Consider the following 72,089-nt stretch of genomic DNA (forward strand, 5'->3'; position numbering starts at 1 on the left):
TCTTTTGACCACCTGAAATTACCTTTTTCATTGCAACTCCTACAAGCGTGCCCGCACAATTGTCTAGCCCGAGAATTTGAAAAGCCAGTAATGATAACAGAATCACCGTCAATTAGAGTGAGGATAGGACCATGATCATTGATCATTTTCTTCAGTAAAGCAAATTACCTTCAATATATAGTCCGTTTGGAGAGATTTTCATAGTCCTTCAATAGAAATGGACTATTAATCAAGTTGTCATTAGCAAAGGGATGGTAATAGAATGTACCCAGCTTCCATTATTTTAGGAATATTACAGAAAAGTATACTACTAATTTTGCAGATTGGTTACCTTCATGTAAGTGTCAATATATATCTAGTTGAGGGATAATTTCATCACCTTCAATGGAAAAAATCTTATAAGCTCAACCAAATTTCATAAAAGCGTGATTGTGATCAGACTAATGCACTAGGATAAAACATAATTCATATACTCACGTTCAATCAGAGTAATGCACTAGGATCGATTAGATTTATATCGATCTTATGATCCTATCATGATTGATTGGACTAGTACATTAGGATTAATCGGACGCTAGATTGAACATTCACTGTGTAGTGTTTGATTGATCAAACTCTATTATGATCAATCAGACTAATGCCCTGGGATAGATTGGATGTTCGATTGATCAGAGTAATGCACTAGGATCGATAAGATTTTCTATTGATCCTATGATCCTATCATGATTGATGAACTAGTAAATTAGGATTAATCGCTCGCTAGATCTTCACTTTGTCAAGTTTAATTGATCGAACTCTACAACGATCAATCAGACTAATGCACTGGGATCGATCGGATGTTCAATTGATCGGATATTCTATCAATCTTATTATCATATCATAATTGATTGGACTAGTACATTATGATCAATCGGGCATTAGATCAAACATTCACTGTGTCAAGTTTGATTTTTTAAACTCTATCATGATTGATTGGAGTAATGCACTAGGATCAATTAGATCTTTTATCGATCCTATTATCCTATCATGATTGATCGGACTAGTACAATAACATAAATTATATAGTAAATCGAACCTTCATTGTGTAAGTTTGATTGATCAAACTCTATCATGATCGATCAGATTAATGCATTATGATCGATTGGATGTTCGATCGATAGGAGTAATGCACTAGGATCAATCGGGTCTTCTATTGATCTTATGATCCTATCGTGATCAATCGGACAAGTACATTTGGATCAATCAAACGTTAGATCAAACCTTCATTGTATCAAGTTTGATTCATCGAATTCTATCACAGTCAATCATAATAATGCACTAGAATTGATCGGATCTTTTATCGATCCTATTATCCTATCATAATCGATCGGACTAGTACACTATGATCGATCGGACTTTAGTGGCAACCAGTCAAAGTCGTTGCTAATAGTATCGATGTTAATGAGGCAATTTCATGTTCAATTAAACCTTCAATCATGTCAAGTTTGATCAATCCTTCGATTTTATCACAATTGATCGGACTAATGCATTAGAATTGATCAGATGTTCGATCGAACCTTGAATTGTGTCAAGTTATATCAATAATTTGATTGTATCACGGTTGATCAAACTAATACACTTGGATGATATAAAATCCTTAAAGTTCAATCGATCAGACTAATGCACTATGATCGATAAGACGTTCGATCGAACCTTTAATAGTATCAAGTTTGATTGATCATTTGATCGTATCACGGTCAATCGAACTAATGCAAAAGAATAAAATAATTCAAAATCCATAGAGTTCGATTGATCATTAGATCGTATCATAATCGATCGAACTAATGCACTAAGATCGATTAGACTAATGATCAATCATTCGATCTCACTGCGATTGATCGGACTAATGCATAAAGATAATACAAAATTCAAACAATTCGATTGATCATTTGATCGTATCACAATCATCTCACTAATGCACTAGGATAAAATTCATTGACTCACTTCGGAACTGATCACAATAGGGGTGATCTCTCCATATATTATATCTATATTCAAGTACGGCTACTTGAAGTCCCCTATTCTGTATCGGTAGTTTAGTCCTAGGCCAGGTTTACTTGCTTATATGTCGACTCTTTTATGACACTAATTTGGATGCTTAAGACTAAACATTTGTTCCCTCCGAGGAGACCTCAATAAGGCAAATTAAAGGATGACCAACCCTAGGTTCGTACAAAGAATCAATTGCCAGTACTGAGGAGGGGAAGAGCAACTCTCCTTTTATCTCTTATTCACGCAATATTGCTGGATCGGGCTTTCGCCCTTAGCTGTATAAACAAAGGGAAGTTTTTGGTATATTGGGGGGAAATTTTGGTGAGTGTGGCAAAGACTCCTGTAGTGAATATTTTCGTGAAAGTTTGTTTTTTTTTTAAATGTCAGTTAAAAATACATGACACACTAACAACGATGTGTAGTCGTTAATTTGAGTCAAATATATTATTTATGGATGATTTTAGCAACGACATGAATAGCTATCACTAATAGTCAAGTATTAACGACGACTATTGTGGTCACTAATAACGTCTGTTATTAGCGACAACATAGTCATCTCTAAAAAGCTAAATATTGTCGCTAATACTTTTCACGTGGGAAAAAAATTCCCACCACAATATTAACGACGGCAATTTTGTTGTCGCTGATGTTGAAACTTTTTATGACATTAGCGACGACCCTAAACTGTCGTCTTTGAAAAGTGACTATTAGGTATGACTTGTAGGTTGTCGCTAAAAAATTGGTCTTGAAAGACCTTTTTTTGTGTAGTAGCTTATACATTATTACTGTGGTCAACGGTGGTCTCATGAAAAGTTCATGAAACCATGCTCAAGTGGTGACATATGTATCTAGCATGCAGCAAAGGGAATAGTCTAATAAAATTTTAAAAGATTCAACGAAAGCTAATCTAGTTGGGTTTCCGACTCACCGTCTTAAAAAGTGATTTTTCATTTAATGACCTATGAAAAAGTGGTAGCCACATCTGCGCTATTACCCTAAAAACACTAGTCAATTTGGAGCTAGCTTCTCTAGACATCTTTATAAAGCCTAATTTCACCCAATAACTAAACAATTAAAGCATAGTTTCACCCAGGAAAGTTTCTTGCTACATACATTATGTGCCAGGAAACCTTTCCTGGCCCATATTATGTGCCAACAAACTAAAATTGGCCAGGAAAACTTTGTTCTGCACATAATCTACGCGCGAGGAAACAAATGAGGCATTACAATTAAACCTACTATCCTTGCGTTTGATAAACGCCCTGAAACACTCTTTCCTATTTAAAAAAAAAAAAAAATTGATTATACTAGAATTTAGTATAATAAAATTTTTTAAAGCCTGTTAATATATATAATTAATATAATCTGCAAGAGACATCCATCATTATATTATAATTCATGAAATTCATGAAAACTCATATCCTTAATTAAATCATCACAAATTAGATAGATAAAAGTAATTCTAGAATACTAATAGTCATCAATTAATGAAGGAGGAGAAATATTTATAAAGAAAGGAATCGAAATTGACCAATAGAGTGGCAAACATATTAAATGTTTAATTAATATAACAAAATCACATCATACAATCCCAACTATTAATTAAGCTTGAGTATATATATAGAAGTATCTAACTTGAATGGATTTTCTTTCTCCTATACTCTTGATATCAGTGTTACCCAAAATGTCTATTTTTGAAAAAAGAAAAAAAAAAACTCATTTCATTATTGAATTAAACTTGGGTGCTGTAAAAAAAATATCTAACTTCATTTTCTCTTTCTTCTTTATAAAACACTTAATATTAGATCTTGACTATTGAAAAAACTACAACACTTATTGTAATTTTTTTTACAACATCTAAGCCAAATCCTTCGTTATCTTATGGAACTTCATTATTTGAGTTAATTAATCAATATTGTCATTGTAACGAGGCTTTAGCTTATTTTAATTTCTTGGGGTGGATATGATAAAGTTTGATAAGTAATTATACTTTACGGTATGTGGCTATAATTTCTTAATTATTTTCCAAAACCATCGAATAATATAAAGAAAACATCTATAAGTCTATATTTGTATGTGTATATTCTCTCTTCCAACTTTTCAAGTATTTTAATAACAAATAATAATTAGCACCATCCAGAAATCTTTTTCCATCAGGTTATAGTGGTAGATTATTTTTAGCTTATCTATCAACATCAACATCAATATGAGATTAAAATTTAACGATTTTTATTGTTTAAACGACACTAAATTTAAATTAGTTTCGTTTAATCAGTAAACGACGCTAAATAATGTTGTTTTGTACAAACGACATTAAATCTATTTTTTTTTTTTTTGTAGTGAGAGGTTTTGCTCGATTATACTATATTAATTACTCATATTTGTGATATCTTTTCGATGTGAGGTTTCGTTTGTTTTGGTGTAAATTGATTTTTAGAAAACATTTTCTGTATTTTTCGGTATTTAATGCGACGAAAAATATTGCTCAACCGAAAACATTTTTTGTTTGACTAAAAAAATTTCTTAATTTCTGTAAAATGTTATCTTTTCAAAATTGTAAATTATTTTTTGAATTTGAGCTTCTTATTCTTCCACCACAAGACCACCATCAAGCCATCCCTACACCACCATCAAACCATCCTCATACCATCATCGACCTATCCCTGGACTACCACCAAGCCACCTCGGACCACAACTGAGCCACCCTTGGACCACCTTTGGGCCACCGGCCACCACTGAACCACCACCAAGCCACTCCAAGACCACCATCAAGCTACCCTTTGACCATTATCGGGCTGTTGTCAGATCACTACTGAGCCACCACAAGGCCATTACAGGACTGCCATTGGCCACAATCGAACCATCATCGGACCACTCATGGGCCACTGCCGACACATCACGAGACGGCATCGGGCCAACGCTGAACCACCACCAAGCCACCGTTGGACCACCACTAAGCCATCACTAGACCATCACTGAACCACTACTAGGCCTCCACGGGCCATCACCGGATCATTGATGAGCCTCTACCATGCCATTGCTGGAACTCAAATTATTAGTTTAATTGTTTTTTTAAAAAATTATTTTACATTAGTATTTTTATGTTGCGAATAAAAATCTATTCTTAAAGTTTAATATGATTGAATGGCTATAAAAAATATTTTTGATTTTCCGTACGTTCTAAATGCCGAAAATATTTTCAGCGGAAAATATCTTTCTAAAAAATGATTTATCTGAAAATATTTTCCAATCAAAAATATTTCATGTCAAAACAAACGGAGCCAGAAATTCAATCTTTTTACATTTACACTTATTTTTTTTTTCTAACGTAATTTACACTCACCGACTCACCTTATTGCTCAATAAGAGAGACATTAGAAACATATGCAAAGTCCAATATACCTTCTAAAGAAATAGTGAAATAATATGTTGGTCACATTTATGATATTACTCAATTTTATTAACTGGTATTACATTTATGGAATGCTACAAGGAGGACTTGTCCTTCCAAATGTTAAGTTATTTTTAAAATTACTATTGAATCAAAATTCAATAATAATCATCTCAAATTTAACAATAATTTTAAAAGTCAAATGACATTTGAAAGGATAAAAAGAGAATTTTAGTCCTCCTTATAACATTACTCATTTCATCCGTCTTAATTACATTTCCTAGTTTCTAGTGTATGACTTTCTTTACTAGTAGACATGAGATTTGATATTTCACGTATATGATACGACACAATAAATACTAATAACATATTTAGTAACTATCACTTCAATTTCACTTAAAAAAAAAATTATCACTTCAATTTGTTTAAATATCAGAATAGATTAAATATTATTGCTATCCGTGTATTATTTGGTACACTACAAAAAAAAAAAAAATAGTGCCTTTTTAGGCTATATAAACGGCACTAATCACTTTATTTTTCAAATACTTTTTAAATATTGTTTTTTAAAATTTAAATTCTATTAAGATTTTATCCAACTTTTTTTTTTTTTTTTTTTTTTTTTTTAATTTTGTCTCAGGTTTTCTAAACTATCCAAACATATATGTTTTAAAATTATATAATTTCAAAAAAAAAAAAAAATTCTTGGTATTTGCAAATTTTCAAAAAATTGTACCCCAAACGAGCTTTTATATATATATATATATATATATATATATATATATATATATATATATATATATATATATATTTGAAATTAAATTGTTTAGTGATGTGTCAATTTATCACAAGTCAAGAATTGGTGACCTGCTAATTTGGCACGTCAAGAATTAGTGACGTGTCAAGTTGCTAGGTCACTAATTTAGTGATTTGCCATTAGTGACGTGCCATCAAGAATCAGTAACATGTCACTAATTATTGACGTGCTAAATGGACTTGTAAAGAATTAGTGACGTGACAAATTTGGCACATCACTCATTTTTGAAAAACTTTTATATAGGGAATTAAGTGCTTTGCGCATTTTTTAAGAAAACTTTCACCTTCGCTCCTCTCTCTCCCCCGGCCACCACTGCCGTCCTCTCCTCTGTCGGCCGCCGCTCATCTTCTCCTCTGGCCACCACCACAGTATGCTCTCTATATTTTGCCCAACCCTAGAAATTACATTATGTGATGCAAATATTGCAGTTTTACTTGTTTGGATTGGCATTTTCTTATTGTAATCCTTATGAATTGGAATGATGACCATAAGATTGCATTCGTTTTTGTATTTTGGTTAGGGCTGAGCATGGGGTGCGGGGATGGCCTTCTTTTTTGGCCTCGCCCCGTAGAAGTGCGAGTTCCCCAAAGGGAACCCACACCCCGCCAAAAAACCGCTTAAAAAAACTAAAAAGGCTCCTTTGAGCTAGAGAATATGTCTGTAAAGTTTCTAATATTGCCATTTAGATTTTTCTTATATATATATATATATATATATATATATATATATATATATATATATATATATATATATATATATATATATTTATTTATTTATTTGAGCTGCAAATTAGAAAATTGTAGAAATTAAGGAAATTCAGCAGGCTTTATCTAGAGATCGACAGTAAGAGGATGTTTGGTCTATGAAACCTTAAATGAGATTATGTTATTTAACGTTGCTCAAGACCCGGCCATTTCTTCTTGTCATGACTTTGTGCATATTAACTGGTGAAGTCAGAAATTTATTATTGTATGGGCCGTGCTAAAAATATGATAAGTACAATTTAAAATTGAAATTAAGTAATTTTTCACAAAATATGTGTATGTATCTCAAAAATTATATCTACCAAAATTCAATAATATGTGCCAAAAATTGATTTAAAAAAAGTGATTTGAAGGGTAGAGTGTGCAAAAACAAGAAGGTTATTACCTAATATGCGGATAGCGAATAATAACCGTGTTTAGTAATTGTAATAATACACGAATGCGATTAATAAAAATATGATTCGGATACCTAAAAATGATATCTGTATTTTATAAATATGAATATTGCAAATAATTGTAACCGTATCAGTCCCTGAAGCTATACAATGAGGACTAATCAATAAAGAATTGATTGGTCGAATGCATTCACGGCCTATATACAAAACACACATATTTTTTTAATTTTTTTAATTTTATTATTTTTAAGTGTATCCCAAATGCGAGCTGCAAATATTCAAGGACTTCTCAGTATAGCAAGCCGGGCTCTTCATGATAAACTATAATGATGCAGTTTCTTAGCATAGTAAAAATGGAAAGAAGGAAGAAGAAGAAAGGTAGACTATAACGATGCAATACCTTGGCATAACAAAAATGAGAGGGAAGCAAGAAGTCGACACACTATAAAAAAGTTGCTCATTAGCGTTGATACTTTGTGGATATTAAAAGTCTCCAAGTCGACGTTAATTAGATTGACGCTGAAACTCCAACGCTAATGATAACCCACCAACGTCGATATATGTCGACATTATTGATATATGTGATCGATACAGATTGTAGCATATATATCATGTGTTGACGCTGATAGGTCTATCATTAGTGTCCATAATTATGTTTATGCTAATAGTCTATCATTAGCGTCGACTATTGTGGATACTAATGACTTAAAAAAAAAAATTAAAGATTAAAAAAATATATATTTTGAATAATCCATTAGGGTCGACTGCGGTCGACTTTTTGGTCGATGCTAATGGACGAATTTCTTGTAGTGGCAAAGTAAGGATCCTTGTCAATGAAGGATCAAAGGTTTTTTTTTTTTTTTTTTTTTTTTTTTCTCGAAAACTTCATTTATACCACTCGAAGTATAAGCAGTTTGCAATTATAATTTCGTAGTTTAAAAATTTATAATGTTAATATCCTATATTTCACCTCCTTTTAATTTTAGCCCTTTTGTGTTAAAATACCCCACTCTTCCCTTTTTTTTTTTTTTTTTAAAATAAAATAAAATAAAATAAAATCTTGGACTCACCCTTGGCTTGGCAGTAGGTCACCCGAATTTAACATAAACATGATGAAATTAAAATTAGCTAAAATATGGGATATTAATATTGTAAATTTTTAAACGTCAAAGTTATGACCGTAAAATCGCTTATATTTCGAAAGTGTGAAAAAAGTTTCTCCAAACTTGTACTTTACTTGGGGGCGTGGTTGCTATGCACGATTTCAGGATGTGAATTGTTGATTTTTAAAACTAGTGAAAATTTGGTTCTTTTATTTGATAAACTTTTGGGAAAAAAAAAAAAAAAAATTCCATTGAGAACTCCAGGTCTCATAAAATGTAAGGATTCTTACAATTGCCACCCTTTCAATTATAAAATGTCAATTCTCAAGTTTATTGTAATTGTGGAATTACTACCATAACATTTAAATTATTCTCTTTTTTATTTTTTATTTTTATTAAAAAGTAACTATATACTATAGAGGTGTACATGAGGATGTCTATACAGTTATTTGTAATATATATCCACGGCCAAATCTACAAAATGCGAAAATCACTTCTAAATATCTGCATCTGCATCATGTTTTTACTAACCACATCCTCTCAGTTATTACGTTTATTAAGTGTGGTTATTTTTTTAGTGTTTTGGGCTTTCTTTATGTCTTTATTAATTAAGGCATATTTTAAACGATTTTAAAAATAATTTAGGCTAATTTTTAGTATTTTGAACTTGTTTTTATTCTTTCTTGAAGCCTTAATATTTTGAAAATACATTAATTTTATGTTACCTTTGTCCTTTTGTTCAAGTGTTATATGAAAAAGTAATACAACAGATCAAAGCAATGTAAACATAACTTATACTTAATTTAAAACGACGTCATTTTGGTATATATTAATCACCAAATATGAATTTATGAAATATAGATATTATATTATAAAGGGTATTATTAATACTAAATAAGTATGCATGAGATTATTAAAAAGATTTTAAATACAAAGATTTAAATTCTAGCAAAATGCATCCTAACGACAAAGATATCGATCGAGGTTATAATTTTCAAGATTTGAAAGTCTCACATGTCAAATTAATTGACCAAATTAATGGAGCTCATTGAATTGGACGACTGAGGGGAGAATACTCAAACTTCAACGTACGCATTAATGACGGGTAAAACTATGTTACATCAGAATTCAAAAGGTTAGGCATATTAAAAGGGCTCATGTGGATTAGAAAGTCTGGCTGCGAAGGATCAAGCTGGTATTTGAGGAGCAATTTTTTTCTCTTATGAAGGTGTTTACTGAAGCTTTTAAGTTTTTTGAAGATTTTAAAATGTATAATTTGAGGGAGCCTTTGTTAAAGGTCCCCAATGCTAAAGGGTCAAATAGAAGCAAGTCATGGATACCTCCGGATGCTGGCCGGTTTTATGAAAGTTAATTGGGATGCATTTTTGAACTTAAAATCTGGCATGATTGGTTTGGGTTGTGTGATTAGAAATAAGGATGGCTATGTTGTTGGTGCAAAATGTTGTGCTTGTAAGGCTCATGTGGATCCTTTATTGGCAGAGGCTATGGCTGCCCTATTTACTTTGGAATTTTGTGTGAAATGTGTTTTGTTAACATTGAAAGTGAGGGTGATTCTCTGCAAGTAATCAAAGGTTTGTGTAGTTCAAATTTCTCTGTTGACAGAATTGGGCACTTTATGGATGCTATTAATCAGAAAGTTTCTTGTTTTTCTGTTTGTAAATGGAGTCATTGTTGTAGAGAAGCAAATGAAGTGGTCTATATTCTAGTTAGAAAGGCTTTCTCAAAATGCTTATCTCATTGTTGGGTTGAGGATTTACCTTTTTTCATTTCTTCTGCTTCTTTTAGAGATCTTTTAGTCTCTAGATCATCTTTTAATGAGAAGATGTTCTTTGTTAAAAAAAAAAAAGGCTCATGACTCGTAAACACCTTTAATTGGTTGACCAAATTACTTGCTGACGTGGAAACTTGTGTTGATCCCCCTTCCCCTTCCCCTTCCGGCTGACATGGAAACTTGTTTGTGTTGTTTCTATTTTTTTTTTTTTAATATCTCCAGGGTCAGCCAAAAGACTAAAATAACCTCTTTTTTTTTTTTTTTCATTAGACAAAAAATACCCCCAATAAATTCGAAAACAAAAAGAAAAAACAAAACAAAAATTTTAATTTTTTCTTTTTTAAAAAAATGGAAAAAAAAAATAAAATTTCCACCCTTGGTTTTTCATTTTAAATTTTAGTTTATATATATATATATATATATAATTTTTAGAATCTTTAATTTTTATTTTATTAAGGGTATTTTAGTCATTGGGAAAAATTGACAACTTTTAGTAGTTTAGGGAACATTTTTCCAACTAGAAGTTTGAGAGGATATATATTTTTTTTTTGACATGTCCACTAAAGAGGGGGATGGATGATTGAAACTAGTGACTTCTGCTTCATAAGGCATGATCTCCAGCCGATTAATCTACCCATTGAGGACTTGAGGAGACATTGTTAATTGGGTGGACATTTCCCTTTTATATATATATATATATATATATATATATATATATATATATATATGATGTGATATAAAAATGAAAGTTATTTTGAGTGCGGTATATGTTGAGTTATTTGTTAATTTTTTAATAAAAAAAAAACAAAAGAAAAAAAAAAATAAAAATAAAGAGAAGGAAGAAAAAATGTAATGACGTTGGTCACACGTTGATTGTCATAAAAGCAATGTATGTATGTATCGGTGATCTACCATGCATCCACGGTTTTGGCGGTACCGTGTTTTGAATGATCATGAAAACCAAACTCATCGCTAGATTTAGTACAAGTCATTAAGTCAAAAGGGAAGGGTGATGGTCATTGTAATGATGTACGTGACGATGAGGATGTTGATGCATGAACGTAAGCTCTTGTCTTAATTTGGTCAAAGGCAATATCAGCAAGTAACTCCTTTATTTATTTGTTTAATCTTTTCTTGACATTCTTAATTTGTTTGTTTATAATAATTAGTGTTTGTGTTTATCTTTCGGTTTTGAAGGGGTACTGTAAAAATCTAGATCATATATTATTGGAAATTTCATTTAACTCTTTTAAATTGTGGCCCTTTTTGTAATTAATTTCTGAAACTTTAAAAACTCTAATTTGGTGTATACATATTTCTTTATTATTTTTTAATTTCACTCATTCATTAGAATATTTCGTTAAATTCTGTCAAAATTCTCAAAATATTAATATTTTTTTTATAAAAAAAAATAAGATTCAAGCGTGAGTATTTTTGCAATTCCGTTAAATTCAAACCAACGCGCATACATCCTTGCAATTTCTTTTATTTTTATTTTTTATTTTTATAAAAAATATGGGTATTTTGAAAATTTTGACATCTCTCCTTTAGAATATACCAAAAATCCTAATGGAATGGTGAAATTAAAAAAATAAAAAAATTGATACATCATATTAAAATTTTTTGAAGTTTAGGAAAGTAATTACATGCAAATGTGATGAAAATTTAGTGAAATTAAATGAATTTTCTCCTATATTATATATAGCTGAGGTCAGAGATCAAAACCCTTGAAAAACACTGTAATATGGTCAAAATATTGTTTATCTTACGTGATTGAGTTATGTCATGATCGATTTGAGGTATTTCTATTTTTATTTACACTAATGCTCCGTTTGTTTCGATGTAAAATGGTTTCCGTCGTAAAATGATTTCAGGGAAGTCATTTTTCTGGAAAATATTTTTCGCCGAAAGCATTTTTCGGTGTTTGGCGCGTACAGAAAATCACAAATATTTTTCATATTTTCATTCAATCCTATTAACCTATAAAAATTAATTTTTATTCAAAACATATAAATATTAATATAAAATAATATAAAAATCATCGATAACGAGATTCGGTCACTGACCGACAAGATTCTGGCCATTTTTACCTGATTCCGACTAATATGGCCAGAATTCGAGATAAAGGCCGGAATCCGGACAGTTTCGTCGGAATCTGGAATAGCCGGATTCCGGCGAAAGTGGCTGGATCTGGCCAGAGAGGCCGGATCCCGATAGGCTGGCCGGATCTGGCCAGATCCGTCCGGCCAGCCGGCCGTTCTGGCTAGATCCAGCCGGGATCCGACCTCTCTGGCCAGAGCCGGCCAGGAACCGGACTCTCTGGCCAGAGCCGGCCGGGAACCGGCCTCTCTGGCCAAGGCCGGCCGGGATCCGGCCTCTCTGGCCAAGGCCGGCCGGGATCCGGCCTCTCTGGCCAGATCCGGCCGGAATCCGGCTCTCTGGCCAGATCCGGTCAGGTGGCCGGAATCCGGCCGGTCTGGCCAGATTCCGGCCAGATTGGTCGCCGAAATCTAGGCTGACCGGATTCCGGTGAAGGTGGCCGGATTCCGTCACCAGATTCCGGCGACATTAATCGGATATTGTCGGATTCCGATACCGGCAATATTTCGATAGTGGTCGGCTACTTGAACGTGAACGTCGACTGTGTCGTTTAAAATAAATCGACCGCGTCTGGCGTCTTCGGAAAACGATTTACGCATAAATCTATTTCCAAAATTTACTAAGCATTTTTGGTCAAACAGAAATCATTTTCCGGTTGACTATTATTTTCGCCCCTACCAAACACCAAAAATGCCGAAATCATTTTCCAGAAATCATTTTACGCCGAAACAAACGGAGCATAAAAGAAAAGAAAAGAAAACATTAATATAAGATGTGCAAAGGTTGAACTGGTAGAAAAAGAATGATGCTTCATCTAATTTGAAATCGACTTAATTAGTATATATTTATATATGCCTTCCAAATTGCTTCTTGTAGCTAGTCTTGTAGATTAAAGTCATGAAATTAATTAGTCCTAAAACATCAAATTAACGATTAATCAAATCTACTCAAACCCATGACATGGTTTACTGACGTGGCAGACCTGCCACTCAGCAGTGTTGAATTTTGAATTTATTTTTCGTTTTTCAATCTCTTTTATTTTTCATGTCTTTTATTCCTATTTTCTTCTATCTTTTATTTGTTCCGGGTATTAAAAATTTTGACATTGATCACAAAGCTTTATAGATTGAACGTGATCTCCTCAACAAATTAATTCGAGCACTTTAATTCTCCAGTGATCTTCTTATAATATAATTAATTATTACCACTTCATTCTAAAGACTTTCAGCGATTAATTTTTCATTGCTAAAATCCGTTGATTTTGATAACATTAGATCTAACTAGAACCTTAACCTCCTATATATATTTTTAATTACAAGTTAAAATCGTTTGTATATAAGACAATCCTATCGTGCTAAATTAAATTATAGAAGTGATCGAATTGCATTGTTAAATCATTAACTGTCCAAAAAGCTTAAGCTATAATAGGAAGACATGAATTAATTAATCATTTATATTCTAATATTTTCCCTCACTCGTGGACTTAAATTCCTCCTTAATAGGTGATGCCTAAAACGTGTGATATTTTGATTGAAATAAATAAGGACATGATTCAAACTCAGGACTTATACGTAATCTAATACCATGTCAAATCACCAACTGTTCCAAAAACTGAAGCTAATAAAAAAAGATCATGAATTTAATCATTTATATTTTAAAATGCATGTTTTGCATTTTTTGGGTACAAAATCTCAAATAGAATTTATGAAAAAACTAAAAAAGGGACCTTAAAAAAAATGAATTTATGAAGTTGATCAACAGCATCCTTTTTGTTTCTTTTTTTTTTTTTTTTTTTTTCTTTTTGTTTTAATTATGTTCAATTATCATGCTATATATTTTTTTACACAAAAAATCAGATCAAAAGATAATGACAACGTAATTTATTTTATCATGACTTAAGTTTTCTTGTTCTCCGGGTAAATTAAGCTTATTTTAGTTGTAGAAAAGGACTACACGTACGAATATATGTTTACATGTAATCAAATTAAGATTAAGACGAATAATTGCTGACTATATTTTGTCAACGAAATCATGCCCTAATTATATATGTCAAATTTCTCTATGAAATTACTTACCACTTTCCACGATCATCACCAAACGGTTCCTGCTTGTTCAACGAACCCTATTTCCCACTAGCAATATTTATTTTCAAGTAGACAAAAAAAATTTAGATCAATCATCTTTTTCTTCTGCTTTGATTGTTATATATAACTCTCTACCCCCAATAAAATTAGCACTTGATCTTTAAGTTATGAGAAATGTTAGAGCATTTATTGTGGTCCTTTTTGTATTCTTTTGTGCTGACTTCGCACCACTTTTTTAATAAAAAAAAAAACTATAGCTTAAAACCCGTTCTTTTTCTATTCATCTTTTCTGCTATGCTAAGTCAGCATAGAAGGATATGAAAAGAATCACGGTAGATGCTCTAGTATTTCTCTTAAGTTATATTGGTCATGGAACTGATTTTTTAATTTGAACTTGCATGCATGTACATTGCATTGGTTTTATTATATTTGAATAATGCTACTTTTCATACCTATTTCACACGAATTGACATTGACGTGACCTGTTTTACGTGATAAATGCTACTCTTCACACCTATTTCATACCGGCTGAGGTGATGTGTTTTAAGTAATTTTTTTTGACAATTACTTAAAAAATACAGAAAAAAAATTACTTAAAATATACTATGTCAACTGATATAAAATAAGTGTAAAAAGTAGGATAATTCTCTATTATTTTAATTGTGAATGAATTGTTTGATATTTTCATTCAGGCTTGTATTGTTTATAAAATAGAATAAACGGAGTTGGGGTTGACTAAGAATGTAAATATATTTTCCGACATGGAATAGAATTGTCCACCGAGACGAACAGGTGATCGCCTCACGCAGCATTGAGATGAACCTCTACTGCTGAGTTCCATCCGGGACACGTACTTTCTTTGACTATTTTTGGAATTGGTAGGTACGGGCCGAGAATCTATATATATATATATATATATATATATATATAGGCTTTAATTTTGTTTTTGGGTTTTTTTTTTTGGGAATTTTTTTGTATAAGTATCGGCTTTAATTTGGTTATTTATATGGCAACTAATTTCAGCCAAAGTTTCGACGTTAAGGAAAGGGCACGATGAACAGAAATCAAATTAAAGCTTTTTTGTTATTTTTTATTTTTACTGTTTGCCTAGCACAAAATATTGGTTAATTTAAAAATATTTTCAGTCGATTAAAGAAAATAGTTTACGCTTTAAATTTCTATTTGCATAAACTATTTTTTAACGCTTTCTCACACTCCCGTGGAAGCAATTGTACTAGGATTCCTTATTAGATCTTTTTGTCCGAGCAAGTCTAGAACTGCCTGAATACCTTCCCGGCCATATGGGCATCACAAGGGCTTTCTCACAATAGCCTTTCCAAAGCAGTATGGGCATGCAATTATACTGGGCCGCTGTTTGGTATACCCCCACTTACTTTCACCCGATTCACTTTTTGTCAGGACATGACCCCGTGTCAGACTACCGTTTACCACAAATTCAAACACTCTAAGTTACGTGTTGGATAAGCATTCCACGTTGGCAAAAAATTTCCATTTTACTCTTGCTTTTTCACAACTTGAAAGACTTTGCACAAGCCAATTGTTTTTCATAGCAAGGATAAAATAGAAAGAAATATCAAAAACATCAGGCGTGTTAAAAGAAGCTTCACTTCACGTCTACCAAAAGTACACGCCTACCAAAAGCCTAGGGGAGGGGACATGGACAGGTGGGGCGTCAGGGAAAATGGGGGATGTGAGGGCGAGGGGGAGAAACAAACAGGGCCTGAATCTCAATTCAACCATACATGGAAGGCCTTCTCTATATGATTTCACACACGTACTCTCTTCCTTCGCAGTTTCTCTTCATGGTTTTTTTCTTTCTCATAACTCCTTAGATTATATGAAAATATAAAAAATATTGGACGATTTTTCATACGAATTAAATATCGAGAAATATTTTTCGAATCATTTTTATAGTTGTAAAAAAAAAAAAAAAAAAAAAAAAAAAAAAAAAAAAAAAAGGCCTACATAAAAATAATATTGTTCACTGAAAACATTTTTTTTTTTTTTAAAAAAAAAAAAAGAAGAAAATTTACGTGGAAACAATAATTTTAGAATCAGAATACACGTTGGCAACATCTTGCTCTTTCTGGCAAACATTTTAGAGTTCTTCTCTTTCCAAAGGAGGTAGACACCGGCAGTCAATATAAGCCTAACGGTCAAATATTGCAAGAGACATACGCCTACTACTTTTGAATTACCTGCTAATTAACCACGTGCAACAAATTCAACTTGCTAGCAAGAATATATATATGACTCAGATAATTAATTGCATTTGTCAACCAAAAAGAAGTCAAAAATTGTTAGAGATCATCATCGAACCAGCATGAGAGAAAATAAAAAGGTTCAAATTAATTCTCATTTTCCCTGTTGCAAAGAAGGCAATTAACGATGTTCAATTTATCCTTAATTAATCGCAAGCTAAGCCAAAGGATTATCATTTTATGATAAGTTTACCCGTCTTTATGAAAGTTATTTTCTTCAGTCAACTATAAATATTCTCAACTTGGCGAGCATTTTACGTTGTCCCAAACATTAAAATAAAAAACATTTTTTAAAAAATATTTTACGTCGAAACAAATAGAGTTTTTTTTTTTTTGACTGATCGAGCAGAGCTGCCTCGTCTTTGTTCCGTGTAACTCTAGATCTGATTAATAAACAAGCAAGATGATCAGGGAAGCCTGGCCTGATTAGAAAAAGAGAAAAAAAAAAAAAAAAAAAAAAAAAAAAAAAAAAAAAAAAATCAGGTAGGCCAGCATATACTCTTAATGGTCAAGCTAATTGAAACAATATATATATATTTATATGAATTAGCAGATAACAAATTTTGTTTACATCGAATCTAAAAAGGAGGTGAATATTATTTAATATTTAAGCCTTAATTTGTTATTGGATAGGACGACGTTGATCATGATGTAAAGAAATATATATACATTCTTTGGAGCATTTTTAGCCACTAATTAATTACTTCAAGCTTTATAATTGTTGAACTTAATTGCTACTTCCTATATTTAGAATTTTTCTGACAAAATTAATTGTATCGACACTAGATTTTGTGTTCGTTATCATTTTTTTTTTTTTTTTAGAAAAAAAAAAACCTGGTTACAGATACAGCACCTTAAAAGAATTAAGGAGACTATTATAATAATAATAATAATATTTATAAATTAAACAGAATCTGACTCTCTAGTACGTGTTATAAATCCAAATGAAAAAAAAGGATCTTGTTTCTAAGCTAGATCAAAAGTACCTTATAGTTTGCTCTTAATGTTAAAGTATTGATTAAGTGATTAAATTTACATTTTCTTATTAATTTAAGCTTTTAGGATAAGTGAAAATTAAAATGGTATCAAAATTAAAGGTTTTGAGTTCGAATCTTGACTCCGACATTTAATTTATCCAATTTCAATTAAATGTTTTAAGTGTTGTGCCTCACTTATTAAAAGGTATATAAATTGAATTCACACGTGAGGGAGAGTGTTAAAAAATTGATTTAGTAATTAAATTTACCTATTCCTATCAGCTCAAGCTTTTAAGATAAGTGATGATTTAACACTTAAAACCCTATAGTTTTGGAGCTAGTTTTTTCTTTTTTCTTTTATATTTTTCATTTTCTTCCTTTTCATGGGCCATGCAATATGAATAAATCACCTAGTAAATGCAAGACGATTATGAGAGATGGCATTATTGGTTGTTAGCGAAATGATTCAAATTTAATTTGGATAAGATCACTGATCGAACAATATTGTTTGACCTAGGTAGTATTTTGCGACAGCATGGTACGGATGTTGGTCAGTCGATCTGACCTCACCTAAACGTGTACGAATTGAAGTCTAATAACATCGATCTCTATCTCATCCAAGATGCATGACTAATCACCAGAAGAGGAAAAATTTAATTAGATAACGCATGCATACTTGGCTTTTGTGTTTTGTGCTAATTAACCTTGCTTGCTTGGTAATGGAAAAACAATAATTAATAAGCTTTAGGAGACTCACTAATTACAGTACTTGAATAAGTAATTAATATGAACTGTAACGTACACTTAAGAACCACTTGAGTGATCCGCTTATTAATTAGGTTCTTACGCTATGTGAGACGATTCCTAATTAATATTATCAGTGACGGCATTAGTTTCGTCATTGATTACCTTTCTCGATAAAGCAACATGCGATCGATGGCCTATTAATAATGATCGGTCGTCGTTAAAAGTTATTACCGACGACTTTTCATCTGAAGATCAAAATTCTCGTACATGTACATATAATAATAATTCATGCACGCGCGTCCATTGGTATAGCTTGTCGTTTATGAATCTTTAATCCAAGGGAATGGATTTTAATTCCGTGATCATAAACCATCAAGTTCAATATATACACGTACAAATATATATATATATATATATAAAAGAAAATACTGCCTAACTAACCATATATTACAGAGGTCATGAGTGGCTGGTTCCGAATCTAAGCCCACAAAAAGTCGTCCAGGTAGCTTGCATAATTATTGGATTATATATACTTTTTAGACGTAGCTTCTTACCACGACCACCTTTTGATTCATTCATCAATAATAGAACAATAATGATAAAAAGTTTTTGCATTTTTCAAAACAATTATCAGCTATGATTTTTATTATTTAAATAGAATTCTTTTTGGTTAACCAAAAGGATATAGCAGCTGGATTATGTACGTAGTCGTAGCCCTCCTACTGATGATATACAAAAAGTCTCCTCCTATATATGTACAAGTGAAAATTCATTAACAGGGGTATTTTTATACAACTAGCTAATTTGTATAGAATGACACATGTATATGGCAACGTGCTCCGCACCAAATCTAAGAGTAGAGCCATCTTACTCTTATTAAATACGATTTTTTTTTTAAATAAATTTTATATTCCGAAGAAAAATTAATGGTGCGTTTGGAAATTAAATTTTTTAAATTTAAAATAAAATTCTGATTTATTGCGTGAATTTTGAAGTTTGATTTTGTAAGATAAAATTTAAAAAAAAAATTAAAAAAATTAAATAAAATATAATTTATTTAAAAAGAAAATAGAGATGAATAGAAAATAATTAAGCAATTCCTTAATTTCTTACAGCTTAATCATTTTGTAGGCATGCACGTTCAACCCACGGAAATAGAAAGCCGTGATAAGAATGGGGTGAGATTCGATGATAGAGTTTAGTTCAACAATAAATAAGAGAGAGAGAGAGAGAGAGAGAGAGAGAGACGTCTTTTTCCGATGGTCCAGCCAAGCATGTGTTGACAAAATACCCAAAACAAAGGCCAGACCATGCAGTTTACCAACGCCGGGAGATTGTTCCATTTGTGTATTTGATTAGAAGTTGACTAATATATATATATATATATATATATATATATATATATATATATATATATATATATATATATATATATATATATATCGTTCGGATTAATATCGTCTACAATTATTCAGTCATTTCAAGTGTAAAAGATTTGAACAAATAATTGTAGGAGATCGTTTACAAAATTATCTGATCGAATAAATAGTTGAATAGTTAATTTTTATTTGATAACATAAATTTTATAAATAGTCTTTTATAGTCATTTATTCTAATCATTTGTAATTTAAATAAATAATTATAGACGATTACGAAGAATCTCATTAATTCACACAATATTAATTGCACGAATACAAATATTGTATCATCATCAACGCGTTTCTTGCCTCCATGCTCCAACCATGTCATCATGCATCGCAGGTCAACAACAAAAGTCAGTCAAAACTACTTATATTTTTGTCGTTAGATTCTGGTCCCAAGTAATTCTTAACCATCGAAAATTTCAAACCACTAATGCACCAATATTATAAAAAAATTAGTGGTAATTAATGTCATGTCAGCTCTGAAAATTGTTTCTTCAGTAACTCTCAACTCTCATGCATCTCTCCATTCTCATGTGATGGATATATCCCAAGAGAGAGGTGTACATGCATGAAAGAAACATTAATATTGGAATTAGCTGAATAAGTATCTCTAAAATTGTCACCACCACAATATTGGAATTAATGATTATTTTGAAAAATAGGAGGATGAGATCATGAGAAGGACCACAGGAAAAAATGAATAAATTTTCTACATATTTTACTACAAATTTCTTTTAAATTGATGGGACAAATAAATTTTACCTCTAAAAATTTGTTGCTTAATTTTCAATACTGCCCCGTGAGATTGTAAGCAAATTGCAGTAAAAAAAACCTAAATATTTTTTAAAGAAATGATGTAATTAAGGAGGTGAAATAATACCCTAAAATTGCTTTTTATTTTTGGCACGTAATGTCCTAAACTTACTACGTGCGCTAACATATATGTGAATATTTTAAGATTATTAATTACTATAGAATATAAATTAAGAACAAAAGGCAGGGATAAAGTTGTGCATCCCACTAAAGTACCTTTTATTTTAATGACTTCTAGGTTGCTCCCTCTTCTATATAAAGCAGCCATTTGGAAGCATGAAGGCCATACAAATCCCAAAACCCCCTCTCAATCTATCTCTAGTTAAGCCCATCGATCAAATTATTGATCAGTTTTCCTTCCAACATGTCACCTGTAGTGATAATTCTCGTTGTGTCTCTTTTCCTCTCTCCAACCATTTTTGCTTACCCTGCCGAAGATGTGAAAATATGGTGCAGCCAAACCCCGCACCCTCAGCCATGCGAATACTTCTTGAGCCATAACCCTAGCAAAACTCCCATCAAGCAAAAGTCTGATTTTCTCAAGCTATCAAAGCAACTTGCCCTAGAACGTGGCTCAAAAGCCCTAGACCACGTGTTTTCCCTTGGCCTCAAGTGCCGGAATGCTCGTGAAAAGGCTGCATGGGCGGATTGCCTTGAGCTCTATCAGCAAACCATCTCACGTCTCAACAAAACTGTAAACCCTAGCGCGACGTGCACGCAAACCGATGCTCAGACATGGCTCAGCACGGCTCTGACCAACCTCGAGACTTGCCGGACCGGGTTTATCGAGCTCGGTGTCTCCGACTACGTCTTGCCGTTGATGTCAAATAATGTTTCTAAGCTAATTAGCAACACTTTGGCTATCAACAATGTTAACGTTCCGTATGGTGAACCAAATTATAAAGAAGGTTTCCCAACTTGGGTGAAGGGCGGCGACCGGAAACTCCTGCAGTCTTCTTCGCCGGCTTCTCAGGCGAATATCGTGGTGGCCAAAGACGGGTCGGGGAACTATAAGACAATAAAGGAGGCGGTAACCGCCGCGTCGAAGCGGTCAGGAAGTGGAAGGTATGTGATATACGTGAAGGCAGGGACGTACAAAGAAAACGTTGAGATAAAATTGAAGAATATTATGTTGGTGGGAGATGGTATAGGAAAGACTATTATCACTGGGAGCAAAAGTGTCGGAGGAGGTGCTACAACCTTCAATTCAGCCACTCTTGGTAAGAAAATTCTATTACCTTTTATTAGATATATTTTAGTACGCATATATATATATATATTAGCTGCCTTGGGTTAAGAAAAACTAGTTTAAAGCTAATTGTTGCAAACAAAAGAAAAAGGTTTAGTATATCTACGTAGAAAAGACCATAAGTGGCGGAGTTGTTAAGAAGCCTCAACAAACGGGAATCTTCAATTTTATTAGCATTAATTGCCTTAAATTTTACTAGCGCCTCGATAAGGTTTGGTTAAGTTATGATTCAGTTGGACTTGAAGGCTCTTACAATTCCTACCAGCTAGGCCTCTCCTGTCGTCTCCTAGCAACTAAAATAGCTACAATTGATCTCTCCCTCCTTTTTTTTTTTTTTTTTGTATTAATTAAAAAAAAAAAAAGTGATCTTTTATGAATTTGAAAAAATATCTAATGATTTGCTTTACTTGGATAGCCCAAATCATGACTAAAAGACATCACAATATCATGACTATAATATTACACATGCATATATGGATGAGTATTTCTGTTATTAAATTGTTCAAATTTCTTTTAAATTTTGGCCGCTTAAAAAAAGGAGGTTGTGGGTTAATTTTTACTTGCTCCAAACAGTTTAAGGTGTAGGGCTTATTTGTTCGGAGCAGGTTAATTCCGCGACCCCCTCACAAAGGCTTCCCAATATTTTTTTTTTATGAAATTCCAACAGACCAATAACAAAGAGTCCCAATCCATTACACATCAAGTTATTCAAACAATTTGAGCAGAGTTACTTGGGTAAGAGGCCAGGCTTTTCTTGCTAGGTAGCTACATTAAGTATTATAATAGTTGGAATACGTAAAAGAGAATGAACAATGGCAACCTGAAATTCAGTTGTCATTGATTAAAATGATAGTTTAATTTATTTGTAACCATGCATATATATAAAAGGAATGATCGACAACTGTCGTACGTACGTGTAAGCATGATTTACATTAATTAATAGAGTTCAAATTGCTGATCAGTTTCGAGCCAGGAGATAATATTGTTGACTTTTTAAGTGGTTAAAAAAAAAAAAACTGAAGACCTGCTGAGCTGTCCATGTCATCTAGAAACAACAAGATTGACCGGCCAGTTTGAACCTGTCGGTAACTTACGGGACCAAACTGACTCCTTCTACAATTGTTGGCCGGATGGTCCTTCCGGCCGGTAGCCAATAGACTCCCTTAATTTTCTTTGAAGACAAAATCCCACATTGATTATCAATTGGTACAAGTCTCTTATTAGGGTATGGCCCACTTGGAGGAAGTTTCGTATAGTTCAATTTATTCGATTAAAGTTTTAATTAAAAGGTGGCCAACAGAGATTGCATAATTGAGAATCTAGCTAGTTAGAATAATAATTATAATTAACTTATTAAATTCATTCCTTTTAATCAATTCATTTAAGTTTCTGAAATAAATAATAATTTAAAAACTTTTAAAGCAAATGTTTAGTCTGAACTCTATCTCTGTCATTTACTTTCCATTTCAATTAAATATTTCATATGTTTGGATTCACTCTTATCAAAATAAATTTAATTATTTAATTATTATTTTAACATTAACCAATTATTATTATTATTTAAATAAAATCGTGGTCCTAAATTTTTTTAATCAACAATATTGCCCAATAAATATGGCTTATAGCTATAATTATAGTTGTTACTTTTTTTATTCTATAGTATTCTACATGAATGGTATGATTTCTTTTATTGTATTGTTTTCAAAGAAATTAAAGTATTCAAATTATTTGAACATTTATCCATTTAACTTTTCATATTTTTCATAAATTTGAACTTTTCTTTTTTACTTTTTCCAGATTTGAACTCACATAAATTAAGTACTCCTTTGAATCTGTCAACAGTAGTATTTAGAAAAAAAAAATTGACACAAATATTTGTTTGGAATTTTCAGCTGCTGTAGGAGATGCATTCATCGCCCGTGACATCACAGTCCAAAACACCGCCGGGGCGGCAAAGCACCAGGCCGTAGCCCTACGTTCTGGCTCCGATCTCTCAGTATTTTATAGGTGCAGCTTTGAAGGGTACCAAGACACCCTCTACGTCCATTCCCAAAGGCAATTCTACAGGGAATGCAACATATATGGCACGGTGGACTTCATTTTTGGCAATGCTGCCGTTGTTATTCAAAATTGTAACATTTATCCACGTTACCCTCCTAACAAGACCAACACTATCACTGCTCAAGGTACTGCTAATTTATCACTTATTCTAAAAGTTTAAGAATGATGGAAATTGAATTCAAGTTGATCAGGACTTCTGCTTTAATGCCATTTTAAGAGCGTGTTTGGGTTGCATTAAGAGGTTAAAAAGTGCTTTTAGTACATAAAAAAGTTTGCCAAAATTTAAATAGGTTGTTTTAGTAAAAAGCTTCAAAAATCATTTTTTTTTTGTTAATATTTTTTTTTTTTTGCTTTGAAAAGGCCAAAATGGCATTTTGAGAGAAGCTTGAAATCAAAATTAGGCTTCTTTTCTAAAAATTTCTTTAAGACTTTTTCTATAGACAAACACTTTGTCTTCCAAAGCGATCCCAAACTGGGTCTAACTTGTCTAGAATTGTGTTAAAAAAATTTAAAAGTGTTTTTAGTGTATATATAAAAAGTTTTGACAAGCAAAAATTGGCCAGTTTGATAAAAAATTTTAAACATACCTTTTAAACTTTTTTACTCTAGAAAAGCTCAAAACGTACTTTTGAAAGAAGCTTGAAAATGAGTTTTTTTTTTTAATAGACAAAAGCTTTATTTTTCAAAGCAATCCCAAAGAGACTCTAAATTGATCACCAACTTCTCTCAAAATCTCAACAAGATATACAGAAATAAATGAATTTAATCATTTAATTTATATTGTAACAGGTAGGATGGACCCTAACCAAAATACGGGGATTTCGATTCATAATAGCAGAGTCACGGCTGCTTCCGATCTGAAGCCGTCCCAAAGCTCAGTTAAGACGTACCTTGGAAGGCCATGGAAGGAATACTCACGCACTGTTTTCATGAAAACGTACCTCGATAGCTTGATTGCTCCGGCAGGATGGATGGAGTGGAGTGGAAATTTCGCCCTTAAAACGTTGTATTATGGGGAGTATGCCAACACGGGGCCTGGCTCATCCACTGCCAACAGGGTCAAGTGGGGTGGCTATAAGGTCATCACTAGCTCATCCGTGGCGTCCCAATTCACCGTCGCAAACTTCATTGCTGGCAGTTCTTGGTTGCCGGCTACGAACGTGCCCTACACAGCCGGCCTTTAATTGGCCCAGATGGCTCGAATGTTTGTCTTCAGTTTAATTATTTGTTTCAATTGTTTCCAATTGTAATTTTGTAGTTACCAGTGGGGTTGTAAGATTAGTAAGTTAATTGTTGCCAGAAAATGAAAATAAGGCATGCATTTAAATTCTTGTATCATTGTGTCACAGTGCTTTCTCAATTTATAGAGTTGTCATTTTTATTGAATTGTAATTAGAATGAATAAAATTGGGTTCGTTTAATAAAATTCTTTAAAGTGTGTTTTTTGCTTTTTAGTTGAAAAAATGTTGTAATGTGATATAAATGTGAAAGTAATTTCAAGTGTTTTATGTTTAAAGTTTATATATATATATATTGGGTTAAAAAGTAAAAAAGCAAACCCAAAAAGTGTCATGGTCCGTTTGGGTTTGAGACTTAAAAATGTGTAATTTAAACAAGTGATTTTTAAAAACGCAGTAAGTATTTGGCAATCGCAGTTTGGCCTTTAAAATTTCAGGTTAGCCTTTAAAATTTTGCTTTTTTAAAAAAACATCCCTTTGCTTGCGATTTGAAAAAATAATTTTTTGCGTTTTCAAATCGCAATTATCAAACAATTCAGTTTCTGGAATTTTGTTTTAAATCGTACTTTTTGTTTATACAATCGCAATCTCAAACGCACTCTAACCCGACCATCTTTTGTTTTGTGTAGCATGGTTCTTCGGGATATATAATATGACTAATTGGCAATTGCTTTGGTCATATTATTAAAAAACACTTAAAATTAAATGTTTGTTAATGCTTTTATTATTTTACTGATCTCAAAGAGAATATGATCACTAAGTTGCTTTGAGATGATCAATAAGTTGATTGTTGCCGGAAAATGAAAAATAAAGCATTTAAATTCTTTTATTATTGTGTTACAGTGCTTCTGATCAGCATAGAGTTGTCATTTATACTTGAATTGTAATTACAATAAATAAATTCGATGATACGGTTCGTTTCATAAATTTTTTTAGAGGATGCTTTTTACTTTTTGCTTGAAAAATTCTTGTTATGTTATATATATAAAGGTGAAAGTAAATTTTATTTTATTTTTTAATGTTTAAAAATTGTTTGTTAATACTTTTACATTTTTACGTTATCAAACCAATCCGATCATCTTTTGGATAATATGACTAAAAGTTGCTTTGTCGACAAGGGATCATCTAGAAAGTAGGTAAAAGCTTTTACTTTACCTACAAATAGATAGACAAGTTGATTAAGGTATATATTCATCATTAATCAAATTTGACTATGAATATTAATTATTCAAGTTTTAATTTGTATAACTCTCAATATTATTCATGTCACGTCATTCAATGTCATTTATGGACCAAAATGACGTAGTCAAACCTAGCTACCACTAGATCACACTTGACTTTATTACGATAGTTACAGATTAAATTATTTATTATCAAATACTCATCGCTTTTAGTTCATACTTTTTTCAATTTGTCCAATTCCTGTGGCTGAGAACTTTTGCCCATTGTTAGTTTTTTTATTTTTTATTTTTTGATAAAAAATTTCATTTCATATATGATCCGATAACAACAAATCATCAGATACAATATTAGAAAGACATAAAGGAATAGATGAAAACCAAACATGGTTAAAAGTATTAGAGACAGCATGCCGTGCAAGAGAATGGGCAGCTTGATTTCCCATACGACCCACGTGATAAACAGTAGCTGACATAAAATCTTGAAGAATAGCTTTGGTCTCCAGAACCAGATTGCTATAATATCCATCAACCACATTTTCATGTTGAAGAGTAAGAACCACCTCCAGAAAATCCCCTTCCAACAACATTGATTGAAGACACAGTAATCTTCCGAACTCAGCTCCCTGTCGAGCACTCATGGTCTCTGCCACAGTGGAATCAAATACATACAGGTGAAAAGAACACATTGAAGCTACAACAATTCCGCTAGAATCACGGGCAATATATAATCCCCAATCCTACCATCTTCTTCGAGCCCATTGTTAGTTAAGGCGTCAACACTATAATTGACCGATTGGAAAAGAATAATTGCTCTATTCAACACTCTTATATATCTGGATCAATATATATATATATATCTTTGAAAACAAAGTGATAGGTAATTAATACTAAAAGGGATAACGTCATAAGAACTGTTCATTTTTTTTTTTTAAACTCTTCTTAAACCCATCTAAACAACTTGAGAATTCTTATTAAAGTAATATCAAATTCTTAAACCCATCTAAACAACTTGAGAATTCTTATCAAAGTAATATCAAATAGTGCATTTCCAACAAAATAAATAGATGACTCATAATAGTAAAATTTGATTATTATGAATAATTTTTCGTCTTCAACAAAATGGGTAGAATATAATTTTTCTTTCTAGTGTGAATAATAAATAGGCAGAAGAATCTATTCACTATTCACACTACAAATAGTTTTTTATTGTTTTTTCTTTATTCATTTTCTTCTTTCACATGCTCTCTATATCTTTCACACTCTCTTCCATACAAAATAATATTTTAAAAAAATAAAAAGTATAATAGAGAGTTGTACTTTTTTAAATTTGAAGATTTAAAATAAAGTTCTTTGGATGAAAATTCTCAATGGCCGGTAATTTTATTTTTATTTTTATTTTTTTAAAAAAAAATCAACGTTAGCATTCTTTAGAATAACTTACTAGATGCATCCATCGCGCCCTTCGTGGGCTTGTATTAAACAGAAGAATTAACCAATTGATTTTTTTTTTTTTTTTAATTTTTATCAAATATCATTTATTTTTAAATTACGTACTCTTTTAACTTGTATATATATCAAAAGTCAAATTACATTTTTTTTTCCCTATAAACTATCATCTTTGTGTGATTTATTCCCCCCACTACAAAAAAGGTGCAACTGGCCGCGTGTCTACTGTAGCGGTTACTGTAGACACGCGGCTAATTGGCCACGTGTATTGGAAACACGTGGCTGGTGATATAAGAAAAACAAGTGGCCGCGTGTATTTTTTTCACACGCGTCCAATTGGCCGCGTGTATTTAATACACGTGGTCAATTGTTTTTATCAAATATATATTAATAAAACAAATTTTATTAAGGTTTTGTATATGGCCGCGTGTATTTTTTACATGCGTCCAATTGGCCGTATGTATTTATTACACGCGTCCAATTGGCCGCGTGTATTTATTACACGCGTTTAAGTGGCCACGTGTATTAAATACACGTGGCCAATTGTTTTTATCAAATATATATTAATAAAAACAAAATTTATTAAGGTTTTGTACACTATTGATAAAAAAATATATATGTATATGTATAAGAGAATTGGCCACGTGGCCTAAAGCCACGTGGCCATAATTTGTGTAGGTAGGTGCGCGGGAATTGTCCCGCGCCCACCTGACCATTACTTTCAAATATGATATATATGTATATATATATATATATATAGGGGTAATTACCTTTTCCCCCCATGTACTACCAAAAAATGTGATATGCCCCCATGAACTACCAACTTGACCGAAAATGAGCATTCAACTTCCACTGTTACGCACTTTACCCCATTCCGTCAGTCTTCCTGGTTAAAATAGACGGTCAAAGTCGGTTAACGGTCCCAGCCCTTTTTATTCCCCGTTTTGCCCTCAGCTGTAGTGGAATGAAGGAAAAAAATAAAAAGAACAAGAAAAAAGAAAAATAATTCATAAAAAAGGAATCAAAAGACAAGCTTCTTTCATTTTCGAAGCTTGTCTTCCATTTCTCTTCCAAACTTCAAACAGCCCTAGAGAGAAGGAGGAGCCGACTTCCAGAAAGAGGAAGGAAAATGTCTTGTTCAATGAATAGCGAAGCAACCTCTGTGGAGCCCATGTGTCGTTGTGGACTTCCGGCACCTTTGAAGACCTCCTTCACTGAGGATAATTTCGGCCGGTTGTTCTACGGTTGTGTTAACTTTGAGGTGAGAATTATTTTTAATAGATCCTCCGTGATTTGAGGATGTGATGGGTTCTTCACTTCTATTTGTAGACAATGGGTATTTTTTAAGGGTTTGAAAGTTTAGATCTTAGGTCTGGATTCTTGTTGCTGGATTAATTTTTTTTTTTTTTTTGTTTCTTTTTTTTAGACAATGGATAACTGAAGTTGAGCTATTTTTTAAGCTTCTGAAGTTGAGCTTTTTTTTAAGCTTCTGAAGTTGAGCTTTTTTTTAGAGTAATATAGTTATATATTTCGATTATCCAAATTGGATTCGTTATATTTTATGTCTTGCTGTCGATGTAACAACATTGTTTATGGAAAGAGATGGATGATTCACGATATTGTACCAAACTAGAAAACCCTAGATTTTTTTTTAACATCTACGAACTTTTCAAGATATTGTACTAAACCAGAAAACCCTAGATTTTTTTTAACATCTATGTCCCTCTGATTTGATAGTATGATGAGATTGGATCTAATATCAAAGCTCAACTCAGTTCTCTTCTATTCCTGTTTTTTTTTTCCCTCATGGATGGTCCAATGTTGTGCACTAACAGTTGAAAATAGCATATAATATTGGTGCAATGTTGATGGATTTCTTGACTTTGTTGAATATTTTTCAAAACTAATAAACTAATAAACTAATCCTCGTTTATTTTTATGGCCTGTAATTTGAATAGGCCGGTCGCTCTTGTGGATTCTTCCAATGGAAAGATAGTGACATGTGTGACCATGCTAAACGAGTGATGGGTCGTTTGCAACATAGGGACGCGATGCTGAACAAAGAGGTTATAGAGTTGAAGGCCAAGCTAGAGATTGAAACAATTCGATATGACATGCAAGTGAAAGTTTCAAAGACAACTAGTCATCTTTTGGCATTTTCTTGGATTTTTTTTGTTGTCTTTGTAGCTGTATTTTGGGGCCAGTATCATGGTGCAGGACATTTGTATTACAAACGGCTACCATGAAACAAAATGGCTTGTGTATTTGTAATTTTGGAACTTTGTAATGACTAGTTCATTGGGGCCAGTATCTAGTGATGACTAATGTATTTGGTATCTTTGTAATGAGTAATGGCCTTTTTGCTCTATGAAATGGGATGTTCATTTTGTTGCATGTGATTATATTATTAGTAGCTATCTGAATTTAATTCGGTTGGTAGCTATCTGAATTTATTTTGGTCAGGATTTGTCAGTTCATGGTGGTATTGTCACAATCCAAGGTAGTTCATGGTGGCATTGTGACCATTACATGTAGTTCATGGGGGAATATGCAAATATTTAGTCAAAGTATATAGCATGCAAATTTTATATTAGCATCAACACAAGACCCATCAATGTGCCTACATAAATCAACATAACCTGTAATTCTCAATTTTCAACCTGTAAGTATCATATGAACAACTACAGCCAACATAATCAACATAACCAACATAAATCAACATAACCTGCATATTACCAATAACTTATACAAAAAACCAACATAATCAAGTTTTGTCCAAGTACAAAAAACCAACATAATCAGTTCCTGCATATTACCAATAACTTGAACATAATCAAGTGTTGTCCAAGTACAAAAAACCAACATAATCAAGTGTTGTCCAAGTACAAAAAACCAACATAATCAAGTTTTGTCCAGTACAAAAAACCAACATAATCAAGTTTTGTCCAAGTACGACTACAAATTGTTCCTGCATATTACCAACAACTTGTACAAAAAACCAGAAATAGTCCTTTTCCTTCCATACTTCCAACAACCAACAATAATACAAACTGATACATCAAGCAAAGACAGTCTCCAAAAACCCATCAAGGCTGCCATATTGGTCTTTTCCCCTTGTCTTTTGCTTCCACTCGTTGCATACCCTTCTCCACTGTTGGTACCACCACTCTTGTTGCATTTCTTGCTGGTTCCCGAATAAAAATTCCGCCTGCCCTGGCCGGTTGTCGATTGAACACTGCTGGTGCGGTTACTGGTTGACCAGCATCACTTGTGAGGTCAACAGTTGGTATCTCTTTGTTTGGATCGGACTCCTTAAATGTTGCTAACAATCTACCAGACCTCCTGAGAGGTCCAACGTGGGCAGTTGTGGGCTTCCGAACCTGTGCAACACATGATGAGTTAGAAACTAAAAATCTGTTTACCTATAGGGGTGTAAATCTGTATTGACTTACAGCCTTTTGGTTTCCTTTAGGTGATGCCCGAGTATGCACTGAGGGAGCTGGAGCAGGCTGCACCGAGGGAGCTGGAGTTGTCTTACTCCTTTTGGTAGAAGCAGGCTGCACCGAGGGAGCTGGAGTTGTCTTACTCCTTTTGGTAGAAGCAGGCTGCATACGCAACATACAACAATTAGAAATAACTTATATTTGTAATAACTGCACTCAACTTAATGATACCTACACCAACAGTAGTATATGCATGTCTCCTTTTGGGCCTTGAAATAGGTAGTGCAGATGCGGACGACTATGTACGCTGTGAAGCATCAGGAACTGGCTGAGAAGGCATCTGAACACAAAAGAACTAAAGTTAGTAAAATCATTAACTCGATTGGCAATGACATTTGATTATAAGCATATATAAAACCGAAAACAGACTTACATCATCAAAGCTCAACTCCGTTGCAGTACTCGTGGGTACACTTACTCCTGAGCTACTACGAGTGGACACTCTCTTCCTCCTAGTGCAAGTCCTGGCGTTGTGGCCAACCGCTCTGCACTTCGAGCATCTCATGGTTACACCACCTTTCCTCATGCAATATGGATTTTTTGGCTCCTTCGGACCCCTTCTCCTAATCTTCTTTGGCCTTCCTGGGGTAGGTCTAACAGTAGGTGGATCCACTTCATCTTGGCCGGTTCTTATCCATTGGTCCTCGCTTGGCACTGGGTATATCATTGGGTCGTATGCCTTCCTGTAATTTTCGACACTGTAATACTGATGCAGGTACTGCTCAGGCTTGGATGAGTTATGTAAGATGGCTGAGATGGCATGTGGGCATGGAATGCCAGTCATGTCCCACTGCATGCACCCACACGTACGATGCGCCAGGTCGACGACAAATGTGCCATAACTGCACTCAACTTCGTATAGTCCATCCCCAGCATAATGTGCAGTGCACTCTGCAGCATCCTTTCCACATTGTTCTAACTTCGCCACTATCTTCGGGCACCATTCCCTAACATACTCCCTAATTCCCTGCCTTTTCTTCTGGTACCGCCTCATCAACTTCTTCCTGATCATCTCTAGCATGGTAAGGATTGGCTTGTCCCGTGCTTTGATAATATACGAATTGAAGCACTCACAGAGGTTGTTCATTACCAAATCGCACTTCGGGCCTACGTCGAAATAAGCCCTAGCCCAGGTATGTGGGTCAATCTTCTCCAAGTAAGCATGTGCGCCTGGACTCATCCTCTTCATTGCAGCCATTTCCCGGTCAAATCCATGAATATTATAGGCGGAAGCTGCCTTCCACAACTTATCCTTCAAAACCAATCCTTTATGCCTATCACCCCTAAAGTTCGCATATAAATGTCTCAGACATATGCGATGCGAGGCGGTTGGTAGCACATCCTCGAAACTAGGAATCAAACCCTAGGCACAAAACAACATAATACAAATAAATAATAAATAATAAATAATAAATAAAAATCAGTGAAAAATTATGAAGAAACAACAATAATTTAATATTGAAACTAAGCAAAGCAACATACCTTTTGCCTATCAGAGATGAATGTCCACCCATTACTTCCATTTGGACCAAGGTCAGCCACCAATGTCTCTAGAAACCAACTCCAACTGTCCTTATTTTCAGCTTCAACCACAGCCATGGCAATGGGATAAATGTTGTCATTGGGATCTCTCCCAACAGCAGCCAACAGTTGCCCCCCATAGCGTCCCTTGAGAAAGCATCCATCCACAGCTATCACAGGCCTACAAGCCTGTCTGAAACCGTCTTTGCATGCTGCCAAAGACATATACAACCGTAGAAAAGTAGGTGGGACATCTAAAGTAGGTCGTTCAACTTTCATCAACATTGTACTCCCTCTATTTGTTTGCCTAACCGTTGCACAATAATCCCATAGCCGCTTGTACTGCTCTTTGTGCTTACCTTCTATAAATTCTTTGGCTTTCACCTTAGCACTGTACAGTTGCCTAAAACTGACATCAACATTCCATTTCCTTTTTACATCGTCATGGAGAGCTGTAAGTGGATAGTTTGGCTGTATCTTGAATTTGTGGAACATCCTGTCCGCAATCCACCTAGAAGTTACAATTGAGGACTTGTAACATCTTGTACACCGGTGGTTAGGGTTCAGTGACTTAAGTATAAAAGTCATCTCACCCGGTACCAATGAACCATAAACTCTCCAAGGACAACCCTTGGCATTATTCCTGCAGACTCCAATGATCCGGTCCCCATCATTTTTTGTGAACTGAACATCCTTTCCCCTGAACAAATTGTATTCCCTCACAGCTTTCCTAAATTGAGCTGCTGACTCAAATGACATGCCCACATCCAAATGCGGGTCTTCCATGTCCACATCTTCGAATTGAGAAACCCTAGTAACACACCGAACCCCACTAGTCGCCTCAAACTCCTCATCACTTTTAGGAGGACTTACCAAAACATCACTTCTGGCCAAATTAGAGGATACCTCATCCTCTTCCTCATCATCCAACAATTTAGATGGATATTCTAACCCACCAACATGAGTCCTATCTTGTTGGGCTGCCTCTTCATGGCCACCATCACCACCCTCCTCCTCACCGGAATCACCACCCTCCTCAGAATCACCCTGCTCATCAAAATAAGAATCACTATCTTCTGATTCGTCAGGTACATCCCATGCATCGTTCTCATCATCACTCATCAATGCCCTCCAGTATGGGTCATTTACATCCTTCATCCTCCTTTCCTCAACTCCATCATCCTCTTCAACCTCACTCACATTTGGGACTAATTCATTAGCAGACTTTGAAAAAGCAACAATGTATAGCACAACAAGTTTATGACCTAAAAATACATCAGCCATTTTCACGACATCCTCATCTGAGGTTAACAAAACTAACCCGTCTTCTAATTCTTTAGCGGCCTCACAATAGTAAACAAGGTCACCTGGATGGTATCCAAATTTTTTAACTACATTTTCGATCTCAAAAAATGATAGACAATCCAAGTCATAAGGTTCTTCATACAACCCTATATTCCCACCAATATACGTGCACCTATGTCGCCGGTCAAACCAGCCCCCATAATGAACCCTAAAAATCACATCATTGCTTGCCATTGTATATGCCGGCTGCTTGACACTACACATATAAAATATAAACTAATATGAGTATTTACTAATATGTGTATGAGTTGCTTGAATTCATTTCTGTGTTAACTTAAGTTTTTAAGAATTTTTTTTTTTGTTGTTAGGGCAAATTTTTACTACATGTGCTTACCTATCATCTTCATATATATGAAAATATCATTATGTTATCAAACCCTAGATTAGAGGTATTTTTATTAACTCCAGGTCTAGTATACATATATTTCTGGAAAAGTAAAAAGTCAGTCAAAGTGTTTATTAATTGTTAATGCTTATAGAAGCAGTACTGTACTTTAGATACAAAGTAAAATTTCAAGTTGTAAGATTCTATAGAAGCAGTACTTTAGATAGTAGTTTAGATACAAAGTAAAATTTCAAGTTGTAAGATTCTATAGAAGCAGTACTTTAGATAGTAGTTTAGATACAAAGTAAAATTTCAAGTTGTAAGATTCTATAGAAGCAGTACTTTAGATACCTAATTGTGATTATTTGATGGATTAATTGTTAAATCTGTTCTAAACAATTAAATAAACTCATCAGGTTGAACGAAATGTAATCTACACATTTTAGACAATTGTAGACCATCCTATTTTGACCTTTTCCCCCCTTTACGAAGACATTCGGGACCACCTAAGAGAAGAGGATAAATATAAACAAAAAAAGTTGTGGACCACCGAAACATATTTTTTAGTACAAAACCATCATATTCCCAACGTTTTCCCCATTACAAAGACATTCGGGACCACTGACAAAGGGTAAACACGACAACCGTGCAAGACCACTACAGGAAAAAAAATAAAAAAAAGTAACAAAAAAGTTAAAAAATCAACAAAACCATCGACTTTATCGCACAAAACAACAACAACCACACAGAATGTCCGAGTGAAATTTTGCTTTCACTCCGACTTCGACAACAACAACACACTTTCTAATTTTAATGAAAGAGTGAAAGTCGGCCGATACCTGAAACAAGGGTGACCTTTAAGTGCGAATCTGGGTTTGTTCCAATTTTTTTGTACGAATCTGCCGTGCGTCAGGTTCGAAGTGCAAGTCTTTGGTTCTAGAAGATTTCTAGGGTTTCTAAGTGTAGAAGACGGGTTGTGCGGCGCTCAGTGAGTTAGGTCACTCTTTGTCTTAGTTCTTCACGGGGCATTTCCGGTTTTTTGGATGATAAAGTAAGGGCATATTCGTAATCTAACACCCCATCATTTACATATTCGAACGGTATATTTAGGGAGGCTAATTTCGTCCTTCATTCCACTGCAGCTGAGGGCAAAACGGGGAATAAAAAGGGCTGGGACCGTTGACCGACTTTGACCGTCTATTTTAACCAGGAAGACTGACGGAAGGGGGTAAAGTGCGTAACAGTGGAAGTTGAATGCTCATTTTCGGTCAAGTTGGTAGTTCATGGGGGCATATCACATTTTTTGGTAGTACATGAGGGGGAAAAGGTAATTACCCCATATATATATTATATTTAAATATTTGAAAAGAAAAAAAAAATTCGTTAAATACTTAATACTGCACGTGTTCTCTCTCTCTCTCTCTCTTCGTCAGTACTGCACCACCGGCCAGCTCCTCGACCATCGCGTGGTCGGCCTTCCTGACGTCTCTCGCTGGCTCTCTCTCTCTCTCTCTCTCTCCTCGTCAGTACTGCACCATCGGCCAGCTCCCTGACCACAGTGTGGTCGCCCTTCCCACTGGTGACACGCCCTTTCTCTAGCCCTCTCTCTAATATCTCGCTCTCTCTCTCTCTCTCTCTCTCTCTCTCTCTCTCCCTCTCTCTGTATCTCTCTCTCTCTCTCTCTCTCTCTCTCTCTCTATATATATATATATATATATCTCTTTCTCTCTCTATCTCTCCAAACTCTGGCCGGCCAGTACATCATCGGTGGGTAAGACAACAGTACCCTCTCACTCTCTCTCTCTAATACCTCGCTCTCTCTCTCTCTCTCTCTCTCTCTCTCTCTCTCTCTCTCTCTTTCTCTCTAATACCTCTGTATCTCTCTCTATCTCTCCAAACTCCGGCCGGCCAGTACATCGTCGACGACGAGTTGGACGAAGATCCGGAGTGGATCTCGCTGGATACATTGGTCCTTTCTCCGGATCCAGTGAGATATACGTACGTATACGTATATCGTATACAATATTAGGAAGGAAAAAAAACAAAAAAAAAACAAAAAAAAAAAAAAAAAAAAAAGAAGAAGAAGAAAAGAACAGATCGATCTGTTCTTTTCTTCTTTTTTTTTTTTTTAAGCAATAATACTGATTTTGGCGACGTGTGTTAAGAATACGTATAAAAACAATATATAATTTTTCATTTTTTTTTTTAAAAAAAAAAGAAGAGAAAAATACATTTAGCCATGTGTATAAAATACACGTGGCTAAATAGTCATGTGTATAAAATACACGTTGCTAACTGCACATTTAGTAACATTAGGATCAACCACGCGGGACCCACGCGGCCAACTGCACGTAGCTAATAGTTAGCAATGCGTATGACCCTCATACACGTGGCTAACTGTATGTGGCTAAATACCAAGTTTTTTGTAGTGCCCGCCTAATACAAAAATATCACTATTTTTAAACGGTTTCAAACCGTCTAAAAATGATAAAAAAAAACTTTTTGGAATTAAAATTGTACAGAATATCCCGTCAAAAAATTAAATTTTAGACAGTTTGAGAAAAACCATTCGAAATTCTAAATGATTTTGCCCAAACCATCCAAAATTAATAATTATTTGGTTTTTTTTTTAATATTAATTAGTTTTTTAATATTAAAACTAATTAATATGGCCTGATTCGAGACATACGTCCGATCAAATTTGGTTTAAGATCTAGATCATATATTATAGAAAATTCCACTTTAACTCTTTTAAATTGTTGCCGTTTTTGTAATTACTTTCTGAAATTTCAAAAACTCTAATTTGGTGTATACATATTTATTTTTTATTTTTTAATTTCACTCATTCGTTAGAATATTTTATTAAATCCTGTCAAAATTCTCAATATACTAATGTTTTTTTTTTTTATAAAAAAATATAAGATTCAAGCGTGAGTAGTTTTGCAATTCCGTTAAATTCAAACCAACGCGCATACTTCCTTGCAATTTCTATTTTCTTTTTGTATTTTCTTTTTTTTTTTAATAAAAAATATAGGTATGTTGAAAATTTTGACATCTCTCCGTTAGAATATACCGGAAAATCTTAATGAAGTGGTGAAATTAAAAAAATTAAAAAAATTGATACACTATATTGAGAATTTTTGAAGTTTAAAAAGGTAATTACAAATGTAATGAAAATTTAACAAAATTAAATGAATTTTCTCCTATATATATTATATATAGCTGAGGTCAAGAGATCAAAACCCTTGAAAAACACTGTAATATAGTCAAAATATTGTTATCTTACGTGATTCAGTTATGTCATGATTGATTTGAGGTATTTCTATTTTGATTTACACTAAAAGAAAAGAAAAGGAGAGAAAAGAAAAGAAAAGAAAACATTAATATAAGATGTGCCAAGGTTGAACTGGTTGAAAAAGAATGATGCTTCATCTAATTTGAAATCGACTTAATTAATTAGTATATATTCACTTATGCCTTCCAAATTGCTTCTTGTAGTCTTGTAGATTAAAGTCATGAAATTAATTAGTCCTAAAACATCAAATTAACGATTAATCAAATCTCCTCATTCCTATGACATAGACCCTAAATCATCTGGATTCCAATTTTCAAACATTGTGAAGTTTAAGTTAAATCAAATTTAGCATAAGCCTGATAACATGGTTTACTGACGTGGCAGACCTGCCACTCAGCAGTGTTGAATTTTGAATTTATTTTTAGTTTTTCAATCTATTTTATTTTTCATGTCTTTTAATCCTATTTTCTTCTACCTTTTATTTATTCCGGGTATTAAAAAGTTTGAAATTGACAAAGCTTTATAAATTGAACGTGATCTCTTCAACAAATTAATTCGAGCATTCTAAGTCTCCAGTGATCTTTCTTATCTATGCTATGATTTCATGTCAAATTATCAACTGTCAGAAAAACTTAAATTAATAGAAAAAAATGAATTAATTAATTATTTATATTCTACCACGAACGTTTTGCATTTTTTTTTTTTTTGGATATAAAATCTCAAGTATAATTTATGGAAAAACTAAAAAAGGGACATAAAAAAAAAAAAAAAAAGAAGAATTTATGAAGTTCAACAGCATCCTGTATATTTTTTGTTTTGTTTTAAGAGATATGTTATTTGTACAACTTCTACACAACAATGTTAATGTGTCCAATATTTTTTTAAAAAGAAAAACAAATAAATAAAAATGAAAATATTGGACACATAAGCATTATTGTGTAATTGTTGCACAAAATTGTTATGCTAACATATCTCTTGTTTTAATTATGTTCAATTATCATGCTATTTATTTACACAAAAAATCAGATCGAAAGATAATGACAACGTAATTTATTTTATCATGATTTAAGTTTTCTTGTTCTCCAGGTAAATTAAGCTTATTTTAGTTGTAGAAAAAGACTACACGTAATATATGTTTACATGTAATCACATTAAGATTAAGACGAATAATTGCTAGACTATAGTTTTTCAATGAAATCATGCCCTAATTATATATGTCAAATTTTTCTCTATGAAATTACTTACCGCTTTCCACGATCACCAAACGGTTCCTTGTTCAACCAACCTTATTTCCCACTACCAATATTTATTTTCAAGTATACAAAAAAAATTTAGATCAATCATCTTTGTATTCTTCTTTGATTGTTATATATGAATCTCTCCCCCCAATAAAATTAGCACTTGATATTTAAGTTATGAGAAATGTTAGAACATTTATTGTGGTTCTTGTATTTTTTTGTGCTGATTTCGCACTTTTTTTTTTTTTAATTTTTTTTAATAATAAAAAAAAAACCTTGAAACCGGTTCTCTCTATTTCTCTTTTCTTTTGTGCTAAGTTAGCATAGAAAAACAAGAGAATGACAACAGTAGATGTTCTACCATTTCTCTTAAGTTATATTGGAATTGATTTTTTAATTTGAGCTTGCATGAATGTTGCATTGGTCTTATTTTATTTGAGTAATGCTACTTTTCATACCCATTTCACATAGACTGACGTCGACGTGACGTGTTTTAAGCGATAAGTATGTGATAAATGTTACTCTTCACACCGATTAAAGTGACATGTTTTAAGTGATTTTTCTTGACAATTACTAGCTTAAAAAATATAAAAAAAAAAAATTACTTAAAATTTGTCATGTCAACTGATATAAAATAAATGTGAAAAGTAGGATTATTCTATATTTTAATTGTGAATGAATTGTTTGACATTTTCATTCAGGCTTGTATTATCAAAAAAATGTTTGAGTATCTCCTAGTATTTTTCTAGAATGACATAGATGTAATTAAAAAATTATATCTATGTCATTTTGGATGATATAGATGTAATTTTTTAATAAAAAAAATTACATTTATGTTATTTAAGGAGAATACCGAAATTCTATATTGTTTATAAAATAGAATAAATGGAGTTGAGGTTGACTAAGATTGTAAATATATTTTCCGACATGGAATAGAATTGTCCACCGTCCACCGACACGAACGGGTGATCTCTCTCCTCACGCAGCATGAGATGAACCTCTACTGCTGAGTTCCATCTGGGACACGAGTACTTTCTTTGACTATTTTTGCTGGATTCCGCTTCGGGAAATGCTTATCTTACAACTCCCACCCAACCCCCACTCACATGTGTGTGGGACCCACATGCATGGGACCCACACACATGTGAGTAGGAGTTGTGCAGAAGTTGGGTGGGGGTTGTGAGTGTATCATCTCCCTTCGGCTTCTATACGGTACTAAAAAGTACAGCATAGATGCTGCAGTTTAAAAACTACAGCGTTTTGCCATTTACTCCTAGTATAAACTTAAAACTACCGCATGACTTAAAAAGAACGGCACCGTTTACTAACTTCACTAACAGCACCGTTTAGCGTTTACTAACATGACTAACCGCAGACCCACGGCAGACCCAGAGAAGAAGAAGACCCCGATCTTTGTTGTTCAGGCTTGACAGAAAGAACCCAAAAACAGAGGAAGATGTTATTATAGGTACTTGCATTTCAAAATTTTTGCTTGAATAAATGTGTTCATATTTTCGGGGGGTCTTTCTTCAATTTCGGTTAAGAAAAATGATCGTTACATTCAGTAGCTAGAAAGCCCAGATCTTTGTCTATGTTGGATCCAACTATCATAATGCCAAACGGTTGGTTCTATAGTTCTGGAATCCCTGATATTATCGCATGGATCTTGACTAAAATCCCTATTTTTGTGTGATTTCGTAGAACATGTTTTGGTTGGTTTTCTGGTTCTGGAATCCATGATATTATCCCAAATATCTTGACAAAAATCCCTTTTTCTGTGTGTGATTTCGTAGAACATGTATTGTGCAATTGATAATTTTTTGTTAACGGAGATAATTTATTTGTGTTGGAGAAATAGATTGTCATTTTCCCAAGCAAACTTTTGTGATGTGGCTAGTCATGACAAATTGTTGAACCACAGGAGATCGATTAGCTCAATGGGCATTCAGAGGAGATATTAGTTGTGGGTTTTGTTGCAATGGAGTAGAAAGTCGAGATCACATCCGTGCCAGAATTTGAACAGATGTCATGGGCTGGGAGTGGATGTTTGGAGGAAAAAATCCTTGCTGCCAACACTGCAGATTGTCTATGTTAAGCATGGAAGTCATCAAAAGACAGAAGATCAGATTTAAGGAACGAGTCTTTGTTTATTTGCCATAACTGGAGTATCAAAGAGTTGTTTTTTTGATTAGTGGGATTGAGTTTCTTTTAGGTTTTTTTAGTTGGTGTTTGGTTTCTGAAGAATTACTGTATACTTGGTCTTTGTTAGTAAGTGGTTGCTGGGTTTTGATGGGTTGCTGGTTGTTTTGGGATACTGATTTTTGCTTCCTTTTGTTCAGCTATTTTTAGCTGTTTGGGTGTATTTTGTTTTCAGTTGTCTATGGAAGCAAAAACCCAAAAGGAAGCAAAAACCAGTATTTGGAAGTAGAGAGTCTGATGTCATCTTGGCTTTGGAAGTTCTTCATATTTTTCATTCCCGCTGCAATTGTGCAATTGAAAAGTCATATTTGCTGTGAATGTTTACGCTACTCAAGTCAGAGACGTTAGGCTGCTGCTGTTAGTCATGTTAGTAAACGGTGCTGTTTAGTGAAGTTAGTACACGGTGCCGTCCTTTTTTAAGTCATGCGATAGTTTTAAGTTTACAGAGACTACATGAGTAATAAAAAAAGAGAACCGATTCCCGTACAACACTTTTACAACAAGTGTACAACAACTCTTTCACATGGGGTGAGCCCTACAGTGTGTGGGGTCCACCCCATATGAGAGAGATGTTGTACACTTGTTGTAAAAGTGTTGTATTTTTATAAATTTTCATAAAAATACGCTGTAATTTTTTAAACTACAGCATTTATGCGGTACTAAAAAGTACCGCATAGAAGCCTAATCCCATTTTTGCTAATGGTAGGTACGGGGAATCTATCTATAGACTATATATATATATATATATATATATATATATATATATATATATATATATATATATCTCGGCTGCTTTAATTTTGTTTTTTGGTTTTTTGGTTTTTTTTTTTTTTTTTTTTTTTTTTTTTAAGTGTCGGCTTTAATTTGGTTATTTATATAGCAACTAATTTCAGCCAAAATTTCGACGTTAAGGAAAGGACACGTTGAACAGGAATCAAATTAAAGCTTTTTTCTTATTTTTGACTGTTTCGCCGGACACCCAAAAATAAAAAAAAATACCAATCTACAAATGTTTTCAGTTGATTATAGAAAATAGTTAATGCTTTTCATTTCCGTGAACTATTTTTTAAGACTCTTTCACACTTTTGTGGAAGCAATTGTACTATCTAAGATCCTTTATGAAGTTTATTTGTCTTAATAAGTCTAGAACTGCCTAAATACTTGTCCGATCAGATGGACATTACAAGAGTTTTTTCACAATTGTCTTCTCAAATTACAAGCAGTATGAGTATGCAATTATACTCGATCTCAATTCTACCATCGAAGGCCTTTCTATGATCTCATAAACTCTCTTCCTCCGTAGCTCCAATCCTCTTCATGGTCTCTCTCTTTCTCGCAACCCTTTCGGTTATATGAAAATATAAAAAATATTGAAATTTTTTTTATACGAACCAAATACTGAGAAATATAAAAAGGTTCAAATTAGTTCTCATTTTCCCTGTTGCAAAGAAGGCAATTAACGATGTTCAATTTTTTCCTTAATTAACCGCAAGCCAAAGGATTATCATTTTATGATAATTAAGCGGAAAACATTTTACGCCTCTTCATGAAAGTTATTTTCTTTACTCAACTATAAATATTCTCAACTTGATGAGCATTTTACGTTTTGCTCCAAACACTTTAAAAAAAAATTTCTTCAAAAATATTTTACGTTGAAACAAATAAAGTATTCTTTTTTTTTTTTTTTTTTTTAATTTTTTTTTTTTAAACTGATCGATTGAGCAGAGCCGCTCGTCTTTGTTCCGTGTAACTCTAGATCTGATTAATAAATAAGCAATATTATAGGGCTACTTGAGCAGTTGAGCGTGCGTCAGTCAGTCAGTGTACCAAAGTTACCAAACTACCAAAGTGAGAAATTGTCCACAATGTCCAGCCCTGAGCCCAGTGAGCCTAGTGAGCCAGTAAGGCAGTAACTTTGGTACAGTAAGCCAGTAAGGCAGTAAGCAATAAGCATTAAGCCGGTTGTTAGTGTATTATAAATTATATAATATATATTAGTGTATTATAAAAATTATAATTATATATAAAATAAAAACCGGTTGCGGTTACCCGGTTATTAACCGGTTTTTTAAAGAGTAATAACCGGTAACCGCAACCGGATACCCGGTTATCCGGTTGCGGTTATTTCCGGTTTTCCCGGTTAGTGGTTATCGCCGGTTATTAACCGCACCGCTTGTACACCCCTAATCGATACTAAAGATTGTAGCATATATATCATGTGTTGACGTTGATAGGTCAATCATTAGCGTCCATACTTATGTTTATGCTAATAGTCTATCATTAGCGACGACTATTATGAACACTAATGACTTAAAAAAAAAAATTAAAAAATTAAAAAAATATATATTTTGAATAATCCATTAGGGTCGACAGTGATTGACTTTTTGGTCGACGCTAATGGACAAATTTCTTGTAGTGGCAAAATAAGGATCCTTGTCAATGAAGCCATGAAGGATCAAAGTTTTTTATTTTTATTTTTTTATTATTTTTTTTTTTTTTTACCACTCGAAGTATAAGCAGTTTGCATGTAGCGCCCCAGTTTTTAAAACATATTAATAATTTGATTAAAAAATGAAAAATGATTATTTATGTGAATAAATAAACGTTCAATTGTTTTATAAATATTTTCAACTAATTTAATGAACTGTGTTTTAATAAAACCGATAATTAATTTATAACCGAATATTACTGAGTTAATAAATAGATAAGATAATTAATCACTAGATTAATTAACGTTGTTGTTATTTCAGTAAATGTTTATAATTGTGCAAAATATGATTTATCATAATATTATTCGGTATAATAATATTATCTTTATAATAATAAAATAACATTATTTATGAAACAAACCCGAATGAAAATTTTAATGAAAAAGATCGTATTAAAAAGAACTAGGTATAAAATTATTAGGGGTCTCCATGTGGTATCCCTCACGCTTTATTCCTCTAAGGTATTTTAAAACACATCCTTTCAGCTCCCTCGTCCTCCACTATGTTTATTATAAACCCTCCAGCCTGCTCTCCAGCTCCTACACTCATTACCCTCACGTTTCATCAGCTTCTGCACTCATCACTCTCGCACTTATAAAACAGAGCATTGTCCCTCTGCAAATCTCGCACCTCTCAGTGTATTCACTGAGCTATTCCATCTTCCTTAAGGTATTTCTTTCTTTTTCTTCATTATTCTTTTATTCTTTTCTCGGCTGAATCCGAGTGTGAAGAAAAGATTGGGAGTCTGCGAGAGATTAAGAGTGAGGGAGAGACTGACTAAGAGGGAGAGCTAAGAGAGAGATTCAGAGAGAAGCAACAAATTAAGTAAACAGAGAGTGAGACAGCGAGAGATTAGAGAAGAGAGGGAGAGAAACATAATTGAGGGAGATCAAACCCATAACTGTGAACCATCTAGTGAAGCCGAACCTTCAAAACCCAGCAGATTTCCAGCTGAAACCCACGGCAACCAGAACCAGCCCGTGCAACCCGGTGAAACCAAGAGCAACCCAGCACCATTCCAGCAAGCCGGCCTTCGGTGCTTGAACCCGTGGACTGTGACCAGCAGCTCGGCAGCAGCCAAAACCAGCCGAACCCCACGAACCACGCAGACCATGCAGCTGGAACCGTGAACCACGACCCGTCAACCCAGCTGAGACCCGCGACCCAGAGATACCGTAGCAGACCTGAGCAGAATCCGTCGACGCCGGTGACCTGTGAGCCGTGGAGAACCGAAAGAGTGAATCCGTGCGCAGAGCCGAGATCAGAGAACCCATAACCCAGAAATGGGGCAAACCCGACTGATCCGTGGACGGTGACCCGGAACCCGAATCCCGTGAGCCCATATCCACGAATCAACCAGACCCGGCCCACGAACCGACTTCAGTCCAGAACCGCAAGCCCAACCCGGCAGTGACTCCTAAACCGTGACACGAACCCGGAAACCCGACCCGCCGGCGACCCGTCTCCGGCAGACCTTTCCGGCGACTCTCCGGCGACTTCCAAAACTCACCATTTTCACTGGATTTTCTAGTGAAAATCCTCAATGTGAGTTTCTAAGTTTTTAATTAACTCAATGGTATATATTTACATAAAATCAAGTAACTAGTATATTAGAATATAACTTTAATAATTATAGAATTGAATATTCTTATTTATGTATATTATATTTTGAAAAATATATATACTCTAAGGTATTGATTATGTTTGATTATTGATAATTAATGAGTGATGTTATTTAAACTAAGGGCTTGATTAATTATAAAACTCTAGAATTAAAGAATGATTTCATGAGTTTAATCATGTAATGCATTGTTTTAGAAATTGAGTGTTATGGAAATTGAGCATGCTGTATTATTATGATTTCTCAAATATATTGGTTGAAATAATTGTTAATATGTTTTGTTAATTGGTTTGGTAATTGGATTGATGTTCCCTAAAAGTGATTAGGTTTTGTTAGAAAAATACATAGGTTTCTTGTTGGTTGATTTCTCTATGCTATAGAGAATGATATTAAGAATTTTAGGACTCGAGTGATTACTTGAGACCTAGATTAGATGTTATTCCAAAGTATTGATTTGCTAATTGATTAAGTAAATATTAAGTTTTAACCATGTTGAGTGTTCATAAATGTAAGTGATTTTCCAATTAATAGATGATCGCTTATATGTATGTGTCTATGTATAAAAATAGAATTCATGTTGAGGCATGAGTTTCTAGAAAGTAATGATATTGACCTTGTATGCACATGTATATGTGTTTGATGCAGATGATGAATTGAGACAGCACAAAAAAGACTGTAAGTATTTTTATACTTACTGAGGGTAGTACTGGATTTCAATAATGTTGTGTTTATGTTTTATTTTAATTGGATGCGTGTGACTGATTATTGCATACTGTTAATAATCAACCTATTAATATTGGGCGCAACGTCTCCCAAAGGTTCATGATAGAGTTGAACCGGAAACAATAATAATCATATTGATTGGAACGGCTTTCAAAGTACTAGAGGAGGGAGGTCTCCGATAGTGCGAAAACAAGTTAATTAAAATGTAATGTAGAGGGAACGGCCTCGAGAAAGACGCTGACCGGGGGAACGGCCCTTACAAGAGAGGAGTGTAATCACTATATAAACTGTTAAACTTTGCATGAAAACTATCACCACATCATTATGTCATATCCGTGCCTTAAAATAACGCATAAATCATGATGTTGTTGAATGACAGTTAGCTCACTTATGGAACTATGGGATTGTGGTTATAACCACCTTCTCATAGATGATTGTGCAGGCACAGACACTGACGAATATCAGGATTATCAGGAGCCTTATGATGATCCTGGTTTCATAGATGAGACTGTCTAAAGTCCCCTTTTTATGATAGACTTGCGGAACAGTTTATCTTCCATGTCGTATTTAAGTTTTATTTTATGTACTTTCTAGACATCTTATGCTTTATTTTATGGTTTGTAATATGACTACCATTACATAGGACGTGAGCCGTGGTGGCCCTTATGTTATTGCTTTTGTGTGTATTTGTTTGTAAGACCTTTTATTATTATTTTAATGTAAGTTGAGGTATTTCAATTAAAGCTCTATGTGTGTTGAAAGGGAATTGTCCCTATCGATGATGTTTAAAAAAAAAAAGAAAAAGAAAAAGATGAATTATATTTTCCGCTGCCAATTTATACTCTGATGATGTAGTAATGCCACGTGGAAATCGAAATTTTCACTTACGCCTTTTTGTAAAAGGCGGGGCGTTACATTGCAGTTATAATTTCGTAGTTTAAAAATTTTTAATGTTAATATCCTGTTTCACCTCATTTTAATTTTAGCCCTTTTGGGTTAAAATACCACCCTCTCCCTTCTTTTTTTTTTTTTCAAAAAAAAAAAAAAAAACCTTGGACTCACCCTTGGCTTGGCAGTAGGTCACCCAAATTTAAGATAAACATGATGAAATTAAAAGTAGCTAAAATATGGGATATCAATATTGTAAATTTTTAGACTTTAAAATTATGATTGTAAAATCGTTTATATTTCGAAAGTGTGAAAAATGTTTCTCCAAAGTTGTACTTTATTTGGGGGTGTGGTTGCTATGCACGATTTCAGGATGTGAAATGTTGATTTTTAAAACTAGTGAAAATTTGGTTCTTTTATTTAATAAACTTTTGGAAAAAAAAAAAAAAAACAATTCCATTGAGAACTCCAGGTCTCATAAAATGTAAGGATTCTTATAATTTCCACCCTTTCAATTATAAAATGTCAATTCTCACGTTTATTGTAATTGTGGAATTACTACCATAACATTAAAATTATTCTCTCTCTCTCTCTCTCTCTCTTTTTATTTATTAAAAAGTAACTATATACTGTAAAGGTGTACATGAGGATGCATATGCAGTTATTTACAATATTCGTAACCAAATTTGTAAAATATGAAAATCACTTTTAGATATCTGGATCCACATCATGTTTTTACTAATTATATCCTCTTGGTTATTACGTTTATTAAGTGTGGTTATTTCTCGATATTTGCATATTAAGTAATAGGCTTTTTGGGCTTTTTTTTTTTTTTTTTTTTTTTTTTTTTTTTTTTAATTGTTATGGGCTTTCTTCAAGTCTCTATTAATTAAGGCACATTTTAAATTATTTTAAAAATAATTTAAGCTGATTTTTAGTATTTTGAGCTTGTTTTTATTCTTTCTTGAAGCTCTAATATTTTGAAAATACATTAATTTCACATTATTTTTATCTTTTTGTCTAAGTGTTATACAAGAAAATAGCACAACAAATCAAAGCAATGTAAACATAACTTATACTTAATCTAAAACGATGTTATTTTAGTATTAATCACCAAATTGTGAATTTATGAAATATATATTATATTATAAAGGGCCGTATTATTAATATATACTAAATAAGTATGCATGAGATTATTAAAAAGATTTTAAATACAAAGATTTAAATTCTAGCAAAATGCATCCTAACGACAAAGATATCGATCGGATCGAGGTTATAATTTTCAAGATTTGATAGTCTCACATGTCAAATTAATTGACCAAATTAATGGAGCTCATTGAATTGGACGACTGATCGAGGGGAGAATTCTCAAACTTCAACCGACGCATTAATGACGGGTAAAACTATGTTACATCAGAATTCAAAAGGTTAGGCATATTAAAAGGGCTCATGACTCGTAAACACCTTTAATTGGTGAGGAATGCTACAGAGGGGACGTTCATCCGTCCCCTCTCCTCCTTTTATCATTAAACAAATCAAATTCAATAAAAAAGAAAACTAAAAACAAAGAAAAATGTACTTTTCTTCTGAATTTGATTTTTTTAATGTTAAAAGGAGGAGAGGGGACGGATGAACGTCCCCTCTGTAGCATTCCTCTTAATTGGTTGACCAAATTACTTGCTGACGTGGAAACTTGTGTTGATCCCCCCCTCCGTCCGGCTGACGTGGAAACTTGTTTGTGTTGTTTCTATTTTGCAGAGATTTTTTTTGTTTTTTTTTTTCAATATCACCAGGGTCAACCAAAAGGCTAAAATAACCCCCCCCCCCCCCCCCTTTTTTAAGACAAAAAATACCCCCAATAAATTCGAAAACAAAAAGAAAAAAAAAACAATAATTTTAATTTTAATTTTTTTTCTTTTTTTTAAAAAAAAGAAAAAAAATTTAAATTTCCACCCTTGGTTTTTCATTTTTTTTTTTAATTTTTTTAATTTTATATATGTATATAAAGAATTTTTAGAATCTTTAATTTTTATTTATTAACGGTATTTTAGTCATTGAGGGACATTGACAATTTTTAATAGTTTAGGAGACATTTTCCCAACTAAAAGTTTAAGGGGACATTTTTATTTTTTTTTAACATGTCCACATAAGAGGGGGAGGGAGATTTAAACTAGTGACCTCCGCTTCATGAAGCGTGGTCCCCAAGCAATTGATTTATTCTTTGAAAATTTGAAGAGATATTGTTAATTGGGTGGACATTTCCCTTTATATATATATAAATGAAAGTATATGTTGAGTTATTTGTTAATTTTTTAATTAAAAAGAAAAAAGAAAAAAGAAAAGAAAAAAAGAAAAAGAGAGAGAGAGAGAGAGAAAGAAGAAAAAATGTAATGAAGTTGGTCACACGTTGATTGTCAAAAAAGCAATGTATGTATGTATCGGTGATCTACCATGCATCCACGGTTTTGGCGGTACCGTGTTTTGACTGATCATGAAAACGAAACTCATCGCTAGATTTAATTAGTACAAGTCATTAAGTCAAAAGGGAAGGGTGATGGTCATAATAATGATGTACGTGACGATAAGGATGTTGACGAACGTAAGCTCCTTTTCCTTTTCCTTTTCCTTTTCCTGGCTTTTTAACTGCAGTGGTTCTTTTGATTACGCCAAAGCTGCTGTCTGTCTTTATTTGGTCAAAGCCAATATCAGCAAGTAATTCCTTTATTTATTTGTTTAATCTTTTCTTCACATTCTTATTTTGTTTGTTTAAATAATTAGGAGTAGTGTTTGTGTTTATCTTTTGGATTTGAAGGGGGCCGGTACTGTAAAAATCTAGATCATATATTATAGGAAATTCATTAACTCTTTTAAATTGTGGCCCTTTTTGTAATTACTTTATGAAACTTCAAAAACTCTAATTTGGTGTATACATATTTCTTTTTTATTTTTTAATTTCACTCATTCATTAGAATATTTCGTTAAATCTTATCAAAATTTTCAAAATACTAATATTTTTTTATAAAAAAAAATAAAATTCAAGCGTGAGTATTTTTGCAATTCCGTTAAATTCAAACCAACGAGCATACATCCTTGCAATTTCTTTTATTTTTATTTTTATTTTTATTTTTATAAAAAATATGGGTATTTTAAAAATTTTGACATCTCTCCATTAGAATACACTGAAAAATCTTAATGGAATGATAAAATTAAAAAAATTAAAAAATTAATTGATACACTATATTGAGAATTTTTGATGTTTAGAGAAGTAATTACAAATGTGATGAAAATTTAGCGAAATTAAATGAATTTTCTCCTATATTATATATAGCTGAGGTCAAGAGATCTAAACCCTTGAAACACACTGTAATATAGTCAAAATATTGTTATCTTACATGATTGAGTTATGTCATGATCGATTTGAGGTATTTCTATTTTTATTTACACTAAAAGAAAAGAAAAGAAAAGAAAAAGAAAACATTAATATAAGATGTGCCAAGGTTGAACTGGTTGAAAAAGAATGATGCTTCGTCTAATTTGAAATCGACTTAATTAGTATATATTTATATATGCCTTCCAAATTGCTTCTTGTAGCTAGTCTTTGTAGATTAAAGTCATGAAATTAATTAGTCCTAAAACATCAAATTAACGATTAATCAAATCTACTCAAACCCATGACATGGTTTACTGACGTGGCAGACCTGCCACTCAGCAGTGTTGAATTTTGAATTTATTTTTAGTTTTTCAATCTATTTTATTTTTCATGTCTTTTCTTCCTATTTTCTTCTACGATCTTTTATTTATTCCGGGTATTCAAAATTTTGACATTGATCACAAAGCTTTAAAACGTGATCTCCTCAACAAATTAATTCGAGCATTTTAATTCTCCAGTGATCTTCTTATAATTAATTATTACCACTTCATTCTAAAGAGTTTCAGCAATTAATTTTTCATTGCTAACATCCGTTGATTTTGATTACAGTAGATCTAGCTAGAACCTTTAACCTCCTATATTTTTAATTACAAGTTAAAATTGTTTATAAGACTATCCTATCGTGCTAAATTAAATTATAGAAGTGAATTGTATTGTTAAATCAACAACTATCTAAAAAATTTAAGCTAATAAGAAGAGATAAATTAATTAATCATATTCTAACATTCCTCCTCACGTGTGGACTCAAACTCTCTTAATAAGTGATGCCCAAAACGCGGGATATTTTAATTTGATTAAAATAATTGAGGTGAATTACAGAGACATGATTCGAACTCATGACTTATGTATACTCTGATACTATGTCAAATCACCAACTGCCACAAAAACTTAAGCAAATAGAAATAGATGAATTAATTAATCATTTATATTCTAACATGCATGTTTTGCATTTTTTGTTGGGTATAAAATCTCAAGTATAATCTATGGAAAAACTAAAAAAGGGACCAAAAAAAATGAATTTATGAAGTTCACAGCATCCTATATATTTTTTGTTTTATTTTAAGTGATATGTTATTTGTACAATTCTTACACAACAATGATAATGTGTCCAACATTTTTTTTTTTAAAAAAAAAACAAATAAATAAAAATGAAAATGCTAAATACATCAGCATTATTGTGTAATTGTTGTAAAAAATTATTGTGCAGCTAACATATCTCATGTTTTTATTATGTTCAATTATCATGCTATATATTTATTTACACAAAAAATCAGATCATAAGATAATGACAAGGTAATTTATTTTATCATGACTCAAGTTTTCTTGTTCTCCGGGTAAAATAAGCTTATTTTAGTTGTAGAAAAGGACTACATGCACGTACGAATATATAATGTTTACATGTAATAAAATTAAGATTAAGACGAATAATTGCTGACTATAGTTTGTCAACGAAATCATGCCCTAATTATATATGTCAAATTTCTCTATGAAATTACTTACCACTTTCCACGATCATCACCAAACGGTTCCTTGTTCAACCAACCCTATTTCCCACTAGCAATATTTATTTTCAAGTAGACAAAAAAAATTTAGATCAATCATCTTTTTCTTCTTCTTTGATTGTTATATGCAACTCTCTAGCCCCAATAAATTAGCACTTGATCTTTAAGTTAAGCGAAAAGCTACAGCATTTATTCCGGTCCTTTTTATGTTTTTCTGTGTTGACTTTGCACCATGTTTTTAATATAAAAAAATTACAGCTTGAAATCGGTTTCCTCTTTATTCCTCTCTTCTTCTGTGCTAAGTCAGCGTAGAAGGGTACGAGAAGGACCACCAACCACGGTAGATGCTTTAAGCATTTCTCTTAAGTTATATTGGAACTGATTTTTTAATTTGAACCTGCATACATGTTGCATTGGTCTTATTATATTTGAATAATGCTATTTTTTACACTTATTTCATATGAATTGGCGTTGATATGACGTGTTTTAGATGATAAGTAAGTGATAAATGTTACCCTTTCACACCTATTTCACACTGGATAAAGTGATGTGTTTTAAGTGACTTTTCTTGACAATTATTTAAAAAATACAGAAGAAAAATTACGTAACTTAAAATATATATGTCACATCAATTGATATAAAATAAGTGTAAAAAGTAAGATTATTCTATATTTTAATTGTGAATGAATTGTTTGACATTTTCATTCAGGCTTGTATTATTTATAAAATCGAATAAACGGGGTGGAGTTGACTAAAATGTAAATATATTTTCCGACATGGAATAGAATTGTCCACCGAGACGAATGGGTGATCTCTCTCCTCACGCAGGAAGCAGCATGAGATGAACCTCTACTGCTGAGCTCCATCTGGGACACGAGTACTTTGACTATTTTTGCTAATGGTAGGTACGGGGAATCTATCTATAGACTATATATATATATATATATATATATATATATATATATATATATATATATATATATATATATATATATATATATTGTTAGAGATCAATCATCGTCGAACCAGCATGAGAGAAAGAAAATAAAAAGGTTCAAATTAATTTTCATTTTCCCTGTTGGAAAGAAGGCAATTAACGATGTTCAATTTATACCTAATAATTTTATGATAAGCGGAAACCATTTTACGCATCTTCATGAAAGTTATTTTCTTTAGTACTCAACTATAAATATTTTCAACTTGATGAGTATTTTACGTTGTCCCAAACATTGAAAAAGAAAAAAAATTTAAATAAAATTTTACACCGAAACAAATAGAGTCTTTATTTTTTTTGACTGATAGAGCAAAGCCGCCTCGTCTTTGTTCCATGTAACTACTCTAGATCTGATTTATAACAAGCAAGATCAGGTAGCCTGATTAGAAAAAGAGGAAAAAAAAATAATCAGGTAGGCCAGCATATACTCTTTAAGTAAGCAAGTTGAGAAATATAATGGTCCAGCTAATTGAAACAATATGTATTTATATGAAGCAGATAACAAATTTTGTTTCCATCGAATCTAAAGATGTGAATATTATTTAACATTTTATTAGCCTTAGTTATTGGATAGGACGACGTTGATCATCATGTAAAGAAATATCCATTATTTGGAGCATTTTTAGCCACTAATTAATTAATTAGTTCAAGCTGTATAATTGTTGAACTTGCTACTTAGCTTCCTATATTTAGAATTTTTCTGACAAAATTGTACCCACACTAGATTTTGAGACTATATATATATATTCCAAAATAATAATAATAATAATAAATTAAACAGAATCTGCATCTCCAGTACGTGTTAATCCAAATGAATAAAAAAAAGGAAATTGTTTCTGAGTTAGATCAAAACCCTATAGTTTGCTATTAATGTTAAAGTATTGATCAAATAATTAAATTTACCTTTTTGTATTAGCTTAAACTTTTAGGATAAGTGAAAATTTAAAATGGTATTAGAGCCAAATGTCTTGAGTACTTGAACCTTGACTCCATTATTTACTCAAAATTTCAATTAAATATTTCACGTGTTAGGCCTCACTTATTAAAATGTATATAGTTTGAATTCACACGTGAGGGGGAGTACGTGTTAAAGTATTGATTAAGTACAGTGATTAAATTTACATTTTTTTATCAACTTAAGCTTTTAGTAGAAGTAGTAATTTAACACTTAATACCTTGGCCTATAGTTTTGAGCTAGTTTTTTTTTTTTTTTAATATATTTTATATTTTTCATTTTCTTCCTTTTTTATGGGCCATGCAATATGAATAAATCGATTAGTAAATGCAAGATGATTGGGAGATGGCATTAATTAATGGTTTTTAGCGATCGAAATGATTCAAATTTTGGATAAGATCATCACGGATCGAACAATATTGTTTGATTTTTGTTCTAATTAACCTTTGCTTGCTTGCATTAATATACAGGTAATGGAATTAAAAACAATTTTTATAATAAGCTTTAAGAGACTCACTTACAGTACTTGAACAAGCAATATGAACTGTAACGTACACTTCAGAACCACTTGAGTGTGTTTTTTTTTTTTAAAATAAGAACCACTTGCAGTGATCTGCTAATTAATTAGTTTCTTACGCTATATATGTGAGACGATTCCTAATATTATCAGTGACGGCATCAGTTTCGTTGCTAATAACCCTTCTTGACAAAGTAACTGCATGCATGGGACGACTTATTATTAATGACCAGTTGTCGTTAAAAGTTATTACCGACGACTTTTCATCTCAAAACCAAAATTCTTGTGTTGTACATGTTAGAATATATGTAAACATATTGCTTAAACTAACATGCGCAGCGGAAAACAAGTAAGACAGGATTCAGGCTTACCTCTAGCCATATTTGCTCAAGCTTTTCCACGATCCATTTGAAGAACAAGAAAAGGTTATTTGAGGGATCTTCTAACCTATGCCTATTGCTTGATGGCTGTACTGATGGTGTACACAGGCACTTTATTTATAGGCTAGGTTAGGGACCCTCAAATGGTAAACACCGTATTGTTTCCTTCCATCAAGGAAACAATATTGTTAATTGATTTTTAAAATCAATTAACCGATTCCATATTTACGGTAATCTAAATTAATAGAAATAACCATAATACCGATTCCATATTTACGGTAATCTAAATTAATAGAAATAATCATAATACCGTATATGTTTATTAAAAAAAGAATAAACATAGCAAACACCGTAAATGTGATATAAATGCCACATAAGGGAATAATATCTTACATTCTCCCACTTGGCCTTTATGACACATGACCTTATGGTATTAGGTTCTTTAGTTTGGTCAATCACTTATGGAATCCTCCCACTCAGATAAGAAATGTTTCACACGAATCATGGCGGTAAAACCATTATAAAATTAGGTCGTCCCTTCCATGTATCACAATGTAAAACACTCATTATATGAGTACCTTATGGATAATTAAGCTTTATGAATGAACTTCCTATAAGTCATTCGGGTCCAACTTTATTTATCCTCATGGATAAAATAACAAATGTGCACAAAATCTTTATTATAATAACTTTATGTCTATAGACCAAAAAGAGACAAACCAAGCGAAAATGAATTAATGAGTCTCATATGTTCCGCATGATTTTATTATTTCTTTACCGGTAAACTTTAAGTCATGGGATCCGCAATCAATAATTCAGTACTTATATGCTCAATAGACCCTTTTATGTCTCTTAATGTTATCTCTCGTACTGAGATACTTGATGTCAATTTACTTCTGCTTCTACTCTTTATTCTTATAAAAAAATATTATAGTAGAATTACCGCAGAGTATCTTTATGGTCTAACTGTAAAATCGACAAGATTGAGACTTTCAACAAATGTCTCAACCATCATGCCTGTGTACTAAATTCATAGCACGCTAGACTTTTAGCTTTCTTGGTAGACGTAGCAACTATAGTCTGCATACTGCATCTCTAGGATATATCCTTCAATAAAAAGATATATACCCTAAAGTAGACTTTCTACTATCTACACAATCAGCAAAACTCAAATCTGAACAACTAACCACCTTCAAATGGAAAGTGTATCCTTAGGTTAAGTTGTACTTCTTGGTTCCTTGCATATACCGCAAGACTTTATTTGCAGCACTTTATTGACTCAATATACTTATTGTCAGTCATATGGTTATGTATAATGCAGACACTTAAAACTTTTCATCTGCCCTTATTCCAATACCTTTTGGGACATTAATCTGTATTTAATTAGTCCCTCTTAATTGCTACTGAAGGTGCAAATCCTTCATTCTAAATTTTCCCAAAACTTTTTCAATGTAGGCCTTCCGAGACAATGTTAATATTCTTTATGTCGCTGTGAATCTCTATGTCAAAAGACATAAGAGGTTTCACCTAAATCCTTCATTTCAAAGTTTTGTGAACTTTATGTAGCAAACCTAAATCACCACTTGCAAAAAATAATATCTACATATAAGACTAGAAAGATTACTGTACTCCCACTGACCTTAAGGTATATATACTAATTAACAAGGTTTTCAATAAACAATAAAACATTAACCTTGTAAAAAGTATATTACCGATGAGAGATCTATCACAGCCCATAAATAGAATTCTTTAATTTGCAAGCTTTCTGACTGTTATTTATAAAACCTTTTGATTGTTTCATGTAACCTCATCTTTAAGATCCTTATTTAGAAAAGTTGTTTTCGAATCCACTTGATGTAGCTCTTAGACCCAAAAATAAGCTGCTAATGCTATGATTATCTTGATGAACCATTCTTAGACACTGGAGAGAATGTTTCACGATAATCAATGCCTTCCTTATGAGTAAAACCATTGGCTACGAGTCTACCTTGACCTTTTAGCCATTGACTTATCTCTTACTTCATGGCACTGAATCTTAATGTGGAGTTTTCTCCACTCATAGCATGTGAAAACAAACTTGGATCATTTTTATGTCCAGTCAACATCAGACTCTGGGAGATATACAACATGATCACTAAGAATTGTTGATCTCCTTATTCTATAGGATTTTCTTAATTATTTTTCCTCTGCATTTTTGCAATGGGAGAATAAACTTTTGACCCTGTTCTGTATGAGTTGGTTGTTCCAGAACTGATTGTGGCTCAGGATAATCAATCTGATTTTCCCTGAATACAATCAATCATCCTCTATGAGGAGGAGATTTAGCCAACTCTAGTGCTTCCTCAAATTCCAATTTGTGTAAATGAGCACTCCCACTAGGTTCCGCATCCTCTAGAAATTTTACAATCAACAACTCTAGGATTATATGAAGGATAATAAAACATTAAAACCCCTTAAAGTTTACTAGATAGCTTATAAAAGATCCGTTGGTTGTCCTTGAATCTAATTTTCTAAGGCGAGGATTATAAGTCCTCTTTTTAGTAAGACAACCCTATATGTGTAAATAATTTAAACTAAGCTTCCATCTATTTCATACTTTAAAAGGTGTTTTAAGGACAACCTTAGATGGAATCCTGTTTAACATATACACAACGGTCTTCAAAGCTTTACTCTATAAGGGTAATAGCAGATTAGTATTACTAATAATTTCCCATTTTGTGTGTACCTACCTTAATACTCTATGCATATATTAGATCTTATGATCTTCATATTGTTTCTCTTCTTCTTCCTTATAGGTATTGAAAGCATTCAATACCCCAGCTTTAATATTTAGAAGATAGAGATACATAAACTTTATATGGTCATCACTAAAAGAGATAAAAATATCTCTAACCATTTAGGCAATGAGTATGAAAAGGTCAACACCTTTCAATGTACATGATCTCAAGAATCTCAAAAGGCTCTCTTCGGCACCTCTAATGGTTTTGTTGGTATGTTTTCCCTTATGCAGTCCACACAAGCACCAAAGTCAGTAAATTACCGATTTTTATTTTCTATATGGAGATATATTTCAATCTCCAAAACCATAACAAGAGCATTTTTAAATTCTCAAAGACTCTATTTTACGTCAACATCAGTATGCAGAAATAAACAAATAATTTTGTTTCAAAATTGGGATGTAAGTCAATTTTAAATAGACTTTAAATAAACCCCAACCAATATTCCACCCAAATAATAAGAAAAATTTCAAGTTTAAAACAAAATTGAAATTTTTAACAAACCAAACTGGAAAATAAATTTCTAAAAGATTATGGAATATAAATAATTTTTTTTTTGAGGTAAAAAATATAACTGAATTTTAAAATTAACCTATAGATCCCAACAACCTCCAATTATAAACACGTGTTATTCATTTTAAAAAGATCTGCATTTGTGTTGACAATGTGGATTGTTAAACCATAATCAATCTACAACATATTTAAATGAGTCACTTAAAGAAATTCACGACATATTAGATATATGAGATTATCTTTATTTTAAGTCATTTCTTATACTTCATGCAATCTTTCTTTATATGCCCTTAATTTTCTTTATTGCATGAGAAATAGGTATCTTGATTGCCATAATACTTTATTGGCACCTTATTCTCATGCTTTAAGTGTTGGACATGATTGTATTTATCGGTCATTCCCTTGACATGAGTAACCATGTGAACCCTTTATGAATTCTCTCATATCCTTGAACACACATGGTTAGAAGTTCACTTACTAACCATTTATCCTTATGTGTGTTAAAAGATAAAATTCTACACTTAGAATAGAGAATTCAAAAAATGAAATAGACCAACAATGACTCAAAAAATCTCAATCTTGAGGGACTTAAGCTAAGCTATAATATCCTTCATTCCCATAATGAGATTATAAACACTTTAGAAACTGTAAAATGTTTGTCTTTAAAGCTTTTTCTATTAGGGTGCTGGCCAAGTTTTGTTTGAACTTACTAAATGTTCCTAAACAACATTTATAAAACTTTGGCTCTAAAACATTCAGGAATAAATCCCTGATGACTTTAGTGACATGAGATTTCATGAACATCTAACTTAAGTGATTAAATCACTCCCACCGTTCATGCTTAATAATCTCACGTAGCGTACTTAATTCCGCGGGAGTAGGTGGTTTGTCCACACGGAGCACCAAATTTTTAACACCCCAAATGAAAAAGCATATTAATATTTTTCAGTCAGAAAAAATATTACCTTAAAGTATTGGAATATAAAACTACCAAGGTAGAGTAATATGAATAGCTGCAATAACCCAAAAATAAAATAAATACTTTAATGCTATGAATTAACTTTATTTTAAATTAGCCAATGCCAATTTAAATAGTAAATTTCAACCTACCTGTGGGCAAAGGTTACATCGCGCATGAAATTTACTCTTTATTAATAAGACTAAAACAAATTTAAATATTAACAAATAAAATTCTCCGTACCTGTGGGCAACCGAGAGAAATTTTACTTTCAATATTAAATTTGTCATCTTATTCTAATTAAGTCATAAAAATAAAAACTTCCCTGTGGGGATAAGTAATTAAATTTATGAATTAATTACAAGACAATGTTAACTTTATTTTAAATTAGCCAATGCCAATTTAAATAGTAAATTTCAACCTACTTGTGGGCAAAGGTTGCATCATGCATGAAATTTACTCTTTATCAATAAGACTAATAAATTTAAATATTGATAAATAAAATTCTTCGTAATTGTGGGCAACCGAGAGAAATTTTACTTTCAATACTAAATTTGTTATCTTATTCTAATTAAGTCATAAAAATAAAAACTTCCCTGTGGGGATAAGTAATTAAATTTATGAATTAATTACAAGACGATGTTAATTTTTCTATATGAAGTTCACGTGTACGATCTTTATGCAATTATTATAAAATCGAGATGCTGTGGCTCTCCCAAAATCATAATAATCACTCTGCAGTTTATGAAACATCTAACAAAATTCTTTATGATGTTCTTATGTGTAATCCTGATGTAATTATCATTAAAAACCGGGATGCTGTGGCTCCCCAAGATCATTATGATAATTACGTGTGTGTAATTTTGATGCAATTATTATTCAAAAATTGGGATGCTTTGGCTCTCCCAAAATTATCATAATAATTGCGACTTCATTAACATCTAACAACTTTATAGATGCCCCTTTAATAGCCCTAGGAATATAACAAACCAATACCTAAATGGGGCAAACAGCATTTTCCAAGGTGCAACCAGGTGAGTTCCCAGGAAAGTGAGGGGGGTCACATCGGACACACTTAAATCCCAAGACTTTCCTTGCCAGAACTTTCCCCGATATTGCATTCTTAGATATTACTTTAAACACACCAGTATATTTGGTATTGTTAATTATTCTTAGGTCTAGGCATCAATCAATTTATATTTAAACAAGATAAATTCAACAATTAAAAAATATATTCCTCAATTCATGTATTAAATAAACAAATAATTTTAATACACAGTACTGTAAATAATAAAGGGAATAAAACTTTAATGTGAAAGCATAAAACCAGGCTTAGCTCAATGGTTTGAAACTTGTCACTTTATGGACATGAATGTCCCAAGTTCGAACCCCATATGAGCCAAATATTTTATTTTATTTAAATGCTACTGTAATGGGCTACTATATTGGGTTGGGCTTCTGGGTCACAAGATTCCAAATGGGCTACTGTATTGGGCAATTAGGTCAACCCACTTAATCGGGTCAGGCCTCTAGGTCTATGCATAGTGCTGGCCCAAACTAGGTCAGCCCACTTAAATGGCCCAAAACTGCATGGGTTTTAAAAAAAAAACCCTACCCGAAAATATATCCAACCCAGAAACTTTAATGGGTCGAAACCCTACTCAGTCACCAACCAACCCGACCCGTAATGTTCTAGATGGGTTGAAAACCCTAAAAATTGGAACCCTGGCCGCCACCCCTTTATGAAAATACCCATATCAAGATTACGGCAACTCAAAAATAGGCAGTATATCACAATATACAAAATAGTGATAATAATAATAAAAAAAAATTGTCATATCAAATTTATGAGTTTTCAAACGTATGTGAACAACAAATTTAATTGTATTCACAAAACATCTACTGGATTGAACAAAAATATGTTCACAAAACTATGATTTAATAACCGAACGTGAACAAAAAAAAAATAGACTATGTTCACAGAAATTATGGATTCAACAAAAACTTATTGCTAAACAAAATAGCATAGAAGTTGGCTCTGATACCACATGTTAGAATATATGTAAACATATTGCTTAAACTAACATGCGCAGCGGAAAACAAATAAGACAGGATTCAGGCTTACCTCTAGCCATATTTGCTCAAGCTTTTCCACGATCCATTTGAAGAACAAGAAAAGGTTATTTGAGGGATCTTCTAACCTATGCCTATTGCTTGATGACTGTACTGATGGTGTACACAGGCACTTTATTTATAGGCTAGGTTAGAGACCCTCAAATGGTAAACACCGTATTGTTTCCTTCCATCAAGGAAACAATATTGTTAATTGATTTTTAAAATCAATTAACCGATTCCATATTTACGATAATCTAAATTAATAGAAATAACCATAATACCGATTCCATATTTACGGTAATCTAAATTAATAGAAATAATCATAATACCGTATATGTTTATTAAAAAAAGAATAAACATAGCAAACACCGTAAATGTGATATAAAGGCCACATAAGGAAATAATATCTTACAGTACATGTAATAATAATAATTCATGCACGTCCATTGGCATAGCTTAATTGTCGTTTATGAATCTTTAATCCAAGGGAATGGATTTTAATTCCGTGATTATAAACCATCAAGTTCAATATATACACGTACAAATTCATATATATATATATAAAAGAAAATACTGCCTAATAACCATATATTACAGAGGTCATGAGTGGCTGGTTCCGAATCTAAGCCCACAAAAAGTCGTCCATCTAGCTTGCATAATTATTGGATTATATATACTTTTTAGACTTAGCTTCTTACCACGAACCTTTTGATTGGTTCAATAATAGAACAATAATGATCAAAAGTTTTTGTATTTTTCAAAACAATTATCAGCTATGATTTTTATTATTTAAATTGATTTCTTTTTGGTTCCAAAAGGATATAGCGCGCGCAGCTGGATTATGTACGTAGTCGTAGCCCTCCTACTGATGATATATAAAAGTCTCCTCCTATATATGTCCAAGTGAAAATTCATTAACAGGGGTATTTTTATACAACGACTAGCTAATTTGCATGTATAGAATGACATATGTATAAGGCAACGTACTCTGCACCAAATCTAAGAGTAGAGCCATCTTACTCTTATTAAATACGAAAATTTTGGGAAAAAAAAAATTATATATTCCGAAGAAAAATTAAGAAATTCCTAATTAATTTCTTACAGCTTGATCATTTTGTAGGCATGCACGTTCAACCCACGGAAACAGAAAGCCGTGATAAGAATGGGGTGAGATTCGATGAGAGAGTTTAGTACAACAATAAATAATAGAGAGAGAGAGAGAGAGAGAGAGAGAGGGAGAGACGTCTTTTTCCGATGGTCCAGCCATGCATGCATGCATGTGTTGACAAAATACCCAAAACAAAGGCCCAGACCATGCAGTTTACCAACGCCGGGAGATTGTTCCATTTGTGTATGTGATTGAAAGTTGACTAACTAATATATATATATATATATATATATATTATCTCATTCGGATTTATATCATTTACAATTATCCGGCCACTTCAAGAATAAAAGATTTGAGCAAATGATTATAGGAGATCATTTGTAAAGATTATTTGACCGAATAAATAGTTGGATAATCAATTTTTATTTGATTATATGAGTCTTATAAATGGTTTTTTATAGTCATCTATTCTAATCTTTTATCCTTCACATAAATATTTATAGACGATTAGGAAGAGTCTCATTAAATATTCACACAATATTAATTGTATGAATACAAATATTGTATCATCATCAACGCGTTTCTTGCCTCCAGGCTCCAACCAAGTCATCATGCATCGCAGGTCAACAACAAAAGTCAGTCAAAACTACTTATATTTTCGTCGTTAGATTTTGGTCCCAAGTAATTATTAACCATCGAAAATTTCAAACCACTAATGCACTAATATTGTAAAGCTAACGGTATTGTGATCTTATAATAAAAAATTAGTGGAAAATGTCATGTCAGCTCTGAAAATTGTTTCTTCAGTAACTCTCAACTCTCATCTCTCATGTGATGGATATATCCCAAGAGAGAGGTGTACATGAAAGAAACAATATTGGAATTAGCTGAATAAGTATCTCTAAAATTGTCACCACTACTATATATATTGGAATTAATGATTATTTTGAAAAATAGGAGGATGAGATCACCGCGGGAGAAAATGAATAATTTTTTACCCTTTTTACTACAAATCTCTTTCAAATTGATATGACAATTAAAATTTATTTGTCAAAATTTGTTGCTAAATTTTTAGTACTGCTATGTAAGTTTGTAATTAAGCAAATTGTAGTAAAGAAACCCAAATATTTTTTAAAGAAATGATGTAATTAAGGAGGTGAAATAATACCCTAAAATTGCTTTTTATTTTTGGCACGTAATGTCCTAAACTTACCACGTGCGCTAATATATATGTGAATATTTTAAGATTATTAATTACTATAGAATATAGATTAAGACCAAAAAGCAGGGATAAAGTTGTGCATCCCACTAAAGTACCTTTTATTTTAACGACTTCTAGGCTGCTCCCTCTTCTATATAAAGCAGCCATTTGGAAGCATGAAGGAAATACAAATCCCAAAACCCCCTCTCAATATATCTCTAGTTAAGCCCATCGATCAAATTATTGATCAGTTTTCCTTCCAACATGTCATCTTTGGTGATAATTCTCTTTGTGTCTCTTTTCCTCTCTCCAACCATTTTTGCTTACCCTGCCGAAGATGTGAAAATATGGTGCAGCCAAACCCCGCACCCTCAGCCATGCGAATACTTCTTGAGCCATAACCCAAGCAAAACTCCCATCAAGCAAAAGTCTGATTTTCTCAAGCTATCAAAGCAACTTGCCCTAGAACGTGGCTCAAAAGCCCTAGACCACGTGTTCTCCCTTGGCCTGAAGTGCCGGAATGCTCGTGAAAAGGCTGCATGGGCGGATTGCCTTGAGCTCTATCAGCAAACCATCTCACGCCTCAACAAAACTGTAAACCCTAGCGTCACGTGCACGCAAACCGATGCTCAGACATGGCTCAGCACGGCTCTGACCAACCTCGAGACTTGCCGGGCCGGGTTTATCGAGCTTGGTGTCTCCGACTATGTCTTGCCGTTGATGTCAAATAATGTTTCTAAGCTAATTAGCAACACTTTGGCTATCAACAATGTTAACGTTCTGTATGGTGAACCAAATTATAAAGAAGGTTTCCCAACTTGGGTGAAGGGCGGCGACCGGAAACTCCTGCAGTCTTCTTCACCGGCGTCTCAAGCTAATATCGTGGTGGCCAATGACGGGTCGGGGAACTATAAGACAATAAAGGAGGCGGTAACCGCCGCGTCGAAGCGGTCAGGAAGTGGAAGGTATGTGATATACGTGAAAGCAGGGACGTACAAAGAAAACGTTGAGATAAAATTGAAGAATATTATGTTGGTGGGAGATGGTATAGGAAAGACTATTATCACTGGGAGCAAAAGTGTCGGAGGAGGTGCTACAACCTTCAATTCAGCCACTCTTGGTAAGAAAATTCAATTACGTACCTTTTATTATATATATATAGATTAGCTGCCTTGGGTTAAGAAAAACTAGTTCAAAGCTAATTGTTGCAAACAAAAGAAAAAGGTTTAGTATATCCACGTAGAAAGACCATAAGTGGTGGAGATGTTAAGAGGCCTCAACCAAATTCTCAAAGTGGTTGGGCATGCATGTTATAGGGTGAGGGTTCGACTCTTGAAATGAAAATCTTCAATTCTAATAGTATTAGCCGTCTTAAGTCTCAGTACTTGTGCCTTGATAAGGCTGGATCATGTTATGATTCAGTTGAACTTGAGAGCTCTTGTAGTTTCTACCATCTAGGCCTCTCTTGTGCGTCTCCTAGTAGCTAAAATAGCTACAATTAATCTTTCCCGCCTTTTTTTATTAGTAAAAAGGTGATCTTTTATGAATTTGAAAAATACCTAATGATTTACTTTCCATGGATGGCCCCAATCATGACTAAAAGACGTCACAATATCATGACTATAATATTACACATACATATATGGATGAGTATTTCTATTATTAGACTGTTTAAATTTCTTTTAAATTTTGGCCACTTAAAAAAGGAGGTTGTGGGTTAATTTTTACTTGCTCCAGGCAGTTTAAGGTGTAGGGCTTATTTGTTCGAAACAGGTTAATTCTGTGACCCCCTCACAAAGGCTTCCCGCCTTTTTTTTTTTCTTTTTTTTTTTTTCTTCTTTTTTTTGGTTTTATGAAATTCCAACGACCAATAACAAAGAATCCCAATCCATTACACATCAATTTATTCAAACAATTTGAGCAGAGTTACTTGGGTAAGAGGCTAGGCTTTTCTTGCTTAATAAAAGCTAACTAGGTAGCTACATCAACTATTATAATAGTTGGAATACGTAAAAGAGAATGAACTATGGCAACCTGAAATTCAGTCGTCATTGATTAAAATGATAGTTTAATTTATTTGTAACCATGCATATATATATATATATATAAAATAGGAATGACAACCGTCGTACGTGTAAGCATGATTTACATTAATTAATGGAGTTCAAATTGCCGATCAGTTTCGAGCCAGGAGATAATATTGTTGACTTTTTAAGTGGTAAAAAAAAAAAAAAAAAAAAAAAAAAAAAAAAAAAAAAAAAAAAAAAAAAAAAAAAAAAAAAAACTGAATATCTGCTGAGCTATCTATGTCATCTAGAAACAACAAGATTGACCGGCCAGTTTGAACCTGTCGGTTAACTTACGGGACCAAACTGACTCCATCTACAATTGTTGGCCGGATGGTCCTTCCGGTAGCCAATAGACTCCCTTAATTTTCTTTGAAGACAAAATCCCACATTGATTATCAATTGGTACAAGTCTCTTATTAGGGTATGGCCCACTTCGAGGAAGTTTCGTATAGTTCAATTTATTCGATTAAAGTTTTAATTAAAAGGTGGCCAACAGAGATTCCTTAATTTGCATAATTGAGAATATAGTTAGAATAATAATTATAATTAAATTATTAAAATTCATTCCTTTTAATCAATTCATTTAAGCTTCTAAAATAAATAATAATTTAAAATATTTTTAAAGCAAAGGTCTAGTTTGAACTCTGTTTCTGTCATTTACTTTTCATTTCAACTAAATATTTCATATGTTTGGATTTACTCTTATCAAAATAAATTTAATTATTTAATTATTATTATTTAAATAAAATTGTGGTCCTAAATTTTTTAATCAGCAATATTGCCCAATAAATATGGCTTATAGCTATAATTATAGTTGTTACTTTTTTTATTCTATAATATTCTACATGAATGGTATGATTTCTTTTATTGTATTGTTTTCAAAGAAATTAAAGTATTCAAATTATTTGAACATTTATTCATTTAACTTTTCATATTTTTCATAAATTTGAACTTTTCTTTCTTTTCTTTTTTTTTACTTTTTCCAGATTTGAACTCACATAAATTAAGTATTTCTTTAAATCTGTCAACAGTATTTAGAAAACAAAAATGACACAAATATTTGTTTGGAATTTTCAGCTGTTGTAGGAGATGGATTCATCGCCCGTGACATCACAGTCCAAAACACTGCCGGAGCGGCAAATCACCAGGCCGTAGCCCTACGTTCTGGCTCCGATCTCTCAGTATTTTACAAGTGCAGCTTTGAAGGGTACCAAGACACCCTCTACGTCCATTCCCAAAGGCAATTCTACAGGGAATGTGACATTTATGGCACGGTGGACTTCATTTTTGGCAACGCCGCTGTTGTTATTCAAAATTGCAACATTTATCCACGTTACCCTCCTAACAAGACCAACACTATCACTGCTCAAGGTACTGCTATAATTCATCACTTATTCTCTAAGTTTAAGAATGATGGAAATTGAATTCAAGCTGATCAGAACCTCTGCTATAATGCCATTTTAAGAGCGTGTTTGGGTTGCATTAAGAGGTTAAAAAGTGCTTTTAGTACATAAAAAAGTTTGCCAAGATTTAAATAGGTCGTTTTAGTAAAAAACTTCAAAAATCATTTTTTTTTGTTAATATATATATTTTTTTGCTTTGAAATGGCCAAAATGGCGTTTTGAGAGAAGCTTGAAATCAAAATTAGGCTTCTTTTTTAAAAAGTTCTTTTAAGACTATTTCTATAGACAAACACTTTGTTTTCCAAAGCGATCCCAAACTGAGTCTAACTTGTCTGAAATTGTGTTAAAAATTTTAAAAAGTGTTTTTAGTATATATATAAAAAGTTTTGACAAGCAAAAATGGGTCAATTTAATAAAAAGTTAAAAAAATACCTTTTAAACTTTTTTACTCTAGAAAAGCTCAAAACGTACTTTTGAAAGAAGCTTGAAAATGAGTTTTTTTTTTTTTTTTTTTTTTTTTTTTTTTTTTTTTTTTTTTTTTTTGAGACAAAAGCTTTATTTTTCAAAGCAATCCCAAAGAGACTCTAAATCGATCACCAACTTCTCTGAAAATCTCAACAAGATATACAGAAAATAAATGAATTTAATCATTTAATTTATATTGTAACAGGTAGGACGGACCCTAACCAAAATACGGGGATTTCAATTCATAATAGCAGAGTCACGGCTGCTTCTGATCTAAAGCCGTCCCAAAGCTCGGTTAAGACGTACCTGGGAAGGCCATGGAAGGAATACTCACGCACTGTTTTCATGAAAACGTACCTCGATAGCTTGATTGCTCCGGCAGGATGGATGGAGTGGAGTGGAAATTTCGCCCTTAAAACGTTGTATTATGGGGAGTATGCCAACACGGGGCCTGGCTCATCCACTGCCAACAGAGTCAAGTGGGGTGGCTACAATGTCATCACTAGCTCATCTGTGGCGTCCCAATTTACTGTCGCAAACTTCATTGCCGGCAGTTCTTGGTTGCCAGCTACGAACGTGCCCTACACGGCTGGCCTTTAATTGGCCCAGACGGCTCGAATGTTTGTCTTTAGTTTAATTATTTGTTTCAATTGTTTCCAATTGTAATTTTGTAGTTACCAATGGGGTTGTAAGATTAGTACGTTGATGTTGCCAGAAAATGAAAATAAGGCATGCATTTAAATTCTTATATTATTGTGTCACAGTGCTTTCCCAATTTATAGAGTTGTCATTTTTATTAAATTGTAATTAGAATGAATAAAATTGGGTTCATTTAATAAAATTCTTTAAAGTGTGTTTTTTGCTTTTAATTTGAAGTGTTTTATATTTGAAGTTTATATATATATATATATATTGGGTTAAAAAGTAAAAAAGCAAACCCAAAATGCATCATGGTTTGTTTGGGTTTGAGATTTAAAAATGTGTGATTTGAATAAATGAGTTTTAAAAACGTAGTAAGTATTTGGTAATTGCAGTTTGACCTTTAAAATTTTAGGTTAGCCTTTAAAATTTTAGGTTAGCCTTTAAAATTTTGCGTTTTCAAATCGCAATTCTCAAACAGTTCAGTTTCTAGAATTTTGTTTAAAATTGTACTTTTTGTTTACAAAATCGCAATTTCAAACGTACTCTAACCCGACCATCTTTTGTTTTGTGTAGCATGGTTCTTCAGGATATATAATATGACTAATTGGCAATTGCTTTGGTCATATTATTAAAAAACACTTAAAATTAAATGTTTGTTAATGTTTTTATTTTTAACTGATCTCAAAGAGAATATGATCACTAAGTTGCTTTGAGATGATCAATAAGTTGATTGTTGCCGGAAAACGAAAAATAAAGCATTTAAATTCTTTTATTATTGTGTTACAGTGCTTCTGATCAGCATAGAGTTGTCATTTCTACTTGAATTGTAATTACAATAAATAAATTCCATGATACGGTTCGTTTCATAAATTTTTTTAGAGGATGCTTTTTACTTTATGCTTGAAAAATTCTTGTTATGTTATATATATAAAGGTGAAAGTAAATTTTATTTTATTTTTTAATGTTTAAAAATTATTTGTTAATACTTTTACATTTTTACGTTATCAAACCAATCCGATCATCTTTTGTTTTGTGCAACACGGTTTTTTTGGATAATATGAGTAAAAGTTGCTTTGTCGACAAGGGATCATCTAGAAAGTAGGTAAGAGCTTTTACTTTACCTACAAATAGATATACAAGTTGATTAAGGTATATATTCATCATTAATCAAATTTGACTATGAATATTAATTATTCAAGTTTTAATTTGTATAACTCTCAATATTATTCATGTCACGTCATTTAATGTCATTTATGGACCAAAATGACGTTGTCAAACCTAGCTACCACTAGATCACACTTGACTTTATTACGATAATTAGAGATTAAATTATTTATTATCAAATACTCATCGCTTTTAGTTCATACTTTTTTCAATTTATCCAATTCATGTGGCTGAGAACTTTTGCCCATTGTTAGTTAAGGCATCAACATTATAATTGACCGATTGAAAAAGAATAATTGCTCTATTCAACACTCTTATATATCTGGATCAATATATATATATATATATATATATATCTTTGAAAACAAAGTGATAGGTAATTAATACTAATAGGCATAACGTCATAAGAACTGTTTATTTATTTATTTTTTTTAAACTCTTCTTAAACCCATCCAAACAACTTGAGAATCTTCTTATCAAAGTAATATCAAATAGTGCATTTCCAACAAAATAAATAGATGACTCATAATAGTAAAATTTGATTATTATGAATAATTTTTGTCTCTAGTAGAATGGGCAGAATATAATTTTTCCTTCTAGTGTGAATAATAAATAGGCAGAAGAATTTATTCACTATTTACACTACAAGCAGTTTTTTATTGTTTTTTCTTTCTTCATTTTCTTCTTTCACATGCTCTCTATATCTTTCACACTCTCTTCCATACAAAATAATATTTAAAAAAAATAAAAAGTATAATAGAGAGTTGTACTTTTTTAAATTTGAAGATTTAAAATAGAGTTCTTTGGATGAAAATTCTCAATGGCCGGTAATTTTATTTTTTATTTTTATTTTTTTTAAAAAAAATCAACGTTAGCATTCTTTAGAATATATAACTTACTAGATGCATCCATCGCGCCCTTTGTGGACTTGTATTAAACAGAAGAATTAACCAATTTTTATTTTATTTTATTTTATTTTTATCAAATATCATTTATTTTCAAATTACGTACTCTTTTAACTTGTATATATATCAAAAGTCAAATTACATTTTTTTTCCTATAAACTATCATCTTTGTGTGATTTTTTCCCCTGCCTAATACAAAAATATCACTATTTCTAAACGGTTTCAAACCGTCTAAAAATGATAAAAAACTGTCTGGAATTAAAACCGTTTAGAATATCCTGTCAAAAAATTAAATTTTAGACAGTTTGAGAAAAACCATTCGAAATTCTAAATGATTTTGCCCAAACCATCCAAAATTAATAATTATTTGGTTTTTTTTAAAATTTTTTTTTTATATATTAATTAGTTTTTTAATATTAAATCTAATTAATATGGCCCGATTCGAGACATATGTCCAATCAAATTTGGTTTAAAATCTAGATCATATTTTATAGAAAATTTCACTTTAACTCTTTTAAATTGTTGCCGTTTTTGTAATTACTTTCTGAAACTTCAAAAACTCTAATTTGGCGTAAAAATATTTATTTTTTATTTTTTAATTTCACTCATTCGTTAGAATATTTCGTTAAATCTTGTCAAAATTCTCAATATATTAGTTTTTTTTTTATAAAAAAATATAAGATTCAAGTGTGAGTATTTTTGCAATTCCGTTAAATTCAAACCAACGCGCATACTTCCTTGCAATTTCTATTTTCTTTTTGTTTTTTGTTTTTTTAATAAAAAATATAGGTATTTTGAAAATTTTGACATCTCTCCGTTAGAATATACCGGAAAATCGTGAAATTAAAAAAATTAAAAAATTGATACACTATATTGAGAATTTTTGAAGTTTAAAAAGGTAATTACAAATGTGATGAAAATTTAACAAAATTAAATGAATTTTCTCCTATATATATATTATATATAGCTGAGGTCAAGAGATCAAAACCCTTGAAAAACACTGTAATATAGTCAAAATATTGTTATCTTACGTGATTCAGTTATGTCATGATTGATTTGAGGTATTTCTATTTTGATTTACACTAAAAGAAAAGAAAAGGAGAGAAAAGAAAAGAAAAGAAAACATTAATATAAGATGTGCCAAGGTTGAACTGGTTGAAAAAGAATGATGCTTCATCTAATTTGAAATCGACTTAATTAATTAGTATATATTCACTTATGCCTTCCAAATTGCTTCTTGTAGTCTTGTAGATTAAAGTCATGAAATTAATTAGTCCTAAAACATCAAATTAACGATTAATCAAATCTCCTCATTCCTATGACATAGACCCTAAATCATCTGGATTCCAATTTTCAAACATTGTGAAGTTTAAGTTAAATCAAATTTAGCATAAGCCTGATAACATGGTTTACTGACGTGGCAGACCTCCCACTCAGCAGTGTTGAATTTTGAATTTATTTTTAGTTTTTCAATCTATTTTATTTTTCATGTCTTTTAATCCTATTTTCTTCTACCTTTTATTTATTCCGGGTATTAAAAAGTTTGAAATTGACAAAGCTTTATAAATTGAACGTGATCTCTTCAACAAATTAATTCGAGCATTCTAAGTCTCCAGTGATCTTCTTATCTATGCTATGATATCATGTCAAATTATCAACTGTCACAGAAACTTAAATTAATAAAAAAAGATGAATTAATTAATCATTTATATTCTAACACGAACGTTTTGCATTTTTTTTTTTTTTTTGGATATAAAATCTCAAGTATAATTTATGGAAAAACTAAAAAGGGGACATAAAAAAAAATGAATTTATGAAGTTCAACAACATCCTATATATTTTTTGTTTTGTTTTAAAAGATATGTTATTTGTACAACTCTTACACAACAATGCTAATGTGTCCAACAATTTTTTTTATTTTAAAAAACA

The 72,089-nt window shown here is 32.4% G+C and overlaps 3 protein-coding genes and 1 long non-coding RNA gene across 4 annotated transcripts; all 4 read left to right on the forward strand.

Moving 5' to 3' along the window:
* The first annotated feature begins 21,014 nt into the window (after positions 1-21,014).
* LOC133880011 (pectinesterase 2-like) lies at positions 21,015-25,456 on the forward strand. Its single transcript, XM_062318866.1, has 3 exons — positions 21,015-21,940; positions 23,862-24,155; positions 24,820-25,456. Exons 1-3 carry the CDS (start codon positions 21,085-21,087, stop codon positions 25,212-25,214), a joined length of 1,545 nt encoding a protein of 514 aa, XP_062174850.1. The 5' UTR covers positions 21,015-21,084; the 3' UTR covers positions 25,215-25,456.
* A 3,489-nt stretch (positions 25,457-28,945) lies between these two features.
* Positions 28,946-30,287, forward strand: LOC133879536 (uncharacterized protein At1g43920, Chloroplastic-like). Its single transcript, XM_062318134.1, has 2 exons — positions 28,946-29,156; positions 29,854-30,287. Exons 1-2 carry the CDS (start codon positions 29,025-29,027, stop codon positions 30,139-30,141), a joined length of 420 nt encoding a protein of 139 aa, XP_062174118.1. The 5' UTR covers positions 28,946-29,024; the 3' UTR covers positions 30,142-30,287.
* Positions 30,288-44,437: 14,150 nt separating this feature from the next.
* Positions 44,438-46,917, forward strand: LOC133880099 (uncharacterized). Its single transcript, XR_009902187.1, has 3 exons — positions 44,438-45,375; positions 46,097-46,126; positions 46,605-46,917. It is a non-coding gene; the product is annotated as an uncharacterized LOC133880099 (long non-coding RNA).
* Positions 46,918-63,706: 16,789 nt separating this feature from the next.
* Positions 63,707-68,220, forward strand: LOC133880029 (pectinesterase 2-like). The gene is made up of 3 exons (XM_062318885.1): positions 63,707-64,632; positions 66,659-66,952; positions 67,655-68,220. The coding sequence occupies exons 1-3, from the start codon at positions 63,777-63,779 to the stop codon at positions 68,047-68,049; spliced, it is 1,545 nt and encodes a 514-aa protein (XP_062174869.1). The 5' UTR covers positions 63,707-63,776; the 3' UTR covers positions 68,050-68,220.
* Positions 68,221-72,089: the final 3,869 nt, after the last annotated feature.

The sequence above is a fragment of the Alnus glutinosa genome, chromosome 10, assembly GCF_958979055.1.
Source record: "Alnus glutinosa chromosome 10, dhAlnGlut1.1, whole genome shotgun sequence".
NCBI lineage: Eukaryota > Viridiplantae > Streptophyta > Magnoliopsida > Fagales > Betulaceae > Alnus > Alnus glutinosa.

Excerpts from the sequence above, each read along its gene's own strand:
- LOC133880011 (XM_062318866.1), top strand. The coding sequence starts at position 21,085 with ATGTCACCTGTAGTGATAATTCTCGTTGTGTCTCTTTTCCTCTCTCCA. Across the intron at positions 21,941-23,861 it reads CTTCAATTCAGCCACTCTTG|CTGCTGTAGGAGATGCATTC; the intron begins GTAAGAAAATTC and ends TGGAATTTTCAG. Across the intron at positions 24,156-24,819 it reads CAACACTATCACTGCTCAAG|GTAGGATGGACCCTAACCAA; the intron begins GTACTGCTAATT and ends ATATTGTAACAG.
- LOC133879536 (XM_062318134.1), top strand. The coding sequence starts at position 29,025 with ATGTCTTGTTCAATGAATAGCGAAGCAACCTCTGTGGAGCCCATGTGT. Across the intron at positions 29,157-29,853 it reads ACGGTTGTGTTAACTTTGAG|GCCGGTCGCTCTTGTGGATT; the intron begins GTGAGAATTATT and ends TAATTTGAATAG.
- LOC133880029 (XM_062318885.1), top strand. The coding sequence starts at position 63,777 with ATGTCATCTTTGGTGATAATTCTCTTTGTGTCTCTTTTCCTCTCTCCA. Across the intron at positions 64,633-66,658 it reads CTTCAATTCAGCCACTCTTG|CTGTTGTAGGAGATGGATTC; the intron begins GTAAGAAAATTC and ends TGGAATTTTCAG. Across the intron at positions 66,953-67,654 it reads CAACACTATCACTGCTCAAG|GTAGGACGGACCCTAACCAA; the intron begins GTACTGCTATAA and ends ATATTGTAACAG.